The 67,500-nt window shown below is 37.8% G+C and overlaps 2 protein-coding genes across 2 annotated transcripts; both read left to right on the top strand.

Moving 5' to 3' along the window:
• The first annotated feature begins 7,873 nt into the window (after nucleotides 1-7,873).
• LOC135208372 (paramyosin, long form-like) lies at nucleotides 7,874-9,082 on the top strand. Its single transcript, XM_064240473.1, has one exon. The coding sequence runs from the start codon at nucleotides 7,874-7,876 to the stop codon at nucleotides 9,080-9,082; it is 1,209 nt and encodes a 402-aa protein (XP_064096543.1).
• Nucleotides 9,083-30,980: 21,898 nt separating this feature from the next.
• On the top strand, nucleotides 30,981-55,558 carry LOC135208371 (coagulation factor V-like). Its single transcript, XM_064240472.1, has 2 exons — nucleotides 30,981-31,142; nucleotides 54,680-55,558. The coding sequence occupies exons 1-2, from the start codon at nucleotides 30,981-30,983 to the stop codon at nucleotides 55,556-55,558; spliced, it is 1,041 nt and encodes a 346-aa protein (XP_064096542.1).
• The last annotated feature ends 11,942 nt before the right edge of the window (nucleotides 55,559-67,500 follow it).

Genomic DNA, 67,500 nt, shown 5'->3' with positions numbered 1-67,500 from the left:
TTATTTAAACATTGATAACAATATTGAGCACAGCGAGAAAATATTATTACTATCAGGCGTAAAATAAAAATTCAATCATATCAGTTCCTATTGGTCAAAATTACAATGATTTTTAGCTACTTTGAACAACAACGTAACAACAAAGTCATTAGCGTTATAGGTGGTGGTGAGGGAGGGGGAGGGAGGAGGAGGGGGAGGAGGAGGGGGAGGGGGAGATGGAGGAGGAGGGGGTAGGGGGAGAAGGCCGTTTTCTATTCTATTTGATAGTGTTCACATTCAGCCGCGGGCCACAAAAACAAGCGCAGACTCATTCATATCTTTTTTCGGGTTTTCATCTAGAAAGTATACCAATCCTTCTGAAGGTTAATATTGTTCTTTTGTGTAACACTTTAGCAGACTAATATAAATAAGAGAAACTGTTAAATCCCGCCTCGAAAAGTAAGGTAAGAATTTAAACAAGTAAAAAATGCGTCGAAAGCAATCGAGTTTTCTGCCTGAGCCACAGCCCGATGGTGGCCTGTCCTATAGTGCTACCAGACGCGCGGTGTTGGCTAACTTTAACCCTAAATAAAATCAAAACTACTGTGGCTAGAGGGCTGCAAATTGATGTGTTTGATGATTGAGGGGTGGATGATGATCAAACCAATTTGCAGCCCTCTAGCCTCAGTAGTTTTTAAGATCTGAGGGCGAACAGAAAAATGCGGACGGACAGAGCAATAGTTTTCTTTTAAGAAAAGTAAAAACTATCGCCTGATTTTGAGGTATCATAATATCAATGGAACTGAAATACTTGGTATAGCATTTCTCGTGGCAGTCAAAACTACCTAATACTATTAGTTCCTCTACTTTTATACTCTGAGACGCGAGTATACCGCTTGGATGCCAGGTATAACAAAATCGCTCAAAGTTTGGGTAGGTCATACGCAGAATATGTTAACTGTGTAATAGTGCACTCAAAAAAGGTAAGTATTTCTTAGTCTTACCAGACCACTGAGCTGATTAACAGCTCTCCTAGGGCTGGCCCGAAGGATTAGATATTTTTACGTGACTATACTCTTTTTTTTCATCTGTCCATCCGCCTGTGGTGTTTTTGTATGGTAACACTGCATCCCGGGCTTTAGATAGTTACATTCAGCTTACATTCAACGATTATAATATCCTATTTCGAATATTGACGGTGTAATTCGCATACAGTAAATTATTAAAACACTTTTCAATTACAAATGTACACCCAGATATCCTTTTATTTACCTAAAACTTACAATTAGCGTAACTATCTAAAGCCCGGGGACGCAGTGTTACCATACAAAAACACAGGCGGATGGACAGATTCATGAAAAAAAAAACAGAGTATAAGGAGGACCAATTGATTACCTAGCAACGGGACCTATACATCTTATTGTGGGAGATTCGAACCATATTATTATCGAGAAATGAATTTTTATCACCAGAAATAAATTCCACTGATTCCGCGTTGGCCGAGCCGAGAATCGAACTCGGACCACCGGATTAGTAGCCGAGCGCCAAATCCACTCGGCCAACGTGGAACTTCAATCGTGCACTCAAAATTGATAAAATAAGAGAGAAGTATATTTAAATTTACTGCCTCAAACTAATCCTCCATGAGACTGCAGCAGTATAAATCCCATCCTTAATCAACCACCAAGTACTCATAATTTCAATAATAAAAAATGTTGCAAGTTCGTGTATAATTTAAAAACCCTTCACAAAGGGAAGGGTTCGAAAGTTTCGTAAAGGGTTTTTAAATTATACACGAACTCGCAAAATTTTTTTAATAATGTGGACTTCTTAGAACATTATATATACCCTCGCGATAGAGAGTTTTTTCCCAACTAATAATTTCAGTGGCTTGCTGGATCCAGTCAACAGAAAACAAAAACTTTCAAAGGCGATTCCTTTAATGCAATATTTACTACCAATATTTAGTGACAGCAACACTGATCTGTTTCCTCGTTGAACCAGACACCTGAAAGTATAAACCAAACTGATGTTCCAAAATCTCTCCGACGACTTCGTATTGGGCACATCGCCCTTCAAAATGCTTTCCACTGCAGCTTCTTAGCGATTTCTCTCTTCTATTCTCTAAACTCTAAAGAGACTACCAAGTCAACGTTTATAGAGGTTCCTCGATGGACGAGTGTTTTACGTGCTTTCCTACCGATTCGGTAGTCCCGAGTTCGATTGACTGCTCCGCCAACGTGGAATCAGAGGAATTTGTTTCTGGTGATTAGAAATTAATTTCTCGATATAGTGAGGTTTGGATCCCACAATAAGCTGTAGTCCCGTTGCTAAGTAACCAGTTGGTTCCTAGCCGCGTGAAAAATATCAAATCTTTCGGGCCAGCCCTGGGAGAGTTGTTAATGAGCTCAGTGGTCTGGTTAAACGAAGATAAACTTAATGTTTATAGACTCTTAAAATGAAGAAAGCGGCTACGGGGAACAAATGAAAAGTCAAAGGAATTAAGGATGGTATGCATCTGGGGTCACAAGGCACTGCGTGAAAACCTCACAGGAATCTTCCATTGTGCGTCTTGCAGACTCCGTCCAGGTAAAATTTAATCTAACGAAAAGACAGTAATCAGCTGCCTCTGCCAACATTGACTCCATTAATCTACACCCTTCAATCTACAAAGAAATAAGCTTGAGGAATTCACATGGTGCTCGATAATCCTTTCCAGTACAGGGGCTAAAATAATAAGAGTAAAATATTTCAACTTAATAACAAATGGCGTGAGCACACACTTTCATAGCAGTCGACGCAACGCATAATACATTTCATGGCAAATGATGCAAAGCCGAATCCGTGTTTGTTCAAATAAAGTATCAACAAAGAACGTAAAAAAAAAAAGGGGGGGGAGGGGGCCTTTTAGCAGTGCCGTGACAAGTGTGAATCCCCAGTGCTGAGGATCTGGCAGTGGTCCTCATTATAGGCCAGGATGTTGTGGTGTGGTTGTGGTCCTCAGTCCAACGGTCTTCCCCTATCTCCATAAACCTCACGAGGAGCAACTAAACAAGTGTCTCATCTGGAGGACCTGCTGTCCCAAATCAACGCTTGAGATATGATGCTCTGAATGCTTCGTGAGAGTGGGATCGTCAGATAAAAGGGAATGGAGCCTTGAGGGACATTTTCTGGTACTGATCCGAGATTTACCTTAGCAATACGTTGAGGGACAAAGGCTAATAGAAAGATACTTATTATAATTTTTAAGATCTGGTTAATACTGACCGGTTGGAAGACCCGGATTGGCATCGGCAACAAACTATGGGTGAACTTTTCCTTCTAATGTTATGCAAATGAATATAAGAAATATTAAAAATTCACCTCCGCTTACCAAACTGGCATCGAAATTTCTCCCCCTTTTTTAAATCTCCAGGTGCTCGTCTGTGTTAAGCTACATCATAAAAGGCTCACATAATTTACGATTTCATAACTAGGCACGGAACAAGTTTTCTATAAATATATTTATACCCATCATGAAATACTCAAGATATTTTGTAAAATACCTTTCGTTTCCCTTGTAGCAAAATTAATTTGTAATTATTATTATTACATTATTTTAGGTAACCACACACATATATATACATATAGATATACATACATATATATATGCAGAGAGAGAGAGAGAGAGAGAGAGAGAGAGAGAGAGAGGAGAGAGAGCGAATGTTTTTAAGTGTAAAACACTGAGTATGAATAAGCCATTTTTTTTTACAAACACCCACACACACAAAAATAGCACTATATATATATATATATATATATAATATATATATATATATACACACACACATATATATAAGAGAGAGAGAGAGAGAGAGAGAGAGAGAGAGAGAGAGAGAGAAACATGTGATGCGTGCGAGTGTATGTGCGTTTAAGTGTAAATCACCGAGTATGGTAAGGCCACTCTTTTTTTTCTTCTTCTTTTTTCTACCACACAATTCCACAAGATCCTTTCCTCCTTTTGACTCCTCATGTTCTCTCACTACGCCTCCCTTTATTCCTCCCTCCCACCCCACCCTATATACCTTACCCAGCCTTACCCACCCAGAGAGTATAAGGATATTTTCCAGCGAGTTTACTGCCTAACAAAAACAAAACCTCAGTCCGGCACGTGTCTTCCAGACCACAGTTTCTGAGGCTATACCCAGGGAAGATTCAGACATCAGGGCGGGTCTTCCATGTTTATAATGAACTCAAACACGAAAATCTAACATCACTCAAATCTGTATTGCAAAACTTTCTGAAAATCTTATAAGCAAAATGCAGCAGGCAGATAAGTGGTTATGGATGTTCTTCAATTGTTTTTTTTTGGTGTGCGCGCAAAAACACAAGGGTGTTCCTTTTTTTTTAAGGGAATGTCGAGAATCCGTGTAATAAAACAATAAAGCATCTGGTGCGGGCCGCTGTGTCAACTCTCGTCCTGTTTTTTCCTCCTCTTCTTTTGGGAGTTTATAGCATCATGGCCGCTTTAAAACAACTCTGGTCAGAACATTTTCATTTCGGTAACTTCCGCCCGCCAAGTATTCCTCTTTGTATCTCTTTCCTTTCGGGAATAAATGGGTTTTTTGGGCTTATTTCACGTGAGTGTTTGCTTATTTTGATTAATAATAATAATAATAGCAATAAAATAATAATAAAGAGTGTAATCCTAGAAACGGCGCACATAGTAAGAAAAATGATGGACTCGTAAGGAGGCAGGATGCAACCCGGAACCCCACACTATAAATACCACCCAGTCGAATTGGAGGACTGTGATAGAGCCAAAAAAAAAAAAAAAAAAAAAATAAATAATAATATAATAATAATAATAATAATAATAATAATAATGGGATGGATATGTATAAAACATTGTGGATCAAGGGGAAGTTGTTTCAAATTTTTCTGTTCGCCAGTCCTTCAGTAGGTTTGGGGGGTGAATAGCCCTCCCCTTTGGAGAAGGTGGTGAAGCAAGAAGCATATCTCTAGATTGTCATATTTGATTAATTTATATATATACATATATATGTGTGTGTGTGTGTATGTGTGTGTGTATGTATCTAAATCTATACCCTCGTGTAGGGTAGTGCTGTCCGTTTCATGCTAATTTGTCTGGGTAAACAACTAGTTCCGCTAACGCTAAAGGATATAGGAAGATTTACAGGCATTGTCTAGACATGCCAAGGTACCCTGTAAAAAAAATATAAATATGAATATAAATATATATATAATATATATATATATATATATATATATATATATAAAATTATATGTATAATCGTAACAGCCACAAAGCCCTCTTAACTGCTCCAATTCTTAACACTTTTTGGGTACGATTTCACTGCCAAGAATTAGATCCAAATGGCAAGAAATATAAAGTAGTTCTGATATCCGATAGCGGGAATCGAACCTGCATGCCGAGAAATCACAATGACGTCGCAGTGTCTTTTTCTCGATAAGCGGGATCGATTCCCGCTACCGGACATCAGAATTATTTCGTATTTCCTGCATGTGGATCTAAGGCATGTAGTGACAAACGCATCCAAAAAGTGTGTGGAATTGGAGAAGTTAAGAGGGCATTGTGACTATTACAATTATATATATATATATATATATATATATATATATATATATATATATATATATATATTATATATAAGTCATATCACATTACCATGATCCATAAAACTCATAGCCTACTATACCAACGAGTTGTTCCAGTCAAACCTCATTCCCAGCCTATTCCAAAGGATTTCTCAATGTACTGCATTCACCAATTTCAATCAAGTTGACCTGAGCAAGAGATCAATCACTTTTGAAGTCCTTTCCATATAGAAAATGATTATTCGTGACGTCACGTGGAAATCAGTGCGACAGTGGTGATGTTGTTATCTGTACTTCGAAGGAGGCGGCGATGGCCTTGGCATTAGGCCTACGTCCATTTACTGAAGGTTTATTCTCCGACCAAACTAACAACCAGGTTATGACAACAAATAGCTTTCTACTTTCTGCCAGACATAAGGCTTATTTTCTGAATAATAATAATAATAAATGGTAAATGTGGCGCCTTGGTAGAGTGGGTTAGGCCGTCAATTGACTGGTTATGTCCAGTGAGTGAGGATCGGGTTGCCGCGAAGTCCGCACATCACCGAGAAACTAGCTCCGCACTGGGAGGTGTAGTGTTAATCAAGCTTGGTGTTAATTGCCAAGCATTTTTATTTTGCTACACTAACTAGACGAAGTAGTCACCCTGGTTATACTATATTAACCGTATCTTTACCAGTATATAAGTTTGGTTTACTAATTAAACCTTTTTGGCGTTGGATTTTCCCCTTTCGGAAATTCAGTTGCTTCATATCTTTTGAAACATTACGTAACTTTAATGATAGTAAAATTTAGAATCGAACGAGATACGCGGACAGTGTTCAGTCTTGAAGCTGATTTATTACATTCGATATATATATATATATATATATATATATATAATTAGTTTTATAGTTATGATTGTTATATACGATTTGATTTGATGCGTAAATTAGTGAACACGGGCAAGTAAATTTATTCATAAAGTTTTTAGCAAAAAGTGGGAAGTTACAAAAAACTGCACTGAAATGTATTTCTTTACTAAAAACGGTTGCTTTTCACTCAGTCCTTTGCGTTCCCCATAAGTAAGATGACAAGCTACGTAAATCCTTCGATATTCATAAGTAGTTTATTCTTTCTTTTCTTTATTAAGCCACATTTGTCACATTAGGTAATATGGTGTATGTTAAATCAAAACGTTTGGTGAAATAATAATGATAATAAACAATCTAATATGTAACATAGGTCTAGGGTTAAAATCAATGTCATAAGCATTGTAAACTGACAAAAACGATATGAAACATGTAGGTCTATATGCCACCTTTTATGATACGGATATTTTGAAATGAGATATTTCCCCAAGAGAATGGACAGCATATTATGCATGATTTATGGTATACATATGGCAATCCTAAGCCAAACGAATGCCCTATTCAAGGCTATGAGTTTCAAAAAATTGGAAAAGAGCACATTATAATTGGTCTTTTTTATCAATAAGCTACATTAATATGAAGAAAATCCACGATTATAATACACCACTTCCTAGCATACTGAATCGAAGCTTATTCGTTTATAATCAGTTGAATCACTTCAACTAATGCAATTACCTAAGACATATATGCATTTGTTTTCTCAAAAAAAGAAAAAAAAAGAAACTCATTAAACATGACTAAGTTTACAATAATGTAAGTCAGCCTTCACCCTAAGATTAATGCACAAATTAACCAAATTTTACTAACCTATATATATATAATTACAAAGGCAAATTGAAGATTGCTGGACCTAAAGAATAAGACATCACGTTTGGGTTACGTCATCTGCTGTTGTCAAAATCGGTTCTTAACTGATATTGGAGCGTGAACACTCGAGACTAGTGAAAATGGTTCATTTTTCAAAAATATTAGTATTTTCAAAAATATTATATAATTTAAATCATTTTATTAATGAAAAAAGTCTTAAAAGCATAAATCTATATGCGGACCTACAGCGCCGCATACATGAGGAGTGCAGACCTCGGCTCTGCATTCAATGACTCCCCCTCGAATCTTCTCCGCACTTTTGGTCGTTTCTCCGCGCTTTGGCAACACTGGTGGGGATTCTGGAATTCTAATTGTTCTGAATATTCCCACTCACTGGACATAACCAGGAATCCTCAAGAATCCCCGACTCCAAGGAATCCTCAAGAATCCCCGAAAACAGGAGACAGAAGCAGCTTCGGCGGAGACCACAATGGCTCCGGAATCCTGACGCGTCACTCATGTGTCGGTTTTGAAATCGAGGGTTAAAGCAAACAGAGATGGTCTGCATCAAGCCAAAGATGTTTCTAACTTTGCTTTCGTTAGTGCTTAACCAGTGCTTTGCTTTCGCGGCCGGATTCCCCCGCGAGAAAGCTGTCTATATCAATCTTGTTGTGCTATCCATTGAAGTATTCATGCTTCTTGGATTCTGCATGGATATTGTCCGTTTCTTCAATGATTTTATGGCTCTGGACAACTGTCCGTCGCTGGCCATAACTGAAGAGGACAAGCATTTAAATGATGATATGGACGACAGTATGAATGAAGATGTGCACGACGATATGAACGACGATCAGCAAGACTGTGAAGAAGACGAAAAATCGGCTAGTGAAGACGTCTCTGTTTCAGCTTGTGAAGAGACATCGCATTTACCCAGCCAAACGACCCAGGGAGCAATCCAGATAAATGCAATCATCTCGACGCTTCAGGAAGAGCTCGAAGAGAGGGTTCGATTAGCAGACGAACTGAGAAAAAAGGTAGAGGGCCTGACTGAAGAAGGAACGAAGCTGGCACGCAGTATAACAGAACTGGAACGTCTCAATCATGAGAAGGATAGGCAACTCCTCTCAATGCCAGCCGAAATGGAAGAGCTCAGAAGAGCGATAGCGCTGAAGGCGCAGGAGACAGAGACGCTAAGAAGAGAGAACGAGGACAAAGACTCCTCCCTCATCATTTTGGAAAACACGGTCGCAGTTCTCGACATGGAAAAGGAAACGTTGCGTCGAGATCTGCAGCAGCAGGAAAACAGTCTAACCGAAATGAAAAATGAACTACTCAAGAAAAATGAAGACTTGAAGAAATTGCGAGAAGATAATAGAAGGAAGCAGAATAGCATCGAAAGTCTACAGAAGGAAAGCGAGGACCTGATCTTCCAGAGGAATGGTTTGGAAAATCAATTGCAAGTCCTTACCGTTGAGAAAAAGATGGCCCAAGAAAATTGGAAGCAGCTCGATCTATGCAGGGAAGAATTAGCTGACAAAAGGAGGGAGTTGGAGGACGGTAAAGCCCACAACCTCCGGAGGGATAGAGAGATCCTCCGCCTGGAGAATGAGCTCTCTCTGAAGCAAAATGAGGTCCTCGGTTTGACAAAAGGAACCGAAAGTATTGTAGCACAAATGGCCAATGGAAAGATCAATGAAATGACGAGGAAGGTAGTCCAACTTGAATTCGAGCTTGCTGAGATGAAGGAGGAGCTTGAGACAATGTAGTTTGAAAAGATGGAGGCCATCTTGGAACTTGAAAAACTCCAAGAAGAGGCCTTGGCCCAGGATACGAAAATCGGACTCCTGGACATGAAAAGGCTTGACATGATTAGCAAGGCAGAGGACACTTTCTATAAAGAGAAGAATATGACCCAAATGGCGCCGAAAAGACAGTCTGGATCAGAGAGGAAAGTTGGAAAGGAAAGTTCTCAGGCTAAACCTCGATGTCTGAGGAAGCCCCAGGTCAACTGCAAAGCCCTCTACCGACAAATGGACGACATCGAGGAAGGGATTCTCCAGATCAGAGCGTCGCAACGACGTTCAGCTGCCAACAGGACACACTCAAAAGCCTCGGCTAAACTTCCTTCAGTGACGAAGCCTATAAGTAGAGAACAAATACATCAGAAGCTGAGGGCAGAATCTGCAGCTAACCTCCGAAGACTGGAGCAAGATGCTGCAATGGTAAGAAATCTCTACAAGGGCAACTACGTCACTTGAGAACCAGGCACTTTTAGGAAGATGTAGTTTGCCAGCAGAAGGAAGAAGAAAGGACGACCTCTTCGAAGCTGGGACGAAGAGGCTGCTCAGGTTTGTGATGGAATTCACTCCTGGATAAAGTTGTGGAAGTATCTCTGTGCGATGGAGAGACTACAGCGGCTGCTGGGCCCGTCGAGCGCCCCTCCTCCTGCCACACGATACCCTCTGAAATGGGTATCAATGCCCGTAAGTTTCATGCCGACTACTTCATATGTGAATTGGTTTGTGCATTCCAAATTGAATCCCATTTTTTGCATATACTACTGTGGCAACCTCTGGCGCGGCGTAAAAACCCGTAAGTTCAATGCCTTTTATATATGCAAAATATGGGTTATGCAATGCATAATGGATCAAATACTTGCATATACTACAGTGGCAACCTCTGGCGCGGCGTAAAAACCCGTAAGTTCAATGCCTTTTATATATGCAAAATATGGGTTATGCAATGCATAATGGATCGAATTCTTGCATATACTACAGTGGCAACCTCTGGCGCGGCGTAAAAACCCGTAAGTTCAATGCCTTTTATATATGCAAAATATGGGTTATGCAATGCATAATGGATCAAATACTTGCATATACTACAGTGGCAACCTCTGGCGCGGCGTAAAAACCCGTAAGTTCAATGCCTTTTATATATGCAAAATATGGGTTATGCAATGCATAATGGATCAAATACTTGCATATACCACAGTGGCAACCTCTGGCGCGGCGTAAAAACCCGTAAGTTCAATGCCTTTTACATATGCAAAATATTTGATACCAGTGTGGCAGAGGGACTTAGAGCTCGAAGGACACTGTAGATTGGAAGCTTCTAGTCTGTAGCCAAGGAGTGAATTTCATCAACAGTGAGCAGAGAATTGCCTGGATTTTGGACTGTCGAGAAATCTCCTGTTTTCCATCGATGGCAGCGAATTGATCTGGAAGTTCTTCACAGGCTGGCAGGCGTCACATGATCTAGGGTCATATGGCTGAGGATTCTATCTACTTGGCTAGCTGACGGAGCTGAGGAAGGGGAAGGGCCCATCCATGGTAAAACTAAAACCCCTGTCCTATGAAGCTCCGTTGGCAAGGATGCCCCATGGGTGAGATCAACTTTGATCGGCAAAGGCCAATATATATATATATATATATATATATATATATATATATATATATATATATTATATATATATATACTTGTATACATATACATGTGTGTGTGTATATATATATATATATTACTATATTATATTAGATAATATAATATAGGCGCATTCATCCATTCATACATACATACACAAGCAACATTTTACTTTTCTCATTGTCATTAACAAAACACTATTATTTTTTTTTTTTGGGGGGGGGATTGGGGGGGGGAGTGGGGGGATGTGGGGGTTGATCAAGGTTCTCCAGTCAACTGGTGGTATTTATAGAGTGGGGTTCCGGGTTGCATCCTGCCTCCTTAGGAGTCCATCACTTCTTACTATGTGTGCCGTTTCTAGGATCACACTCTTCTGCATGAGTCCTGGAGCTATTTCAGCCTCTAGTTTTTTCCAGATTCCTTTTCAGGGATCTTGGGATCGTGCCTAGTGTTCCTATGATTATGGGTACAATTTCCACTGGCATATATATACTTCTTATTTCATATATATACTTCTTATTTCTTTCTCTTCAACTCTGGTGTCCCATGGTATTGCGACATCAATTAGTGATACTTTCTTCTTGATTTTGTCAATCAACGTCACGTCTGGTCTATTTGCACGTATCACCCTAACTGTTCTTATACCATAGTCCCAGAGGATCTTTGCCTGATCGTTTTCTATCACTCCCTCAGGTTGGTGCTCGAACCACTTGTTACTGCGAGGTATCTGGTGTTTCTTGCACAGGCTCCAGTGGAGGGCTTTTGCTACTGAATCATGCCTCTTTTTGTACTGGTTCTGTGCAAGTGCTGGACATTCGCTTGCTATGTGGTTTATGGTCTCATTTTTCGTATTGCACTTCCTACATATGGGAGAGATGTTATTTCCATCTATCGTTCTTTGAACATATCTGGTTCTTAGGGCCTGATCTTGTGCCGCTGTTATCATTCCTCTAGTTTCCTTCTTGAGCTCTCCCCTCTGTAACCATTGCCATGTGTCACCGCTGGCTAGTTCTTTAGTCTGTCTCATGTATTGTCCGTGCATTGGTTTGTTGTGCCCTTCCTCTGTCCTATTTGTCATTCTCCTGTCTCTGTATATTTCTGGGTCTTCGTCTACTTTTATCAGTCCTTCTTCCCATGCACTCTTGAGCCACTCGTCTTCACTGGTTTTCAGATATTGCCCCAGTGCTCTGTTCTCGATGTTGACACAGTCCACTATGCTTAGTAGTCCTCTCCCTCCTTCCTTTCGTGTTAAGTATAGTCTGTCTGTATTTGCTCTTGGGTGTAGTGCTTTGTGTATTGTCACATGTTTCCTAGTTTTCTGGTCTATGTTGCGGAGTTCTCCATTCGTCCATTCCACTATTCCTGTGCTGTATCTGATTACTGGTACTGCCCATGTGTTTATGGCTTTGATCATATTTCCGGCGTTGAATTCTGACTTGAGTATCGCCTTGAGTCTCTGCATATATTCTTTCCTGATCGTGACCTTCATCTCTTGGTGTTTTATATCCCCTCGTTCCATTATTCCCAGGTATTTGTATCCCGTCTCATCTATGTGTTTGATGTTGCTCCCCTCTGGTAGCTTTATCCCTTCAGTTCTTGTTACTTTGCCCTTTTGTATGTTGACTAAGGCACATTTTTCTATTCCAAACTCCATCCTGATGTCATCAGATACAATCCTTACAGTCTGGATTAGGGTATCTATTTCCTTGATGCTCTTACCATACAGCTTGATGTCGTCCATGAACATCAGATGGTTAATTCCGTTGCCTCTTTTCTTGGGTTGGTACCCAGCATCCATCTTCTGCAGTACTTTTGTCAAGGGAATCATGGCAACTACGAAGACTAGTGGGGACAGTGAGTCGCCCTGGAAGATCCCTCTCCTGGTATTCACCTCTGCTAGTCTTATGCCATGCTTAGGTTAGTTTTCCTTTTCTTACTGTTCTTCATTACCATTTTGTCTATCAGGAGCTGGTCTTTTGTGCCCCTACACTTCCTTCTGCAGCCTTTCTGTTGGTGGGGATGGTGTTTGTATCCTCTAGGTAGTTGTATAGCCTTTCGCTGATGATACCTGTTAGTAACTTCCACATTATTGGTAGGCAGGTGATAGGCCTGTAGTTACTGGCTATATTTCCCTTACTCTTGTCTTTCTGGACTAAGGATGTTCTTCCTGTGGTCATCCGTTTGGGTGCATGGTGATTTGTTAGGTGGGCTAAGGCTTCACTGTCGTCCTGGATTTGAAGGTGTTGATGGTTCGTGCCCGTCAGCTGGCAAATCTATTATCACTTAAGAAAAAATCCCCCCTTTGGCTAAAACAAATATATGAAAATATAATTAAATCGAGGTAGAGCGAAATTAGATTATTAAGGATATTTGTAGCTTGACATATGTATATGAATCACGGTAATCTGATATGACTTATATAATAGCTACGTGCGGACTAAAGCACTACAACACTACCGAGGACAAGGGAGTTTGATGCAGTCTCCAAAACTACGAATACCTGAGTGCAACAGGTATTTGAGGTGGGAGGCGGCATAAACTTATATCCTCTTGCGGTGGCGGGGTGGGCTAAGGCTTCACTGTCGTCCTGGATTTGAAGGTGTCGATGGTTCGTGCCCGTCAGCCGGCAAACCTATTATCGACAAAAAAAAATTCCCCTTTGGTTTAAACATATATGAAAATGAAAATATTAATTCTGAGGTAGAGCGAATTAGATATTAAAAGGATATTTGTAGCTCGATATATACTATATATATATATATATATATATATATATATATATATATATATATATTATATATATATATATATATATATATATACTATTCCTGGTTTTTTTAATGAGTTCCTTGGACATCTCTTTAACATTGAGAATATCTAGCCAACTCTTCCCAGTATATCTTCCTGTATCCTTTAGCGTTAGCAGCGGAACTAGCTGTTTACCCAGAACAAGTTTAGGGGGGGAAAAAAAACACAGGATGGACTCCGCACTACCCTACCATGAGGGTATTAGGGAAGGAGGAGGAGGGAGGGGAGGAAGGAGGAAGGGAGGGAGGGAGGGGGGGGGAGGGATGGGGAGCGGAGGTTGGATGTTGTGTATATCATAAATGAACTCCTCCCACACTCCCGCACCTCTCTTTCAAATCACTTCCTATTTTGGCATTCTTTCACGGCATTCTGAGCGACAAGTGAACCGTGGCTATGAACGGAATGTCGATGAGAGAGAGAGAGAGAGAGAGAGAGAGAGAGAGAGAGAGAGAGAGAGAGAGAGATCCTTCTTTTCGATTTTAACCAAACGACAAATGATGCCGATACTATTGTAAATAGTAATTTTTTCGTCCTGAAATGGAGTTGAGGGGGAAAGAGGGAGTTGAGGGGGAAAGGGGGCGGAAGAATGAGGGGAAGGAGGGGGAAGGAGGAGGGGAAAGGAAGGGGGAGGGGGAAGGCAGAGGGAGTAGAGTCACGTGGTGAGAGTTCGTGCAGTGGATGGGCCGACCGGAAAATGCAACTGCCAAAAGGCAACCTCTTTCAATAGCTGGTCGAAAGGCAAACGTGATCGATGGCTGATCTAGCCAATTACTTCGATTAGAGACAGAGGCGCTGAGAGAGAGAGAGAGAGAGAGAGAATGAACAATGAGGGTAGGCATATTCTTTCATTCTTAACGTTAACTCTATTCTACACAAACAAACACATTTCACCTGTGATTCATACATAAGTATTAGTCTACAAATGTCCTTTAACACCCAATGCGCTCTACCTCTGAATAAATTTATTTTCATATATGTTAACCGAAGGGGAATTTTTTAGTTGATAATAATTTCGTCCTCTCGTGGGTTCGAACGAGCGCCCAGCGGACTGAGGAGAAATCAGGACTTCAGTGACTCTATCGACTTGGCCAACTAGAGCATCAACAATCAAAACAAATCTTGACATGGTGTAAACAAAAACAAAAACAACAAACAATAAAAACTTCTTTCAAAATACTCATAGCTAAGAATATTGATATCACAAATATACTTGGCAGGGAATGAATGATTTCCTATTTTATACATGGTGAAAACTTGCAGCCTTTATATGCTGCCTAAAGTATATGCGCGTTATAATTCTATAACTGAAAAGAGGACGAGAAAAATACCATGCATTCATCATCTTGGATTCCGAAGCTTCCCCCGTTGTCTTACCAAGTTTCACGTCAACCTTCCATTTCTCTCATATTCATTCCGTCTTTCCAGAATTCCCATAATCTCTTCTGCACTTTATCAAAAAAATTACAATCAATGACAAGAAAAGCACAAACTTATCAGATCAAGCTCTAAAATCATCTTTGCCGGGATGACTGCGCATATTGGCTCCACTGTTGCACATCCCTGCTCTAAATGCGAAAACATATAGCCATAAAAAGAGATATAAAAAAGGCAAGAAAAAAAAAAGGCAAGAAAAAATGGAGACGGCATTGCAATGCATCAGACGGGCGAGCACTGTAGCCTCTATGTCATATATGTAAAATGGAAATGAAATGAGAGCTATAAAGAGAAACGTTTTCAATCAAACAGGAAGTGACAGTTCAGCAGGGGCAGAATTGACGAGTAAACAATGCGCCGAAGTTACGTCGACGCAATAGAGTTTTCTGTGCAGCATATAATGCTGTATAAAACTCTCAGCCACGTTCTGGTGGTGGCATGTTGTGTTGGCAGACGGACGATCATGGCTAAATTTAACTTTGAATGAAATAAAAACTACTAAGGCTAGAAGGCTGCAATTTGGTATGCTTGATGATTGGAGGGCGGATGATCAACATAACAATTTTCAGCCCTCTAGCCACAGCAGTTCTTAAGATCTGAGGGCAGATAGATAAAGTGTGGCCGGACAGACAAAGAGACATCTCAAAAGTTTTCTCTTAAAGAAAATAGAAATGTTAATTGAAATATTCAAAAGTTTTCTCTTCAAGAAAATAGAAATGTTAATTGAAATATTCAAAAGTTTTCTCTTCAAGAAAATAGAAATGTTAATTGAAACATAAAAAAATAGAAATGTTAATTGAAACATTCAAAAGTTTTCTCTTAAAGAAAATAGAAATGTTGATTGAAACATTCAAAAGTTTTCTCTTAAAGAAAATAGAAATGTTAATTCAAATATTCAAAAGTTTTCTCTTAAAGAAAATAGAAATGTTAATTGAAATATTCAAAAGTTTTCTCTTAAAGAAAATAGAAATGTTGATTGAAATATTCAAAAGTTTTCTCTTAAAGAAAATAGAAATGTTAATTGAAATATTCAAAAGTTTTCTCTTAAAGAAAATAGAAATGTTGATTGAAATATTCAAAAGTTTTCTCTTCAAGAAAATAGAAATGTTAATTGAAATATTCAAAAGTTTTCTCTTAAAGAAAATAGAAATGTTAATTGAAATATTTAAATTTCTTATGAAAACTACATATTTATGTGACATCGGAAAGCTGATGCATAAGAGACTTCTACGCGGCGTTTCTGGAGCCTATTCAAGTCAACAAAAAGATAATTTCGTTCCTAGATTATATCATCACAAACTACAACGCCTTTCAATGGTGGATGATATTTTCATTTTGTTTATTAAATTTCTATTGGTGTCAGTTTGTGAAAAATACAGCTCCGACACCTTTCTTTGTCAGTGTACGAATAGATGACTACTATCTTGGGCTACGCGATGACAAACATTTCCATTTTGACTTTTGCGGACAATTTTGGCTGTCGATGGAATGACTTTGGTAAAACAGAAAGCAAAAAAGGGACCAAAAGATGTGACCTTGTGATAGCGCCTTACCTAACCTGGAATCTTTTCACGCTCTGTAGTGGCTATAGAGTTCAATCCATGTATCACAGGGATTACGAAGCGCCTTACACGAGAAAGTGTAGGTAGTACTAAATGGTTCGTTTAATCTCAACTTATTTAGCCGCCCAGATTCATTAACTTTATCTTGTTCCAATTTCCGGTGACACTGCTAGTCTAGTAATGAGACCCAGTAGCCTCGTTAAACTAATTTACAATAATAATCATCGTAACCCGTTTGATTCTGAATTGAAAGGAAAGTTTCTTCATTTCTTCTTGTTTTCCGATTAACGATTTTCCTGCCGGGAAAGTCATGAAAAATATCGATCAATCGAAAAGTTTGGTTCCAATGATTAAACATTATATCAGTTGTATTTATATATTTCTGGTAAACGTGATCTGACACTCACAGCTATGTAACTGATTATATATATATATATATATATATATATATATATATATATATATATATATGATATATATAATATATATATAATATATATAATAATTATATACATATATATATAATATATATATATATATAAATATTATATATATATATATATAATAGTATATAGTTTGTCGTTGAACGAGTGGTTTTCGCGCTCGGCTACCAATCCGGTGGTCCGAAGTTCGATTCCCGGCTCGGCCAACGCGGAATCAGAGGAATCAATTTATTTCTGGCGATAGAAAATTCATTTCTCGATATAATGTGGTTCGGATCCCACAATAAGCTGTAGGTCCCGTTGCTAGGCGACCAATTGGTTTCTAGCCACGTAAAGTATATTTTATACATATGTATAACGATATAATTAACTTTTAATATTTATATATATAATAGTATATATTATATAATATATAGATATAATAATAATATTATAATTATATATATATAATATATATATATATTATATATATATATTTATATCATCCTTTTTTTCACAACAACCTCGCAAAAAAAGAGTGAGCGTAAATCAAGATCATGAATGAACCATGACTTCTTTGTACGAGCAAGTATGGGGACCTAGAAAACAAAATCAGTCCTTCAAATCAGAGCCAGAACACGGGCGGAATGAATGAATCCATTGAGGAATATTTGTGAATGTAAATAATTGTAAAATTGCATTGTGGGAAAATACATGACTTGTGGTTAAATACCTGTGTGTGTGCGTGTACATAGGTGCGGGTGGGTGGAGTGGACGCATGATTGAGTATAATGGGCGTTGATGGTGAATGGGTGGAAGTATGAATGGATGGGTGGGTGGCTTTGAAGCATGAGGGTGGAGCGTGGGAATTCAGCAAACCGATGCTCCGGCAGAGATTTTTTTAGAGATTTGTGTTACCAGTGCTTATGGAGGACAGGTTGATCGCCGGCGAGGCAGGAAGTGCTAATTGACCAATTCCAAGAGAAAATGTTCAACAACAACAACATTTTTTGTTCAATAATATTAGAACAGTTTCCCAGCTACCCAGTTCCAAGGGAAATAATTTGCAAATTGAAGAAAAGTAGAGCTAATAGAACATTATGCAATGATTGTAAATCAAGTCTGGAATTTTAAGAGAGAGAGAGAGAGAGAGAGAGAGAGAGAGAGAGAGAGAGAGAGAGAGAGAGATAAAAACCAATCTTACCACTATGACAGAATCTATCTTCATATGTGAGAAGCAAAGCCACACTCCGGAAGGTTGGCTATCAGTCTTGACACAAGTTGTGAAATAACTTGTGAAATAACAAGTAATTCACAAATGAAAACTTAGACACTAGTAAGGCCAGAGAGGTCTCCACTGGATCTAGTAGATAAGTGTTTATTTGAGGTTTCTGGTAACATGGAAGCCAACTAAAAATGCAAATATTTCAACAATTATAAAATTTGGCATTGGTTTGAAATACTAACACAGTGCAAGTCTCCGTGAAGAATGATACGGTAATTACTGGAATTAATAATCATGAAAAAATCAAGATAACAAAAAGTAAGAAAAACAGAGAACCCACTTCATATGCAATAGGCTTTATAAGCAAAGCTAAGTGCAAAGGTCAACACAAGGAATCTTAGCTCTCAAACACTTTACCACTCTTGCGCAAGAGTCATTGCTGGTAATCTCTCTCCCAACTAATCTCCACCTGCAAGCCCTTATTAAATCTTACTGGGAAGCACTCCAAGAAAGATTCCTAGCGGGTCTTCAGTACCGCAAGAACTCTGTATGGCAATAGGACAAAGCTATGGATTCATAAAGATGAAAGAAAGGAAGAAATTAGGATTTACAGATCATGGTCACTACAAACGACAGACAAGAAACTTTTTTCAGAAGAAGATCGGAATGTTGGCTTTACTCATTGACGCAGAATAACGTTCTTTCGCAGCAGAGAAGTGAAGCAGTTTTTAACAGACTTAGGAGGCATAAATAACAGACAAACGAGCGACTACGAATGGCAAGATGTGCCCACTTCATCGACAAGACGGACAACGGGCAGAAGTAATGAAACGAAAGGTCAGAAGGATGGAAAGTCTTACATAGGAAGGGAAACATACTTCTGTAACAAAGATTAAGAGTGCACCAACGTTACGGTTACAGGTACCAGAACAAAAGCTGACATATACTTAAAAAATAGAGATTCACGACACAATTTAAAATAAGAGGATATTTATAAGGATATGCTGAAGGGTTAGACCAGAATGAAATAATACCAAGATCAGATGAATCATGGCCCTGAATATCACGAACATGTTTGAATTACAAAATCAATAGTAGAAAGAGAGAGGGCCCAAGTAACTCCATTAGTATGAATGGCATGGAATCACAGCTGCACTGAACATTTGACTTTCTCAAGTACACAGCTTGTGTGAAAAAAATATTGGAAAATTTCGTGAGAATCATTCAAGTGAATCATAATGAAATTAGAGAAAAACAGGGGAGGTTAGAATTAGAATTTCTAGTCATATGGGAATCAGTGAAAGGATATTCCAGATCCTCACATGTCGTTACAGATCCTATAGATGTTAATAATGCAGTAAGGAAGATTTTCGCCTTTGAAACTAAAATGTATCAAATTAGCTTTTAATACCGTATGAACTAGTCTCTTCCGTTTTATTTTTTTTTTAGTTCTGATTCTACCTTTTCCCAGATGATCCGTAGTTATGTAAGACTCTAAGACCTAGTGAAAAATTTAGATATCAAGGAAGCAGATGGATGAGCCAAATAAATTCTATAATTATGCATATTGCCATACCTCTATATCGCTATTAACGGAAGATTAATGTAGTACCAGAAATAACGTTTTTGAGAGCTGCACCCATAGTAAAAATGTCATTCGAATGAAAAATGTTGCTGGAGATAATAATAATAATAATAATAATAATAATAATAATAATAATAATAATAAAATAACAGTCGAATTGGAGGACTGTGATAGACCAAATAATAATAATAATAATAATAATAATAATAATAATAATAATAATAATAACTAAGTTGTTAATAGGAGGACTGGTGATAGACCAAATAATAATAATAATAATAATATAATAATATGTTTTATTAAAAGTAATTGCTGCCTCAGCTGCATTAATTTTATACAGGTTCTTCTCTATTTTTCTAATTATCGCTAATAATAATAATAATAATAAATAATAATAATAATAATAATAATAATAATAATAATAATAATAATAATAATAATAATAATAATGTTGAACTCAACGAACACCAAAAGAAAAGTAAGAGAGCACTGCAATAAAAACAACAGAGTAAACGACTGGTAAACATTTGTAAATATTACAAGGTCATAAACAACAGCAGATAACAACACCCTTCAGCAGCAGCTGACCTCCAAAGTGACTTAACGAAGAAAGCGGGCGTTACATCTGTGCTGCAGATAGCAATCCTAGCAACAGTGATAACACCAACATACAAAGAAGCAATGAGAAACATCAAAGCAATGGAAACCACGGAAAGTGAACGACTCCCCCGCCCTGACAAAAATCCCCAATTATGATCAATACATCGTTTTGTCATCTTTCCAAGAACGTATTCACCAAGCTCTCCATTGCTTATTGGCGTTTTGGACAGAAGGGCAGCTGCCATTTCCAAGTCTGGCGATCAGACAGGACGCAGGTCGCCTCCTGACGATAAATTTGTATTTTGTTATTTTCGTCTGCTAATTTTGTAAGATCATTATGGCAACAGTAATACATCCATGGTCTCACTGCGTGTGAGTGTGATTCATTCCATAGTTGAAAAATGACTTTACTCATACAATATAGTTAAGATGTGGCTCTTTAAATCTCATTATGTAGAGCACAGAACATCACACTTTATAAGTATAAATCATACCAATCAAAAGGAATCTTTCTTTATGCCTCAAAAAAAATAATAAACTTTATTCTACAGTACAAGAAATATTCCATATAAAAAAAAAAGAATAATAACAATAAAAACAAATGTTTAAACAACGACTCGACTTTAAAAGTATCCGTTAGAAAGTGTAGACAATAAAAACACACACAGACACACACACACACTAAGCGAGGGAGGGGAATGGGTGCGTAGGAAAAGGCCGGTAAGGTGGTGGCACGCAGACACTTGTTGGTTTTACCCGTTACACTTGTTCAGGAGGAGGACACATTCCACGTCGTTGTTTCTTCTTCTTCTTCTGCTGAGGTTCTCCCTCGGGTTAACTCGTCGCTGCACTTGACGAAGATGTTTCTCCACTGATGCCGATTGTTAGAATGAGGAGTTCAACGGAAAAATATGGCTAAATGTTTATTTTCGGAGTGGTTCCATTTTGATCTCTTCCTTCAAGCACATACACGATACATTTGCATGAGCATGCACATATACAAAAATCCGCACAAACAAAAGCATTATTTGCTTATCATATGTATAGATAGACAGACATACAGACAGATGATAGATAGGTAGATAGCCAGATGTGAATGTGTGTGCGTGTATATGTATGTATACATCTACACAGATGGAACTGTAACTCTCATTTAATTACCATTCACATACATCATGTGATATATATATATATATATATATATATATATATATATATATAGAGAGAGAGAGAGAGAGAGAGAGAGAGAGAGAGAGAGAGAGAGAGAGAGAGCTGCATCCATGAAAATACAACAGCCAACAGCAGCAGGCCTCACAGACAGCATGCTCCCAAGAACCATACGATTCGGAATTTCGGCGTTACGTTACGGGCGGCACAAGACCGTAGGAGCCTAGAAGAAGCGTGTCCCGAGCAACGTTCCTCAAGAGGCCTCTGAAGGAAGGGAGGCCGGTGGCAGGCACGAGCACCTTCAACCACGTGGCTAGATGACGGTTAAGTCTCTCTCTCTCTCTCTCTCTCTCTCTCTCTCTCTCTCTCTCTGCCTGATGATCCCCAGTTCTATCCGTCCCGACGTTCGCTTCAGTCTTCGTGAGAGGCGAAAGTCTTTTTCCTTCCGCTCTTGACCGTACTGGATAATACCCCCGGGTATCTTAATACCCACTACCACTCCCTTACCCCCAAAACACATCCAACCCCCCACCCCAACACCCGAAAGCTCCACTCCTCTGAATGAGATGCCGGTCTCTGCTTAAGAAAAAGTGTAAATAACATCTGTCGTAGCGGAGTGTCGTAATTTCCTGCTTTTCGTGGTTGTTTTCCGAATGGTAATTGCGGATAGAGAGAGAGAGAGAGAGAGGCGGTGGATGGGAGGGAGGCTGCTGCCACTATTTGCTAGGATGTGAAAGGGCGGTGCTGTTTGACCCTCTCTATAACGCTCTCACATGATGGCCCCGTAAATATCGTTTTTACTTTTGTGTCCCGCTGCCGCGCGACGCCGCGATAAATCGTGCCGAGACTCGAAACGCAGTCACTCCCATCAGCGCTTCCTAGGCGAGATGCCACTGCAGTATACTCATTCATCTATCACCCAGCAATACTGATAAGATCTACGGCGGTATTAACTGAACTATACGGATTTGGCTATCTTCAAATGACGAAAGGATGTCTTCTGTCATCGACGCGTTTCAAATTCTTATCTCATTTCAGTTTCATTCAACACTTTTAATACTTCGAAGTTTACCTTATATAGGATTTCAGTCAGATTAAGAAGGGGAATCGATCAAGCTCTCGAAAGCTCTCGTTTTGTTTCTATTTTTACTATTTATTGACGCTTACAACAGTGTGGATTTTTTCAGCAACAACAACAATAATAATAATAATAATAACAACAACAACAAAGCGAATGTCACACCATTCAAGACCGAGGTATAAAATCGATAACCGCCACACTTGTAATTACGGAGCCGAATCTGTTCATTTACATTCAAGCTTTGGTTGCCTTCTAACTTCGATTCATATCCAACCTCAACTACTTCACAGTTGATGATGTTGTCCTTTACCAGAATTTCTCTTTTCAATATTTGGTTGTCTTCGTTTCTTGACTTAATGATTTGGGTGACAGTTGAATTGGCATCACTCAAACATAACAAACGTCTATATCATTCAGTAAAATAAAAATAAAAATAATCCACTTCGCACTAAATCCCATTTGAACATCAGGAAACATTAATAACTGAAGTTGGTTATTAGTAAGCCTCATTTTTTTCCCCCAAAAGCACTTGGCTGTCAGATAAAACGGACCGACCTTGCTCCGAAATAGCAGCAATTATCTCGTATACAACTCGAATGTCATCAACAAGGTTTTCTAACTGATAATTAAAGACTCACAAGAGAACATAACGAACTTCAAACTTCTCAGAAGGTTACATCAACGAATTCGAGGGGGACATACTGCATTTTACATCAACACACGAGCCTACAGGGAAGTTTCAAATTTGGAAAGAAAGTTGAGGTCAGATTATGAATACTTCATGAACAAGCCTGCAACTACGAAGATATCAAAGGGATATAAAAAGAGAAAGGGACTGAGCACGAAAACCAAGTAGAAAAAGGTCATTTGTCCATTCAAACTATTTAGTGTTGCTGCTAAGATCATGCAGTAATACAAAGGGTCTATGAATAAATGAAAAGCTATGTAAATATAACTGAAAATTATGTAAGGAAGAATATCTTCCGTTATATTAAAAGAAATAAGAAAGGAGTATCCGCCGCAAAACAAAAGTGTCGGGGGGGTGCGTTGGGCCACAACTACCACTGCTATCTCGCCGCCATCAAAACCACAACAAACAAGCCTCAAAACAACAAGGAACCTGTTGCCATCAGCGGAGGTAACAACAAGTGCAATGTGACGACAAAGAAAAAAAAAAAGAAAAAAAAAAAAGGAAAGGACAGGAAGTGGATGACGACACCAGGGATTGGGGAGAGGGAGGGGATTTGGAGGGAGGGAGAAAGGACTCTCTCCTCAAAGAGGCCAGCCACCATACACTCCCATTCAACACCCTGAAATTCGACTCTTCGTAACTGAAAAAGAATGTCACCGAGTTTTTCAACGAGCGGATTAGATACCGAGAGAAGAAATAAACGCGATAAAAAATACGACCGGGTAAGATTTCCGTTAACTTGGAAGGGATACCCAGTGGTAGTAATAGTAGTACGCTGCTGCTGCCATTTCCGCGCCCTTTTCGCTTCCTTGTCGAGGGGAAAATGCAAGAGGGATTTAAATTGCCCAGATAAGGCTCAGGGGGCTGGGAGCGATTAGTTTGCCTATCAGTGTCGACGTTGAGTTTACTGTTGGTTATCGGAAATTCTGTCGACTTTGAGTTTACTGTTGGTTATCGGAAATTCTGTCGACTTTGAGTTTACTGTTGGTTATCGGAAATTCTGTCGACTTTGAGTTTACTGTTGGTTATCGGAAACTCTGTCGACTTTGAGTTCTATTCTTTCGACTTTGAGTTTACGGTTGGTTATCGAAAATTCTGTTGACTTTGAGTTTGATTCTCTCGACTTTGAGTTTACCGTTGGTTATCAGGAAATTCTGTCGACTTTAAGTTCACTGTTGGTTGTCAGAAATTCTGTCGACTTTGAGTTTACTTAGGTTATCGAAAATTCTGTCGTCTTTGAGTTTGCTGTTGGTCATCGAAAATTCTGTTGACTTTAGAGTTAGATTCTCTCAACTTTGAGTTTACTGTTGGTTATCGGACATTCTGTCGACTTTGAGTTTGCTATTGGCTATCGAAAATTCTTTTTAAATCTCTGTATTTGAAGCAACATATTCTGAAACGTATAGAGTCCCCGTTCATTTACACTGCCTGGTAAATACACTTTGTGATGAAACTGGCAGTCTTCGTAAGATTCTGACTGAATCCTGTCTGCTCTCTTTTAACAGCCGCCATTAATCCCACGTTTAGTCTTAGAGAACTCAAGAACTCAACGCGTCTTGAATTTCCTTCCAGAAGGAAAGCCAAAGGAAGAGCTTCAAATGATCTCGGAGACTAACAAGCAACCAATTAAACCCTAGATTTCGAGATACCGTCGTCCTATAGTGAAGTACAGTGCCACAGGACCACCCGATGAGCCCCTACTGACCCCTGCTGTGTCTTGGGTCAACTCCTCTCACACCACCGGAAGCGCCTTCGCCTACAACATAACGGACAAACCATAGTCCTTAACCCTCTTATTTCTCTCTCTCTCTCTCTCTCTCTCTCTCTCTCTCTCTCTCTCTCTCTCTCTCTCTCTCTCTCTCCAGTCAGTCAATTCGGTAATCCGTTTATCCTCAGAGTTAGAACATGATATATTTTTTGTTTGTTTGTTTTTTTCTACGACGCAACTTTGGCATGATGTCCTCTGCTACAGGTGCTCATCAATACTGAGATAAGCTTAAAGCTTTTGCTTCTATGCTGATAAAAATATTAGACTACGGAATTATTCCCGTCAAATGTAGTGGTGTTAACTGTCAGGCCGTTTATTAAGCCATAAGAAATTTAAATGATTACAAATCCAAGACCGACCTACCGTAAGTTTACTTCAAAAATACTATACTCTCTCTCTCTCTCTCTCTCTCTCTCTCTCTCTCTCTCTCTCTCTGCGCGCGTACACAAAGCAAATTTTGTGCATTCATGTATTAAAACCAAACAATTGCTGCAAACGCCGATGTAGATGGCTTTTCCAATTGTATTGAAAGAACTTTTTATTAGTAAACAAACCCGCCACTCGAGTTTAGATTGCTCATTGGCTATGTCATTTGCAAAGGAAAATTACATTGAGCCGCAAATTCGTCATTCGCTGAATACGAAATTCACACTCATTTGCGTAAACTTCCGCTCGTATTTATGTCGCCCGTGAGCCCATGCAGGTTCTAATATGGCAACACCCTCAAACGCCCCCCCCCCCCCCCCCCCAACAACCCCGTCGAAATCATTCCACCTGTCACCCAACCGTTGAGAGGGACCACTCCCTGACCCGTGACCTCCCATATGACCCTTGTATTTCAGTGGTGACCTATACGACTCTTCCAAGGTCACCTAGTTTAACAGTATCTGACGGTTGCTCTTAGGAAAGAATTGGTCGTTCTTTTTGCAAGCATATCCGAAAGACATAAATGCTTGCGGTAAACTGGACGGATCAAGCATAAAGATCGTGATGACCGCATAATCAGTCATTGTTTTGCCATAGAAGAAACTCAACAAAGACATCCTCTGAGGTTTCCTTTGTGAAAGGACATTGCCAGCCAACTACTATGAGATTCAGGCCCTCTGTAACAAGGTTTTTTGGACTTTGCTCCTTATCAAAGCATCGGATGTAGCTGAAAGTTGACATATGTATATTTTACAACCAAACACAAATTTTAGCAGCATTATCAATGACCTAAACCTGATAGTTTTAATTTTTATAGAGTAAAAATTATCCAGCCGATGCCATGGCCAATGATTACGAGCCAAGAGTCGAAAAACATTCATTACGTAAGCAAGGTAAACAACATTTGACGAAATGTTGCCCCGGCCATCCACCACAGAAACTCATTCACCTTATTCCATCAGCTCGGAATCCCATAGCAGTCAATAATGGCTAGCAGGATTTGGAATTTTCCCCGTTGTTGCAAAACTGCATTTGTCTTACGACTTGCAACTTTTTACAGTCAAGAGAAAGCCCGTGGCCATGACAAAGGCTTTATGAATGGCGGAACGATACATAGATGTGGGTGGGGTATCTGTACTAGCGTAGTAATACTACTGTAGTAATAGCAGTAATATACATAAATTAAACGTTTAGGCCAACTGCTGGGATCCTTGAGGATCATTTAGCACTTCTTGCAACTACTCGAGAAATGAGTTTTTATAGCCAGAAGTTAAAATTTTTCTTTTTGATCCAAACAATGCCCATGATAGCCTTTTTTCAGTGTTATCCTGAATTATAACGAGGCGAAAGTGGGTGGAGCCTCATGAAGTTATCATTCTGACGATAATTATTGGTGAAGGTTTAAAGCCAAAATGCGGTAACGGCTATTTTTTTTTTCTTTAGTAAATAGGTAGATAGCCAATAAATAAAAATTGCTTGACATTGGATATAGCAGTTATCAAATCAAGCTTGTCTACTATGTTTTTGAAAATTACCAACCATTCCCTACATCTTGTCAATCTGATTGTGACCTAATCGAAGTGTTTTTGTATTTATTAACATATTTTGTTGGTTTGTTCATTATGACAATTATCAGTGGAGAGGTTTCAGAGTTCATAAAGGTGTACTGCTTTGCTTGTATTTACATTTTTATGTTATTGTTGCCAGAGGTCTAGCCTTCGTTACGTATAGCCAATCATCCATCGAGAAAGAGGGAAGAAATGCTGTCATAAGTTACGTAACGAGTGCGTTCGAAATCTTTTCTCTGAGTAAGTTGGCCCGTCTTCAAAAAAAGTCACTTTTACATTATAAGTACCAAATTTATTCAACCTACGTAATGCAGAATACAGTCAAAATTTATGTGTAGATATAATGTGTATTCTGAATAAGCGTTATATTTATGAAATGCATAGATAAAAAGTTACTGCGAAAAAACCGTGTTACAGAGGCCCTGAATCTCATAGTAATTACTACTATGTATACTATTCTCTTATATTTTCACCGATCGCTATATCTGTTATATATTGCACTTTAAATGTACTTACTGTTTTATACAGCCATTGACAGAATACAGTGTTTATGCAAAGTCGCCTTGAATTCTCTGTTATGGTATTTAGTTAATTTCGAGTGGCGTAAAATTGTTCTTTCTCTGTAAATTTCCGGGTGCAGACAGAGAGCTATGGCCTCCACCGCAACATAACTTAATTCATTTACTTGGGACAGTAGCTCTGAATTTTAACACTCGTAAATAACTACTTCTGAATGTTCTTCTTTGTCACAAAAGACTAAAGTACGCTAAACAAAAAACTCTTCAGGATAGCAAAAACGCTAAACTTCACTTCAGGACATGCCCATGTACAAATACTTTACGATGTTGCAGCCCAACCAGCACACAACACGATGAGTAAAATAATAGAATAGCCAGTTAGTAACATAAGTCCGCAAATGGTAATGTTATCAAAAGAGTAATAATAATCGAAATGGTATATGTATAACGGTAGCGATTGGATTAGCTAACGTTATTAACTATTATTCACAGTGAGTCAGGCAGCAAAGAAGTTATACTCAAGATAACAAAAGCGCACGCCAGGATAATGGAACTTATAAATACTGCTGATGAGAAAAGTAATCAATAATAAAAACAGGAACAACTGTAACAGTTGTAACAGTTGTACTGATATAAAAAGCTCAATGGAAATTATAATAAAAAGCTCAATGGAAATTAACATCACAGGATCAGGCCAAAAGAATAAAAATAGGTAAAACAGTAATATACATAACTGGATCATACGCATCTGGACTATACTCTGTTTTTTTCCATCTGTCCATCCGCCTGTGGTGTTTTCGAATGGTAACACTGGGTCCCGGGCTTTAAATAGTTACGCTATGTGTATGTTTTAAGTAAATAGAAGGATATCTGGGTGTACATTTGCAACCGAAAAGTATTTTAATAAATTACTGTATGCTAATTACACCGTTAATATTCGAAATAGGATATTATTATTATTGTTGAATGTAAGCTGTATGTAACTATCTAAAGCCCGGGACGCAGTGTTACCATACGCAAACACCACAGGCGGATGGACAGATGGAAAAAAATAGAGCATAGATATGTCCAGTAGCCCCTACCTACCGATGGGGTTAATGAATAAAATGAAAAACAGCAATGGCAATCAAGGCTACAACGATAACAGGGTTCCGGACAAACAACGTTAAAAATCAAGAACGACATGACTCGTACTGACAAAATAAACAGCTGCGAGGCTCACCATTCACATACGTTCATTGTTTTCCTATCTTCCTCGTTATTTCGACTTTCACCGTTCAATCTGTTTTGGATCAGCGGTTTGTTGCCACTTCTTCGTCTATTGAATCTTACTTGGATATTCGTCAATAAGCAACATGTCCCTAGATTTTAAAAGAGCTCATTCTTCACTACAACTTATATAATCATTAGGCTCTCACGGCCACACGGCAGTTGGTGTGTGCCTCTATATATATTTTATATTTATATATGTATACTTACACGCGCATATATATATATATATATATATATATATATATATATATATATATATATATATATATATTATATATATATATACATATATATATACATATATATATAATATATATATATATATATATATATATATATATATATATTTATAAACACAAACAGAAAAAGCTGTCATATGAATGATGTGTAGGAGATATATCTATTGAAAATAACTTAAAGTTTTTATTATTATCATTATTATTATTATTCACTTAAGGTGAGAGTCCCTTGTTCAAAATATCTCCACGTGTTTTCCATTCGGTGATTACACGACGCAAGCATGAAAGCTCTACCACTGCATAAAAAAAAAAAAAAAAAAAAGGATACGCATGTTGCAGCTGGGAATGAAAAGGGGGCGTAGCCAAACCCCCATCAGAAGCCCCAATTAGGTGCAAAAGGCACCCCACGAAGTCAAACCGACGGCAGGAGTGAGCCTCCAACCCACTAATCGAAGTGATTGTGATTCTGGTACGCAGGACCGAAGATTAGCCGTTTTCAACCCTCCCTTAAAAGAAGTATCCCCTGCGAAGACAAGCTGAATTATAATGAGACAGTTTGGGAGAGAGAGAAAGAGAGAGAGAGACACCAGACGGGCGGAAATTGGGAACAGTATCAAACACTCTTGCTATTTTATTATCTTCCCGCTGCAGGTAATACCATGACTAATTTCGCAACCAAAAGAAAAGGCATTTCTGTGCCACATATTCATTACTAGATATTGTGAAGTCGATCCGACGGACAGGGTAAAACAATAATGAACAAAGACATAGGAGAAACAGAATAGAATTAGGAAATGAACACCTCACGTTTTTCGCTTCCATCTTGGACGTACTCTTCCTCTCAGGCCATTCTAAATCATTTATGCTCCCATTTCATCTTATGCTTACTATGAAAACAAATGTAATTTACAGGTATATATATTAAGAATATTAATTCGGAATGCCACATATGCCTCATACATGTAGTCTAATCGAATAACTTTTATAATATCTATTGTGTTATTGAAGCTAGAAACTACCGCCCCGAAGGTTTTGTAACTGATGTCCTACTCAAATCGCGAATGTTGCATATTATTATAACGAAATAATTTAGATAGGTGTTTGTGGACTTTCATTTACGAGATGTAACTTTACTGAATTTCAATTTGATGTTATCTCAGCTTAACTCATGTTTGGAATTATGAGAGATGTACGTGAAGGCAGCATTGATAATCTCAATTTGGGCTTGAATTCCTTGTTTTGAAAATCGCTAAAGTCTCAAGCACTCAAGCATTTCAAATCCGCTCTTTAATCAAGTAATTGCTTCCTTGTCCAGGCAGGAAGCTCAACATTCCTTCACTGACACGTGTAATGCCCTGTCAATACCTTTCACGCATAGGGTATTGCGTGAAGATGGCTTGCCAGGTCATCCCTTCAGTCACACTTCGCTGTTCAAACCCATGAAACTAACAACTTTATGTTCGAGGAGTCTTCAGGCAGTCAGGATTTAAGAACAAAATATTAATTTGTGCGACCTCTGTCATCAAGGACATCCAACTTAATCATTTAATCAATGAAAGATAGCAATGTATGAGTTCTCTAGAAGCTGCATATATATTATATATTATATTATATATATATATATATATATATATATATATATATTGTGTGTGTGCATGTATGTATGTATATATTATATACACATATATATATATATATATATATATATATATATATTATATATATATATATATATACTGTATGGGGGTCATGCAACTCCATGCTAACCTGCGACTAATGTAAAATATCACTCGTAAAAACAATTTGAATCAGAAGAGGGAGAATGAGCGAGCGAAAAATGCCCTGAGCAAAAAAAAAAAAAAAAAAAAAAACAACAACATGGAGACAGAGAGTAGTAAAGTTACATCTTTCGGCCTCAGAGTGTCAGTGTCCACCTCTCGATCTCTCGATCTCCACAATACAGGTGACGTGATTTCTGAGGAGGCCAGGGTCCGTGGGAGACTGCCCGTCATATCACCTTTCATATCAGTGAAGCAACAGGTAAAATCCACGTCATTTTCCATCACAACATCGGCGGGAGACGCCACGCCTGAGTGACCAGGTGGGAAAATGGACTTCGGTGAGCATTCCCAGTCCTGTCGTAATTATAAACGATAAGGCCAGCGTACTACAAGGGTGCGGGCCATTGAGTGGCCTCTATTGGAATTCCCACTGTGAATAAATGTTCTCAAGAACAAAATTTCTGCATGTACACACGAATTTTATATAATAATATATATACATAAATATCAAATAAATATATATATATATCTATATATATATTTGAAGTAAGATGTGTATTAAAAAATTCTTAAAAGACGGGAGCTTTCGTCTACTTGATCAGTAGACCTCATCAGCCGTACTGATTTTTCCTTTTAAAAATATATATATACACGAAGTCACGAAGGACAGGAAAGGCGCTGGAACCGTCTACAAGGGAGATAACAACAAATATTCCAATCCCGTTGTGTGATAGTATATAATATATATATATATATATATATATATATATATATATATATATATATATATATATATATATATATATTATATATATATATATATAACGTATGTAGAAATTTAGTTACAACACTCTTGAATACTTGTAAAAGCAAAAGGGTATATTCGCAGTACAGGCCCATGCATATTAACATAGGTTCGTATATCAAGATATATACACACTTCGAAAAAATTAACGCACATTATAAACACATACAAACCAATCTAATAAAAACTAATGTCATTTAACGTAATTTACTTTAATAATAATAACATCGAACCTCTGGAAATTCTTTGCTGAGAGAGCGAGACAGCAATCATTATCAGCTTAACCCAACAGTTTCAATATGACTATTTCATTGTGACTTTACAGAATTAATAATTTCCCAACATGTCAGCTGTTCTAATTCTTGTATGGAATGGACGGACCGAAAAAGAATACTACTTCATTCATATAACCTATACTCTGTTTTTTTTCATCTGTCCATCCGCCTGTGGTGTTTTTGTATGGTAACACTGCGTCCCGGGCTTTAAATAGTTACGCTAATTGTAAGTTTTAGGTAAATAAAAGGATATCTGAGTGTACATTTGTAACTGAAAAGTGTTTTAATAATTTACTGTATGCGAATTACACCGTTAATATTCGAAATAGGATATTATTATAATCGTTGAAAGTAAGCTGAATGTAACTATCTAAAGCCTGGGACGCAGTGTTACCATACAAAAACACCACAGGCGGATGGACAGATGAAAAAAAAACAGAGTATAATCACTAACATCTGATAAGTAATTTTTGATGATCGCCAATTTCTTAATCAGTGAAATTCCTCCTGAAAACGTTTTTCTATTTCCCTAAGTCTTACAGCGTAAGAATAATCTTTATAACTTTCCAATTAAATCCCCCATTTGTAGTATCAGACTTGCACCTTGTAAGCACGCTAATCATTTAATGCGCAGAAATAAATGAAATATTTCCAAGTCTTATTCCAAATAAAAAAAAAAAGGGTTTTCGCCTTTGAGAGTAATCTAAGCTTTCAATGTCTGATGTAGCTACTCATAAAACCACTGAAGTTTTATGATGTCTACATGCTTATGGCTGCAACATTCTTGACCCTCTCTCATAAAGGTAAAAACGCTAAAGAGTTTACCTCATGATGTCACCACATCACATAGGATGACACTGAAAATGAGTTCCTACTTTTTTTTTCAGGGAGTCAAAACTTCCTTTGAGCGCTGTTTGCTTTATCGTAATTAAGTAAACCCACCAGTCTTAAAAGTCCTGGAAAAGGTATGAAAATATACATTTACGTCTGATGCACGTATGAAAAATGGACCAAATATCAGCCTTACATTGTAAGCACAGGTATAAAATGATCAAACAATGCTCTATAATTACTGGACGTACCACTCTGTAACACAACTGGTGCTGTTTGTTCTTTGACAAATTCGTCGAAATCTGTCGAGAGTAAACACAACCAGTCCAATTCTAAGAATTTTTCATTAATAGTTCAAAGCCTAGTAACTTAGGATTTATTGTATTTATTGCATTCCATATTGTGACATAAGAAAGGAAATATGAAAACAATAAACCAAGTCTATGCTAAAGGTAAAACAAAGTAAATAATGAAGATTTCATCATTATTATCATCGTCAAATCCGTAACTGTTTTCAATAATAGTGTAATGTCATTGCCCTCATTTACTATTATTATGAACATCGTTACAATCTACAAATATAATTATATAGAGAGAAGAGTGGCGGGTTTCCATTCATTTACATAATAACTATGACCTGTATACGCTTCTTGAAGAAAGGCGCTACTTAATTAAAGCAATATATTCATGGATAATTCAACAACTTGCCACGTCATTTTTGTGAGAAGCAGCGAAAAGGTAAATCGTAAAAGTCGAGCCTTAAATGATACATTACGAAAGTATAAGCTATGTTGTCGCTTGGCATTATGTCACAACCGATGACTATTTAAAAGTATAAAATTTGGTATTTTTTAACAAGCGATTCGATTCAGTCTCCAGACTTGTACGTTCGATAGCTTATTCACAGGCAAAGTGACTTTTGATGTCTGTGAGCAAAACTAATCAATAAACTACATTTTCTCGTTGTGCGCTTTAAAAAAAAAACAAATAATCTCAGTCAATAAGCTAATTCTGAAGCAAATGTAACGAATTAAGAATCCAGACACAGAAAGACTTTGCTGCTATTTGTATAAAAAAATTAATTTAAGATTTAAAATATGTGATATACATTATCATACAAATCCATATAAAGAGAAAGAAGAAAACATCTATCAAAATTCAACCTTTTCCAGTAATCCCAGGCACCAGACGAAGGGCATGAATGCCGCCGACCCTGGAAAGGGGGGAATTATTTTCCCCCTAATATGGAATGAAAAGAAATCTATCAGGTCCATTATGTGCCATTAGAAAATCAAATGTTTTGGATTTATTTCCTATCCCATCAAAGATGAGGGAAGGAACATAACCTGTCCCCTTGGGCTAAGGTAACAACGATCAATGAGATGCCCTAAAAAAAAAAAGTTTATCAGTTCATTATTTTGAAACCACATCCTGCTCTTTAAAAAAACTGGGGGGGGGGGAGGAGGGGGGGGGTATGGGGATGATGCATGACGTAAAGACTAAAATGTCATACATAAACCATGCCATCAGCAACCCTATACGTCCAAGGAGCGGGACCCGATCCCCCGTTGAACTTCGGGTACCGTGTGATCGTCGGCCTGTAATCGTTTCATATGTGGTTTGGAAATTTGACAATATGTGGGAACTGGCTACTGAGCCTACTGTGTACCTGCTCGAAATGAGAAAGAGGCCCAAGGGTCACCTGCGGAGGTGAGGGGGTTGAAGGATGGCTTTCAGCCTCTACGCCAGAACCACCAGAAAACAGGGGACGAGAGAATCGGACGTGAAAAGGAAATGATTGAAGGCACTGATACCAAGAGTATGGCCGGCGGGTGGGAGGGTATGGGTGGGATGGGGTATGGTAAGAGAGGTAGAGCAGGTCCGGAGTAATCGAGCGGAAATTATATATATATATATATAATATATATATATATATATATATATACATATATATATTATATTATATACATATAATGTAATATATACACATATTTATGTGTTTATGTGTATATCAGCATAACGAATTAAATAATAACACAATTAAAAATGCAAATCAAAAGACTCGAGCCAAGAGCCCTGAAACAAAATATAATCTCTTGAAAACGCTCGGAAATAAGAACGCTAAGAGGGTTTACGAGTTGATTAAATTAAATTATGACGAGGCTATTCGGCAGAGAGAGAGAGAGAGAGAGAGAGAGAGAGAGAGAGAGAGAGAGAGAGAGAGAGAAGGCTGTAAAGAGGTCAAAAGGAAGAGCGAGTTTCCAGAAATGTTGCTGACGGTGATGATAATGACGAGGCTGAACGAGAGGGTATGGAGGTTTTAAGGGGGGGGTGGGGGGGGGGGCCAGGAGGGAGAAGGAGATGCTGCCTAAGGGATGGTTTTTTCCTTTCAGATGTCCAAGGTGACGGGGAGTCACCAGACTCCCATACGCGTAAACCTATTTGAGGAAGCAGTGATCACCCTAATACGCGATTCTTTTAAAAGACTACTCGACAGGTGATGGGAAAAAGTTATGAATAGATTTCGTCGTTAGTGCTTCGATTTCCACCCTGGTGATATTACAGATGGTTACTTTAGTATACTATCTTCAATGAGCAGTGATAAAAGGGAGAGGTGAGCGTCCAGCAAGTTTGCCTAAAAGCCACATCTAGAAAAGAGAGGAAATAGATTTGTTCCTTATTTTCACGAGCATTTTAACGGTATTACGAAGCAAAATCAGAAGCTGTAGGGTAATACCAATCAACTACAACAGACCCTTTTTGCTGCTTTTTAAACCTAATGACGAAACAAGCGAGATGAAAAAAACATTATCTCACTATATAACGGAAGTTCATTAACTCACTTTATTATGGAAGTCGACGAGCCATCTCTCTGATAAGCGTAAAGTAAAATTAGCTTAGGGTAGAAATTATATAGAATTGTTGTTGCGTACACCTTAATATGCGGGTGTACTGTACGCTATATTACAGGGCTTTATTCTCTTATCTGAATCTGCTGTATATCACTAGGCCACAACCGTACACTGACACAAGGGAGACAGTAGTTATTTAACAATATACGATGAATAATGTTTTTCGTGCTACAGGCTAGTTAAAACCTGTGAATTATTTAGACAATATAAACTATGTGACTGTTATATACCCAAAGGTTAAGCGCATAACAAAATAATGATCCACTTGTACCCCTAACGACTATTTACAATGTAAGGCCTCTTTTAGCCACGTCAAATATAGTGTACAAAACAGTAAACACACATTCCTCCCAGTGGTTGAAGGAATAGTCCACATCCAGCAAATATCCGTACTTATCCAACTAATAAAATACAATATAGAACTTATTTAGGCTCCAGTGGAGGATTTCCGCACTCAAATCTAATTCGCTCAGTGGCTATGCAACTGACATTATGGCTTCCAATTTTGGGGAAATTTCAACACGTTCTTCAGTAACTCAGACAGGCTCCTACCGAATATAGAATTGGCACAGGATGACAATTTTTCTCCTGGACGCTTCAACAATAATGGACTCAGCAAACTTACGAGTCCACTCTATTTAGAAACTTTCCTTCTCAACACTGTAAATTCGTCAGGTTAGTTATGATAAAAACTGTATCATAAAACAACATATTTCTTATGTCCTAAGAAATGCTTCCAGAAATTCTGTAAAGAAAATGATAACAATTCGTGGACAAAAGTTTTCAGCTAAATGCCCAGATCAAGCGATTAAAAAGTATTTTTACTAATTGAATTATATTTTTATAACAATGAGAAGAGAGAAGAATCATATGACAACGAAATACAACTCATAACGGATGGCATTGGGAAACGGCGCGTAAAATGAGCGATAGACAATCCGTTGCCATTAGCTGTATAATAGGATCAGTTCATCTGCCATTAACTATAGCCGGAACAATTAAAACCCCGAAGGATATCTGACTGTATGTTATATCTAGCAAGGAGAGTGATACCTCCCGCGTAATTCTAACAGGTAAACGTCTGCTCACACACAGAAGAATTGACATAAAAAATGATTTAAACTTTTCAGTAGTCCCATCCATACTTTAAACTGTGAGCATTAAATGGAAATCTTGGAAGCAGGCGTCGATCCAAGCCAGATGCCTTGACCGGCTTTAGTTAATAAGAGAGTTGACACGAGTCTGCTTGCTTCCAAGGTCATGGAAATCAGACCCGTAAGCTTATTTTGAGGAACAATAACATTCCCTGTCTTTCAGATTTACTCTCGACATCCTGGACCCCAGACACCCTAATTGCAGTTTTTGTAAATTCATTTACGTATCTGATGCTTCGAGGTATTTTCAGAATTATTCTTATTTCAAGAAGGATAGAAATACTATATCTTTCCTTTTGGGTTTTGCCTTGGCTTCCTGGCATTCTTTTTATGAAAAATAAATCTTTTGAGTTTTCAGTAACGCGCGCGCACACACAAAGACACACGCACGCACACACACACATACTACGTATACATCATAGATTAGTAAAAGGCAAATGTCACGAAGGAAAAAATACAAAAACAACGGAGTGGTGATATAAAAATTACATTATATATCTATATATATATATATATAATATTATATATATATATATATATATATATATATATATATATACTATATATACACGTATATGTATGGTTATCTACTACCACGATAGCAACAGGCATTACATTGGCATTACCGTCACTGGATCAAGTATCACCGAAGGCGCTAATATACCATACCCCAAAGGAAAGACGCACCCAGGACTGTCAAACCATTCAGAAAGAAAATGTCTCCTTAAGTATCGAGATCGGACAGAGACGTGAAAAGGGAAAGAAAAAAGGAGGGACGGGCTTGTAAGGGTGTTTTGCTTCGAGGAGGGGAGATGATAAGTTGTAAACATACGAAATCTTGGGCGGAAGGAGGCAGAGACCTTGAAAATACTGAGTTAGCGTGAGCGCAAGAATTGGAAAGAAACAAGCGAGTGTATGCGAGATGACATGTCACGAAAACTAACGGGCTGCTGATAAGGCGTCTTCACAGGTGTATCAAAAGGCTATACGGTACGTGAGGCTATACGGTACGTAAGAGCTTTTCAAAACGGTTCACGTCCTTGATTTTACAGTGAAAGATTAGTAGATATCACAGACATTACTATTTTGGCGTTCTTTTGAATTCCTGTTTGTTTGTTTGGTGCTTTTACGTCGCATGGAACCAGTGGTTATTCAGCAACGGGACCAACGGTTTTACGTGACTTCCGAACCACCTCGAGAGTGAACTTCTATCACCAGAAATACAAATCTCTAACCCCTCAGTGGAATGCCCGAGAATCGAACTCGCGGCCACCGAGGTGGCAGGCCAAGACCATACCGATCACGCCACTGAGGCGCTTCTTTGAATTCCTCCCTTGGTGAAGAGACGCAGCTTATTGTTGGAAATAGACTCCTTAATTCAATCTAACGCAGACATGTTAAGTGAGAGACGAATAATGTAACATTTAAATATGCAATATGCATACAATCACAAAAATATTCATACATTCATACCCATCGAAGTATATGTACATGTATACCTATATATATAAGATCTCATCTCTCTCTCTCTCTCTCTCTCTCTCTCTCTCTCTCTCTCTCTCTCTCTCTCTCTCTCTCTCTCTCTCTCTAAGGAATTCTGATCTTGGTCTTTCTTTCCTACTTTAGTTTTGTTGCTTTGGCTGCCTTCATTATCCTCACTATTCTCACTCTCGCCGGTGAAGAAATTAACAAAATGTTCATGGAGACTATCTTCGTGAACTCATATATATATATATATATATATATATATATATATATATATATATATACTATATATATATATATATATGATTTGTATATAGCTCTATATAAATTTATATAGAAGAAGATAAATGTAAATTTATCTTCTCTATAAATTAAATTTTATAGAGCATATACAAATCATATATATATATATATATATATATATATATATATATATATATATATGATTTGTATATGCTCTATATAAATTTATATAGAAGAAGATAAATGTAACGTACGTCAAGAAGAAGAAGAAGACTCTCCATCGATATCGGTGCTCTCTAAGCCAAGGAACTTGCAAAAACATAACCTTTGCCAACAGGATCTCCATTGCATTAAGGTAATTGGTTAAAGAGTGGATTCTCAAGGCACGCTGGAAAAGAAGTTCGCTTTGATCAGACCCCCTAAAGCGCTTTTCGTTGACCACTTTCCTTGCAGCAGGTATATTAAGTTGTCAAGCTCCCACGTTTCACAATAGCGTTCCTTTCATGGATCAGTAACATACACAAGGAATACTTTGCTACATCTAGCAATCCTAATTACTACGAAAGAGGGAAAAGGAGAAAGGAAAAAATTTCTCTCTTCACAAATGGCTCGTAAAATTTACCAGCTGTCATCCGCAATGAATGAGGGGAGACAAGCAACACGGAAAGGACTTTGCCTAAACAATTGCTTTCGACAGGCACCGAAAATCGAGCTGGCGTGGGATTGCTTGCGGCGCCCCAGAAGGAATTGGAGCATTGCATCTCAGGGTCGAGAGGTTGATGGGTACCTACCCTGATGCCCTTGTCAATGGGAAAAAGATTCCGTTGCCAATGCCCTAATTATGGAGGGGTTTTAGGTGGGTGGGTGGGGGATCCCCGTCCTCCCTCCACTGTGACTTGGGTTCCAAGGCAACTGCCAAAAGCAGAGGACGTATCCTACTCCCAAGTGGTAACGTGGAAGTGTACTCAAAGACATTTCTGCTCTTGCTCTTTCTTTCCTACTTTAGTTTTGTTGCCTTGGCTGCTGCCATCATTATCCTCACTGTTCTCACTCTCGACGGTGAAGAAATAAAAAAAGTTTCATAGAAACTGTCTTCGTGAACTTTTATGACCATGCCTTTATGTTACTCAGAGATCACGTTTCTTAGCTTAAATATTACTCTCTTCACACTTTCAGTTAGTTATCAGTAATTTCTAAAATACCAAAATAAGAAGTTTTCGGATTTCTCACAGTCACGGCAGCAATCATTTTATTAGGGAAAAACTCTCTATCACGAGAGTATATATCATGTTCTAAAGGGTACACAATAATACAAAGTGTTAAAGGTCCGTGTATAATTTTGAAGACTTTACAGATAATTTTGAAGACTCTGTAAAGTCTTCAAAATTATACACGGACTTTTTACACTTTGTATTATTGTGGACCCTTTAGAACAGTAAATTATTTTATCACCACTCTGCCTTCCCCCTATTTGGGGTAACTTCGTAGAAAATCAAAGCCACATTCTCAGGACCAGTTACCTTTTAATTATTCAATCAAGGATGAACCCAGTTAATAGAATTTCTTAATTCTCTTAGCCTCTCCATATACCCACGATTCGTCTTCGGTACCCTGTCCCACTTTATTATATATTCTGAACTATTTTTGAGCACTATCTTTCACCTTCTGGATACTAACTCTTTCACATCGGGTAGCACAGATGCTGAACCTCCATATGGCTCTGAATTTGGGCGGAAACAGCGCGCACAGACTGGGGCATTAAGAGTCACTGAATAGTTCAATTACTTTCTTATAGTACTTCTCAAATTCTGATAATTTTATTTCATGGGACTCTACTAAATAATTAACACGTAGAAAAAAAACTAGTTATATCTCTACCTGTGCAGAAATTAAACGAACACTTTTTAGGTATAAGAGCTTCAAAGTTATGTATTTAGGTCTACGTACGGCATGCAGTTATATGAGCTTATTTCTTGAATGCTAATGATCAGGCAGAGATGATTTCCAGAAAAATCACGAACAAACTGTAAAGCTTTCATCCGAAAAAATATACTAAATTAACTGAATACATAAAAACCTGAGAATCTTGATCTATAAGTAAATGTCCTTTAACATACTTTCATAAGAGTCAAGGCACTTACATCTTAATACATTGCACCATTAATTCAGCGCCTGATTAAGCGTCTCCAACTTCCTTCTAGAGCACCAAACTCTTATGTAATTTTCACTATTTGCCAAACATCGTTATGAAAGAGCACGTCGGCTTAAATCATGATGAATCATCTTTTCCCCCAAGCTTAGATTTTCATCACCACTCTTTGTATTTTTTATCAATCTTCCTTCTTGGTTAAATCTATGACAGGATTTTCCTTGGTGTACGCATGACCTGTCATATTTTCTATAACTACCTCTTTCTCTGTCGCTCAGTTGTATGTATATGGTACTTTTACGTTGCATGGAACCAGTGGTTATTCAGCAACGGGACCAACGGCTTTACGTGAATTCCGAACCACGTCGAGAGTGAACTTCTATCACCAGAAATACACATCTCTCACTCCTCAATGGAATGGCCGAGAATCGAACCGCGACCACCTAGGTGGGACGCCAACACCATACCAACCATGCCATTGAGGCGTTAATGTCAATCAGTCGTCCTTCCCTTCTCAAGCTTTACGTCGTCACAGTTTTAGGGACCAGTAACTACTGCAATTATTACCTTGCACACAGCAAGACATAATTCCCTCGCCATGTCTAGCCACTAATTTCCCCTTGCCACATTCATTGACATTCGCAATGATTATGCCCTTATCATATAAATTTTATCATACATATATGCATATTATACGCTCACTCAAACTCGACTTAGTTATTACAATCACTACTTAAGGAAAGGAACAATTATTACGAAAAAATAAAAAATTAAGAAAAAATAAATAACTGGTTCTTCTTCCGAGGTGTTGATATTTAACGCTGGCTAATTTTGTCGTGATATGTCGGCCATTGAAATATGACCAAGGCATTTTCACTGAACCCTTGTTCCTTCCATCTCAAAAAATATTCGTTAATCGTGTAAAAGAAAAATGAATTTAGTTCCAGTTCTTTTGCTAAGAGTGAAAGAGGAAGGGAGTACATAGCATCTTTCAGGGCTATAGGACGGACGGAAAAAATACCAGATGAATACACCATCGCTAAGTTAAGAATGATAGCAATACCATTTAAGGCCTTATAGTTTCATCGTCTGGCACGAACATTTTCCCATAAAGGGGTAAAGCTTGTCCCATTAATATATCAATTGCTGTTGAGGTGATTATTAACGTACAACATTTAAGCAGTTGTTTGTTGAAGTGGTCTTTTTTGTAAAGGGGAATAATAATGTTACATATCAATACGTTACATGAAAGAATTATAGGTCACATAGCTGATAGATGAGGGTTGGCTGCTTTTAGAAGACTTTGTGAAAAAAATTTATAACCCCATTATCACGTGATTATTACATTTATGAGAGAAGCTAAATTCCTGGAGACTACGTTACGTTACTTGGAAAAAAAAAACAAGTTTTGTGCTGTCCACTAAGCTAAAAAATTTATGACTTCATTACCTTAGGAAAACAACTTGAATTTATTATGTCAAAAACAGAGGAAAAAAGGTTAAGTTAACCTAGGTTCTAAACTGTAGCGTGAGAGAACAACGTAAAAGAGGGAATAAATCAAACTAGATTCCAGTTTTTACTTCTATATCATGTGAGTCTAATGCCACAACGATGCATCACACAGACATGAAGTTACATAAGAAGGCCAATTCTATAAGCCTCGATATATAAAGTACCGCAACATGTTCTGTGCCCACTTACTGAAAACCATACTTTTGCTGCACCTATTACGTATGGTTAGGAAGGCTTATAACCCCATTACCACATGATAGTCTCATCATAAAGTGATGTCATAAAACGTGAGAACATCAATGTAGATACAGATTGGAAATATAATGGTTTTTCGGGGTGTACCAGGCTGGACGAGAAAAGTTTACGATATGTCATCATCACGCGATCATGTAATGGGAATTGAACATCTTCGAGATAGGAATACTCGTTGATGATATACTAAGCTGTCTTTTTTATAGCTCATGATGTAAGTACAACATTCGTAACGGAAGGCGTCTGAATACTAAGTGGGAAATAGTTTTCCTGTTTATAGCAATATGGGTCAGATACTCACACGATGGCTTCGTCAAGTGATTATAACCTCAAAGATTCTCGTTTTCATACTTCCAAAACTTACCTGTCTTGGATGTGGAAGAATGACCACACTTAATATCTGAGAAGGTTCTGTATTTAGATTGGTAAATGCAACTATTCATTTTGCTCAGATTCTCAAAGAGATTTAAATTGAAAATTACACTAAAAAAAACTGGTTTAATTCATGAGAGAGGCACCTGCCTTTCTTTCTCAAAGGGAAATCGAAGAAAACAAACATAAGGAAGTGGAACAGGTAAACTAACGATGAATTTACTGTCAGTAATACTATGAAAAAAAAAATAAGACAAAAACGTATTCAATTCCAAGCGACACTCCTAATTTCAACATTTATAATACAAATTATGTTACAATTTTGCAATACTTAATATGTGATACAAACTATGTGAGCACCTACAGTAACTTGGCATATCATGATAAATGCCACCAATCATTTCTACACCAAACAAACAACTACGCCATAATAAGCACAATCTAAAGCATGAATATATAACGTTGTATGTAGGAATTTTTTCTTTTTTTGCGCCCCTTGACGAGCTACTCGTATTTAGAATTTGCGTTTTTACTTTCTGATGTAACGCCGGTCAGTAAGAAAGGAGATAATCAACAACTTGAATGTCTTCCCTTGCTCCTTGGCTTCATTGAATTTATTTTAGTGGCAATGGCAATGAAACCAAATAATATTCGCTACCACATTCTTCCTTTAATCATTCAAATACATCAATGCACATTGCGCAGGTGGCTCACAAGCGGCATTCTGACATCCCCATAGACCCGAAACCGCAACTCACCTCTTTAACTCATATGCTCTTTGTATATCAAGAATCTTTTATTCCACTTCCTCTTCCATGCAATGAAGCCTTTTGTTTCATTTTCTGTCTTCATCTCCTCATTACCTCTATATTGTATACCGTTTTACGAATGTACGTTCCACCATTCACCCGTAAGTGCCGCGTTCCTTCCCTATCCTGCAACAAACCATCTTCTAATCCTACCATCACCCCCTCACCTAGTTTCATATCTACATCTTCCTGGTATCAATTTACTCTTGCAGCCTTTTACTCTTGCACTCATTCGCTCTGAAAATCTCCTCACTAACATCCCGTGACACTGTCACCTGAAGACACCTGCCTGTCCACATCCCATTAGCAGTCTCATTTCTTACTTCGTCTGTCCTCTCCTCGCCTAAATAACCTCGTCGTCGTCGCGTCGCCACTAAGAACCAACCAATTAATCAATCAATCTGTCCTTTCCAATCCGCTCTCATCGCATCATCTAGTAAAAAATCAAACAGCCCTGAGGATAATCACACTTTGTCTGAATATCGTTCTACAACAGATAAGTCATTATATCAACGAGTCCCAACACAAGTTTCTCTCTCGTCACAAAAGCGTTTAACTCTTTTTTTTTAATAAAGTATTGTATTCACCTTTCTTCCTCTCCTTCTTTATTCCAAAACTTCGAATACGACTGTTTCGTAATAAATACATGACTCATACAGTCTCTTCTCCGCACACGTGTGCGGACTGACAATTAGAACAACAATATAAACTATACAAGCCTCTTGCCAATCAGTGCGGTCAAGAAAGTTAATTTATGAAATGACTTTGGTCTTGTTTATACGGTCTTCCAAAGGAAGCCGTCTATTTCCTATTAGTGCGTTGTGATATGAGAGAGTTTGAAACAAGGTTTAATTAGCAACTGCTTCACCCACACACCTGATAGAACAACCCTCAAAAAAGAAATGTCAGCATTTTCCCCTTAGTTTTCCTTTTCCTCTTAACTACACCATTTATCTAATTATTCCACCATTAATTATGGCTTTAATTCTTACTATCTACATATACCCGATACGTTTTCGCGTTTCCTTTGTGTGTGAAGCATCTAATATATAAGACTAAGTTGCTATATGATATCCAATTCCAAGGTAAGACTTCACTGCAAAAGAAAAGGTGCATTTGAGTAATAACGTCAGTTACATAGATGAGTTGCAAAACGGGGGAAAATAGCAATGTTTTGAATTCACTAAATTCATAAACCCATGGGAACAAATGTTTGGATACAGCATATCTCAAGTTTCGGAGATGGGCGGCATTTCATAAATCATGAACAAAACAAAATTCAAGTTGCCTCACTCTAAATATGTGATTATGCAGCAAAAGAGTGAAAGTTATATTTCGCAATGAGTGAAAGAGTAGCGGATAATTAATTGCTTTGGTTCATTTAAACGGGTATCAGCAGTACAGCGGTTAATTCAAAAGCAAACAGGATGGTTGTAAGAATCGATAGGAATAAACGAATAAGTATTGAATATTAATTCTCCTTAGATGAGAGAGAGAGAGAGAGAGAGAGAGAGAGAGAGAGAGAGAGAGAGAGAGAGAATAAATGATCTCAACGTTCCTTGGGACACTTTTAGCGGTAGTATTACTTACGTATGTTTCATAAAATTCAAGTTCAACTAACAGCCCAAAATTTCCGGCGCGCACCAAACTCTATTCGTCAAGACTTAAAAGATACATCTAGTCTAAACCGCATTAGTCTAGAAAATAATGTATTAGTTATGGTTCTCGGTTTTAGCACAGTTTCATTGCCATTTTACGAGCAAAATGTTCCTATTTCAAGCGGTAAAAAAAATAAAAAAAAAGTCTAAGGCGGCATAATAATTCGAAAGACATTGCTAGCATACCCAACCAAGAATTGATATATAAAAAGCATAGAGAAACATCCATTGCGAGACGTATATGTCGTGCCAACCGGAGCGAGAACATTTTCATCATTCCCGTCTCCCCTTATTAAAACCTCAGGAAGCTCATAATTTTCCAATCTGATGATTTTCACAGCGATTAGATGTAAATGAACCATATCACCGAATTTATAAGGGCGAGATATATAACGCGAAGGTTATTCTGCAATCCTATTGTGCTCATAGGATTTGTATGTGCCTCATTCATCATATATATTATATATATATATATATATTATATATATATATATATATGTGTGTGTGTGTGTGTGTGTGTGTGTGTGTGTGTGTGTGTGTGTGTGTGTGTACCTAATTACGCAATATATGACGCCATTCTTTTCTAATTGTATATCGGATTCTTGTCGTGAAAAAAATTTCAAATTCTTACCTCAGGTAAATTTAATACTTTAATATAGTAATATATATATATATATATATATATATATATATATTATATTATATATATATATTGTAACGATGAGTCGTTATTTGTTTTAAACAACCATTACGATGGTTGCATTGTTTCCCTTACCCGCCAGCGTTTATCGTCATGGTGACGAAGTTACTTCTGTCCTGGTGTGAGTGACACCTACAGACATGTTTTGGATGGCGACCTGAGAGGTTCTGGGAAACCTCGGCTGAGGAAGCAGCAGCAGCATGGCAGTGTTGGAACAGTTGGAAGTCATTTGACTTCAACGGGAGGATTCACTTCGACGGGAGGATGAGAACCTCTACGTCTGTTTGTATAATGGCTGCTTCTGTTAGCAGTATGAACAGGTGTCTTGTACCTGGTCACTTCCTCGGGAGGATGAGGACCTCGCCTTCTGTGTATATGATGGATTCTCCAGTAGCATCCGGATTTGTCTGTTTTTGTATGCTACTTTGGTGGTGTATCTGTAACTTATTGTGCAGATCATAGGTTATACTGCTTATTTAAGATATCATTATTATTATTATTATTTGTGCTGTCTGTATGTAATGTCTGTGTTTTAACTTAATTTTGGTGTTCATTGTTATTACGTAACTTTGGTGTCGAGCAAGTGTATGGCTCTGATAATGATGTTGATTTGCATCATTATATGTATTGTGGTGTGGTGTCTAGCAAGTGTATGGCTCTATTTTAGTGTAATGTTCACTTATTTCTGGCTTATTAATAGTTCTGATTATTTATGATAATTGATCACTGTATTTTCGCCACCCAAAACCTGTTCTCGCTGTAAATAATGTAACAACCTGTAAATAAATTATTATTAAGGTTATTCTTGCATTTTGTTCAGTCCTCCTCCTTGATTTTCCTTGCCTTTCGTCAGTCATTCCAGTCCAATTTCTTGTTTTTATTTTGAATCTGCTGGTCTCCAATAACGAGATCATTACAATATATATATATACTTATGAGTGTGTGTATGTAAATATATACATATATTATATATATTATATATATATATATTATATAATATATATATATATATATATATATATATATATATATGTATATATCGAAATAAATTTAAACTTAACATAACTTCGAAGATTAAAACTAGAAAAAAAAAATTTTATATCTTAAAACAGACTTATGATATTACGATCCTTCTTCCCCTGATACCTTTTAAAAGAACCATTTCTGGCTAAATCAACCTTTCATTCTCGACAACAAGCACTTTTACAGAGACCTTGCATGGCTGAGGTGAAGATTCTGATGGGTTATCCCATTATTTTCTCCAGCTAAATCTGTTTAATCTATCCTACGCTCTGTCTATCTATTTTTTTTTTCGATTTTCGAAGACCTATTAATCCATATTGGCAGAAATGTGGAAGATTCAAAGGGTTTTGGAAAGATTGATTTGAATACTGACAGACCTAAACCCCAGTTTTCTCAGTCTATTACTGAAACTTGAATTTCATCATGTATAAGTATACTTATTTGCCTCCTCCATCAAATATCGAAGTGGTTCTCGTGTTATGAAAAGCTGAATAAACTTCTAATAAGGACTAATATTCCTCAGTGCACAAAACACATTTCAGTTTTTTTCCTAGTTCAAATAAAATCGTATTAGCCATAGAACACCTGTACCTCTCTCCTAGCCATGTAGTGCTAGATAAGAAGACATAATTAATCCACTCACCCTATACTTCATCTGTTACAGGAAGCTCTTCTCTACCTCTCCTTCTGTTCTGTCTTCGTCTTTCAATCAAATCATTTCCACTTATCTTCCTACACTATTAATCAACACTGAAGTCAAGTAATACATACATTCCAAAACTCGTACAATACTCACTCCCCAGAATGTCCAGTGCATTGTCTTCAGACGATCCTTTTACAACTTTTATACAATAATCCATTTCCCCACTGACTTTTTCCCTCTGCATGCGCTTTCCTCCAATATTACCTCGTTTTCTCCAGGTAGTGCTTGCTTTGTTTCTCATCTAAATTCTCTTTCAAATAACACCTTCTTCATTCAAGCGTTTTTCTCATCTATTTTGTTCATCTTCTGAGTGGTAATATTTCTGTCCTGCGAATGTACTTCAAAATTATTTCCATTGTCTCCCTATATCTTTCCTTTCCCTCTCTCACCAACCATGCTTTCAATTTCTTCTTTTTAAGTGGCTATACCTAATACAAGTACTCGCTGTTGACGCAGTATCCCCCATTTTTTGCATATACGTATATCGTCAACTCCTCTCTCTCTGGTATCTTTCATCCTAGCAGTTTTTGTGTATATCATCTCATATGATGTTCTTATGAAGGCCGCTTGTCTTCATTGCATGAGACGACTAATGAACTGGCCAGCAATGAAACATAGCCATCGCTACAAAGGGAGGGGAGAACTCAAGAAGGAAACAGAAGGAATGCTAACAGCGCCACAAGATCAGGCCCTAAGAACTAGAAACGTCCAAAGAACAATAGATGGAAATAACATCTCACCCATAAGCCGGAAGTGAAATATGAAAGACGAGGCCATAAACCACATAGCAAGCAAATGTCCGGCGCTTGCACAGAACCAGTACCAACAGAGGCATGATTCAGTAGCAAAAGCCCTCCACTGGAGCCTGTCCAAGAAACACCAGCTAGCTTGCAATAATAATGGGTAGGAGCACCAACTTGTGGGAGTGATAGAAAACGATCAGGCAAAGATCATCTGGGACTATGGTATCAGAACAGATAGGTTGATACGGGCCAATAGACCAGAGTTTACGCTAATTGACAAAATCATTATTATCATCATCATCATTATTATTCAGAACACGAACCCCGTTCATATGGAACACGCACACAATGGCCATTAACTTGAAACTCAAGCTTCCAACGTTTACGGTGCTCATTTGAAAGAAGCAACAGAACGTAATAGGAAATACGGGGCCAGTCATTAGAAAACGAAAAATTTAATAAACAGATTAGTATGTAAATAAATAAAATGTAAGTAAAAGCTTAAAAGTCAAGGAGAATTGTTATAGGGTGATAATGCGTTGATTCTCTGCTTGAACCTTTGAAGTTCCAATCACACAAAGTCCTTCGGTAACAAGTCCTTCGGTAGGAGGAGTAACAGAGGTACATTTACTGTATACTGGTGCTGCTGTTCAGCTCATCTGGTTGCTCTCGGCAGGATAATATAGTGTCAAAGGGCATTCGAAGAACTGCACCAGCGGGTATGTTCAGGCAAGCATGTGAATAACTAGTTCACTTAGATGAGTTGGTGCTAAAAAATCTTATGATTATATTCCTCCAGATTTGACTAGTATCCCAAAACCCTTTCAACTTAATATCGAGTGATGTAATACTCTCGCAGAAAGGCATCATCTGTTCTTCAGGAACAGACGATGCTCTCGCTCTTTATTGCGGTAAAATTATATTGACAGTTTATTTTTCGCCAAAACAATTACCTTCTGCCCCTCAACACTTGCTCTGCTTCCTGATTTCACAACACTGCGTTGGCGCTTCTCTCTGTTAACAATACTTACGTGTCATATGAACTCCGAAATACATTTGACAAAAACCATCAAGGTTTTCGGAGTTTTTTTTTATCGACCAACCAAAATCCTCGTAAAGCCGAATTTGCAAATGACCTAATTGTCTTCAGGCTGCTGTTTTCTTCAATAAGCTAATGGGTATCATGGGCATTGGTTCGCCTTTGGTCCTCAGACATCATTCCACGAATCCAGAGGTAATATTCATTGAGATAACGAAATGTCAACAACTAACCACATATATATAGGCAGGAAATCTTCGTCATTTACGGATACGGCGAGAAGCTTTGTCAATGCGGATCATCACAAGAAATTTCCAAGTGGTAGTTTATTACTACTTTTTCTTCAGTTTCACCATAGGGTGATCCAGCACTAGTGCTGCGTGATAAATTTGACATCATTATCTGTCCTATACAATGGAATACTCTGAATTTACCTACACAACACTGGATACTTTTTCATGCTTGTTTATTTAACTGATAAAATGAACATTCCCTTACACAACTTTTGACAAAAATAAAATCGCAGTTTCACTTTAGCGTCACCACAACCCATCTTACGGCACGGAATGTCAAAAAGACTGACACACGCACACACACACTTTAGGTCCGCATAGGCTTATTTCCTTAACAACAAAAAATGATTAAAAAATATCAAACTGATGAAAATAAGATATCACTGATCTAACAAGTCGTCGTATCGCCTCCGTCTCGAGTACCCTACATCACTCAACTAATCTCAAAGTGCACTGCAAAATGCAATGTTACCGATGGCAGAAGTGCCTCCCATGCACATCAATGCACGGAGTATTCATGCATTCCTAACGCAAACAAAAAAAAAAAAAAAAAAAAGGAACCATAGCGCAGAAAGCTATGATTGAAGGCCCACTTGCGTGTGATTGCTCTTCAGGTATACCCTCTCCTCGCCTTTGCCACCTTCGGAGGACGGCGGACGATCTCGTCGTCCTACAAGGGAGGGAGGGAGGGAGAGCCCCACACACCCCCGGAGGTGGGCGCATGAATGCCCAACGCAGTTCTCTCTCCCATTAGGTCGCACAAAAAGATCCATCTTGTCAGGAGTCTGAAAGGAAAAAGTTTGCAATTGAGATGCAACCATTCATCTCTCCTCTGGGGACGGGACCATCACCTCCCCTTTTTTGACGATTTTTTTCTCTTCTTCGTTTTTTTTTTTCTCTCTCTCTCTCTTTCCTATCCTTTCTCCCTTTCGCAGCGGCCATCAATCGCCTTTTACATAATCTGACTCCGGGTGAGGACCCTTTCGCGATCACCTCCTTAAATACCTCAAATCCACTATAGGCCCTTCTGTCTCCTCCCCTTTCTTCCAAAGCTTCTTTTATCTATCGTCTTTTATACCGTTTTTTTTTTCTTTGCGCCTCGTTAGCGATTTTCTTTAATCGGAAGACTCGCACATCCCTCCGACCGTCGACACGCACTTTTTCCTTAATAGTTTTTTAATTCTAACATTAAAATCTGCAGTAACCGAGAGAGAGTTCTTTGTCATTTTCTTCTGTTTTCCCTTCATTAATTCTAAAATAGGCGTAAATGGCTCCCATTCTATTTCTGCTGCGGGAAAAAGCTGTCTCTTGCATTGCCCTATACGATTGTTATATTTCATCAGCCTTGAATTTATTAATCATACTGTGAAGTACTTAGAGATGTTCTTTAACCTAAAGTATACACATACACACACACACACACACAAATACACAATGGCCCTGTCAAAGCTAAATGTCAAATTTTTATTCATCTGATTACTGACATACCATAAAGTAAGTCGAAATAGGTATATATGTATATATGTATAAATGTGTGTGTGTGTGTGTATATATATATATATATATATATATATATATATATATATATGTATATATATACATATACTATATATATATATATATATATATATTATATATATATATTATATATATTATATTATATTCGTGACTCTCAAGTATGCAAGAGCAAAACTGATATATTCTGTTAATTCAATATTAAGCATGCCGTCACAAACTTAAAAGGTACCTTCTGTCCTTTCTGAAACCGTTAAGTATAAAAGGTAGAAAGAACAAAACATCACTCACAGGTTTCGAGTGAGTTATCCGAGACCTGAAACACATTGGTTTATAAAAAAAAATTAGATTAAAAAATTGCTCTTGTTTGTAACAATCCAATTCAATGGATTGTTACAAACAAAGGCTAATTTTTTAGCCCCAAACCTCTGGTATGTCAAGTCGGATGTTTCTGTTTCAAAGATCTTATATATGTTTCCTATTTGTGTCTTACTGCTATCACTGTATTCATTATAACATTACTGCTGTTATCTATGGTTCATCACTATACCGTGACCGGAAATAATGAGTAAAAAGCCACGGTAATGTGTATGAGACTGTTTTTCAAAATGCAAAAAAGGTTAAAAAAAGACACGGAGCTTTCGACCCTTTTGTACAACGGCCCTCTTCGGCCAACTCTGAAGAGGACCGTTGTGGAAAAGGTCGAAAGATCTCTGGTTTTTTAAGCTTTTTTTGCAATATGAAAAATACAGTCTCATACACATTACTGTGGCTTTTTACTCATTAATATTGCTGTCACTATGATGACCCACCGATTGAATCCGATCGTTTATACTCCTCGTATGGTGAATCAGATGAATAAAACAAAGCTTGAAAAATAAATACATAGTTGTCTAGCAAATCTCAAGATCTTCATTATCAGTCAGTGCAAAAGGGCCTCAGTATACCACTGGATTATAAAACCTAGGCAAAAGCCCAAGCGTTAAGACAATAGTACTGATGACGCGATTTACATTTAAGATTAAGCATGCACACGACGATCATACACAGTGTTGGCATTACAGAAAGGGAGGTCCAGTTGTTGCAGCACAATTCAAGCCCTTTAGTCAAAGACATCATCTATGTAATTCCTTGATTAAACAGCACTTGGCGATAAATAATTACGGGGATAGGATTTTATAAATGTAGGATATATATAGGATATATATATATAAATATATAATATATATATATATATATATCTATATATATATATATATTTATAATATCTATATATGCATAATGCCGACGTAGAAAAGACGCAAGATGTTGGCCGGCAGAAAAGGATAATAAATTTGACGAAAATACTGAGGATAAATACCAATTCAGTTATGCTGAGCACAGGATCTCCTAGCCACACTGACGGTAATGTATAAGACATGGTTATTCAGGTTCAAGATTAAAAAGAGGAGAGGTGTATGTATATATATATGTGTGTTTATGATTGTGTATATATATATATATATATATATATATATATATATATATACACACACATCTGTATATGCATATATAAATATATGTATATATACATATATATAATATATATATATAATATATATATATATATATATATATATATATTATATGTGGTGATGTGTGTGTGTGTGTGTGTGTGTGTGTATACACACGCAGGTTCGCCACAAGGCGGAGAGAATGAACAGCTAAATACCAAGGGCTTCCAAAGGACCTTAAAAATGCTTATTAGTTAAACGAAAGCGTTATTTATACTCTGACGAGAAAGGTTTGGCAAGCTGTAAAAATCTCTAATAATGACTTTTTGCGCATCACTGTTATACTGCCTCTCCCGCATTTACCGATATTCTACATTTAGAAATAGAAAGTTACTAAGCATTGCATAAGCAACAGGCAAGCATAAGAGGACAGTTTACGCAAATTAGCATAGCGATAGTAACTGGTTGCAATTTGAAAAAATTAAGAAATACGCTTCGCTGTAAAATCATTTACAAAAACAAAATATGTAGTGATGTAATAAAGACTGGCTGTCTAGAAATAGTAGTATGTAACAATATTGTGCTATAACAGAACAATGATACCAAAGAAAAATTAGTTGTAACAGGTACAAATAAATAATAACAGAGATATTACGGTTGACTATACTCTACTAGAACTAGCTCTCCCGTATAATCTTAGCATAGGAGACATGTCACATAAAAAAAAATTCTGAAGCTACCAGTTACAGAAACAACTCACAAATCAGGCATTCAGTTGAAAAAAAAAAAAAAAAAAAAAAAAAAAAAGGCACCAGTAAGGTTTTCAAACAAAATCTTTCAGAGGTAGTCACACACTTTCTGTTGCAATAATTTAGGTACATTGATGAATATATTACACTGAAAATAACTGAAGCCCATTTTGCTGCGTGAGACAGCAAAAGAAAGTGTTATTTTTGTTTATATTTACTGATTATACGATTACGCTCAAGCACACATCATTCAATCAGCAAAAAAAGTGGCAGGTCATCAGTGATGGATCTGGTGTGTATGTGTGAGAGAGAGAAGAGAGAGAGAGAGAGAGAGAGAGAGAGAGAGAGAGAGCTCACCAACACTGGCAAGAAAACTGTGACAGACAGAAAATCCGACATGACGAGAATGTCATCAACGCCACTGACGTTACCATCATCATCATCAGCAGCATCATCGTAATCAGCCAGGTTCCAGGGCGCGTCAACAAGCCATCCATCACGGCAGCAGCCTCCAGCCCTGAGGCCACAAAGGCGACGGCAAAAATTTCCCTAAATGGATGCCACTGCAGAAGCCATAAATAATTCGGACAAAGGAGGAGGTTGTAGCCCGTTGTCGTCTCGCGACTCTAAATGATCGCAAAAAACGGGGCTGGATAAAAGTGCAATATCTGGCAATGCCCTTATTATGATGTTACGGCGGGCACACTGGAAGCTGCGCCTTGATCTATTGCCTCTCTTCTTCTTTCTCTCTCTCTCTCTCTCCGTGTTCTTCTTCTGTGGGCCCGTGGGTGAAGTCAGACCAGATGGAGGAGCAGGAGAAGAAAACCCTCGGTCGATGCGAGCATTCCCATTCACGATTTCCAATTGTCCTGAAACGGTCAAACACTCTTCCTTGGTTGGGCATTTCATAACATGGAGACCCTGAAAATACGAAGGTTTCCCGCGGAATGAAAATCATTGGACTGGGAAGATACCTATCACAATTCCCCCCTTTCGAAGAAAACAGTTCTTGGCAAAATTGACCTTCAACCGTAGAAAAAATGTCAAAATAGCAACAGCTTGATGGATAATAAATGCTAAGTTTTCCCTTATTCTTACTGACAAAGACGATGAGAGAGCTCCTGACTACACTGGCAAAGACGAGGAGATAACTCCTGACTGCAAAGACGAGGAGATAACTCCTGAGTGCAAAGACGAGGAGATAACTCCTGACTACAATGGCAAAGACGAGGAGATAACTCCTGACTACAATGGCAAAGACGAGGAGATAACTCCAGACTGCAAAGACGAGGAGATAACTCCTGACTACACTGGCAAAGACGAGGAGATAACTCCTGAGTGCAAAGACGAGGAGATAACTTCTGACTACACTGGCAAAGACGAGGAGATAACTCCTGGCTACTATGGCAAAAACGAGGAGATAACTCCTGACTACAATGGCAAAGACGAGGAGATAACTCCTGACTACACTGGCAAAGACGAGGAGATAACTCCTGACTTCAATGGCAAAGACGAGGAGATAACTCCTGACTACACTGGCAAAGACGAGGAGATAACTCCTGACTACAATGGCAAAGACGAGGAGATAACTCCTGACTACAATGGCAAAGACGAGGAGATAACTCCAGACTGCAAAGACGAGGAGATAACTCCTGACTACAATGGCAAAGACGAGGAGATAACTCCTGACTACAATGGCAAAGACGAGGAGATAACTCCAGACTGCAAAGACGAGGAGATAACTCCTGACTACAATGGCAAAGACGAGGAGATAACTCCTGACTACACTGGCAAAGACGAGGAGATAACTCCTGACTACACTGGCAAAGACGAGGAGATAACTCCTGACTACACTGGCAAAGACGAGGAGATAACTCCTGAGTGCAAAGACGAGGAGATAACTCCTGATTACAATGGCAAAGACGAGGAGATAACTCCTGGCTACACTGGCAAAGACTAGGAGATAACTTCTGAGTGCAAAGACGAGGAGATAACTCCTGACTGCAAAATTGGCGTTATACCGAACAGTTTGAAGGAACACTTTCGGAAAATAGAACAGAAAACTGTAGGCGTAAAGAAATCTTTGGCATTTATATAACTCAAAATCTTCTTTTTGTTTATGGAAACTTTCATATTTCCTTTAGAGGTTATCACTTATAAGAAAAAATCGTTTTTGAAATAATTTGACTTTGATTATTTCACGTTCATTATCTTTCAATCTACACGAGTAACGTGTCCTGGAATGAAGCGTGAAGTGTACCACAATAAGCAAGAGTTCATATTCAGGAAATGAACAGCTTAAGGTTCTCTCTCCTAAAGGTTCTCCTAAAGGTTCTCTCTCCTAAAGGTTCTCTCTCCGTTCAACGAAAATCTAAACAGAACTGGCAACTGTTCACCCAACCTCTGTAGATATATCTGAAAAATAAGACCCACTACTCCCTCATTCTTTCTTTATATTATTCATCAAGGATGAACCTTCCAGCGACGAACACCCTGAACATCTGAAGTGTTTATACACCTGTAAAGAATAGGTATAACATTTGCCGTTATTAGCCGTTATTTTTCAAAACTGTGCTGACCAGACCCGATTTTGCTTAACTTCGAACGAACAACGAAGTAAGCAGGTTGAGCCTGGTCATAACTAGAAAGAGTGACCACCAAGGAGAACCAGACGGCGTCTGTGTATAAGCCCCCTGAGACCATCCACGAGGAAAGGTTTGAGTCTAGCAAACTCACCCCATATAGACACTCGCTTGAAATCAAAATGTCAAAATACATACATAAATACATATGCATATAATTAAACATATTTACATATATATATATATATATATATATATATATATATATATATATATAGTATATAAATATATATATATATATATATATATATGTGTGTGTGTGTGTGTGTGTGTGTGTGTGTGTTTAACTTAACACATAAAAGTTCTCCCATCTTCCATCCTGACAGATGTCTTTAAGAGAAGACACGTGGAAGGCAGTGATTTATTTAACTCAGCCATGTAGGCAGACAATTGTCGAAATTAGTTTCTGTACTCAGAATCGAAATCAATCCATCACCACCACGACAGCTCAAGTGTTGTGTAACATGTGGCTATAAATATACAACAGTTTGTTTGTTTGTTTGTATGGTGTTTTTACGTTGCATGGAACCAGCGGTTATTCAGCAAAGGGACCAACGGCTTTACGTGACTTCCGAACCACGTCGAGAGTGAACTTCTATCACCAGAAATACACATCTCTCACTCCTCAATGGAATGGCCGAGAATCGAACTCACGACCACCGAGGTGGGACGCCAACACCATACCAACCACGCCACTGAGGCGCTACAACAATTTGTACACGAGTTTTTACATTTCCAAGTCTTAAACCATTTTAGCCTATTAGTAAAGAATTTACTATAACTTGGAAACTACCAACTGCCAAAGGATATTTCTTATGTCAAGTGCACTACCCTCAAGACAGGGTGCATTTTAACGCAGTTACAGGTTGAGAATAATACTGGCAAAGATAGAAAAGATACAGAAAAAGGTAGGATCATAATGTATTAGCATTTTACGATATATGTTTAAAATTCTGTTAGTCTCTCCCGTCTAAGAAGCCTGGAGCCTTTATAATTACAATCACACACACATTATATATATTATGTATATAACTATACACACAATGACAATCACACACACACACATACACATATATATATAATATATATATATATATATATATATATATATATATATATATAATATATATATATATATATGTATATATATATATTACTACCGCATTCATTATTACACTGTTAAATCAAGGGTGTGGCCTGTATACAGCAAACTCCCAGAGCTACAACCGTTTCCTATGCCCACATAGAAAGCACAACAGTGTATGGACCCTATACAACATACACCGCTAAATGCCTCTACCTCAAACCTCTTCGATAATTAGGTTCTATTCAAAGTACTTCTGACTCAATCACCATTTCAAATATACTAAAATCCTCCATTTTCTCTATGTCATCAGTCCATTATCTTACCTAAGTTATCTTTTACAGCCTCATTTCTCTTCCTTTCAACCCTTTGCATATAATATCCAAGATGATTCGATCTTTTTCTGTCATTACATTTACCATCCACATACGTACACACACACATGTATGTTTGCATGTGTGTATATGTATGTATGTGTGTTGCTTTTGTATTATATTTTTGTAGCTAATTACACAGAGGCCTTTACAATACAGATATTCAGCCGTAAATCCTTTACTTACGGGTTTGATACAGAGGTGTCAGCGATCTCTTGATAACCGGACGGGAGAATCCATATCTTATAACAACCAAGAAGCAAAGATTTGAATCCTAACCGGGGAAGTCACACTTAGCAAACAGTTCACTGCAGTCATAAGTTATTTCTAAAGTCAAGGGAAATCGATATCAAAGGTATCTTTGGCTTAATATCTGGTATGTATGTATGTATGTATGTATGTATGTATGTATGTATGTTTATGTAAATTGTATTTATATATATTAATAATATATATATATATATATATAGTATATATGTGTGTGTGTGAGTGTATATATATAAATATATACTACATACTATATATATATATATATATATATATATATATATATATATATATATATATATATACATATATCTACATGTGTGTGCGCGCGCGCGCGCGTTTCTTACACTGGTAAATAACTCTGATAAAAGACTTCGATAACTCTGAAACACTTGCCTCATAATTAGAAATGTGTTCCGTTTACGAGATATCGATACTAAAAAAAACATCAGTTGATCCATTTCAACCTACAGTTTTCCTTTTAACCTGGAATGTACATACAACTACACGTGAACATTTGTGCTGTGACTAAAAACAAGCCTTTTTCAGCACTGTATGCTTTACAAAGTACGTATACATTGCATTTTTCTTTATGAACTCGCACGTGTGCTCTTTGGAACACCTTTTACAATCATGGGATTATCTGTCTTTGTCAGGAAGAAACATGGTCATAAATTTCAAAATGTTCTTGTCTCAAAAATCATTATATGTTGGGATGAAACGAATCGCAAGAACTGATGATATATAATTATCTGGAAAAACCCGAGAAAGTTGCTGAGAAAGGCTATGTATTTGTGGTGATTGTAGTATTAATGATCCAAGGGGGAAAAGAAAGAGGAATTTACCTGTAACATACAGTGGGATATATAAGAAATATGAAAACGATCATTTGTTTTTGTATACCAAAAGCTGAAGACCTCAGTACACTATAATGCCTGTATTTACGGTTCCTGAAGCGGGATCAGTAATACAAAAAGACATTTAGATCCTCAGCTTCTTGTAGTATATGATACTCATCATGTTTTTCATACTTATTATTCATGATCTCCCAGTGATCTCCTGATGTTATCGCCGACCCATTTCTCCTTTTGACGCGCATTTTCCTCTTCTTCGTTTCTCCCTTGGATATCTCACTATTGCTTTTACCCTGACATCAGTACTGCTCCCTCCACACACAATTTCGTCAACAACTTCCATCCTTTGTTCCAGATATGTTCTCATCCCTGAAAGCAATTACGTTTAACTTCACAAACTATTTCTTTCAGAGGGAAAATCATGAAGTTAATGACCAGGTCTCTTCTTGATAAAGATAGATAATCCATAATTGTCAAATGAGTTCACAGAGACCATTTCTCCCTCTCGTGCTATATAAAGATAAACCCGCCAACCCACACGATCTATTAGTGTGGCTTTCTGGTGACATCTGGCAACCCTCCGTGGCTTTTCCGACCACAGGCCACGGCACTGAAGAAAAAAATTCTTCACTCTGCCTTTTTATGTTTTATTATAAAAATAAAGCTATAAAACATATCCTCCTTATATATACAAATGAATTTTATTGAAATCCTTTATTTTTCTTCGTCAAAAATACTTTATGTTAAGCTAGCGACGTGTAGTTTTCTAACATCACGGAAAATAATTCTACATCGGAAAATACGCATTCTAACCATTAAATCAGATGAACTGCATATGGTAACACTGTTAAAAGCCAATGTTGTGAATAAAAAACGGCATCACTGCCCCCCCCAAAAAAGAAAAAATTTTATTCATGGCCTCACGCAAATGCAAAAATTTGGAAAATCATTGTAAGAAACCTCAAAGCAAATCTGTTTCATATCCTCCCAGTTCAAGGTATTCAATGAAATAATAATAATAATAATAATAATAATAATAATAATAATAATAATAATAATAATAATAATAATAATAATAATAATAATATTGTATGAAGTCGTTGCAACGTAAATATTCTTTCACTTTTGATAGCACTGCACATCATGTCAAACATTATTTTTATCATGTAATTTCCACCATCAATATTATCATATTTATCTCGTGCATACATACATGTATACATACATACATATATGTATGTATTTGTATATACATATATATGTGTATATATATATATATATATATATATATATACATACATGTGTATGTTTATATACATAAAGATGGTGAACATTTATTTTGTCAGAAGAGACAAATATTGAAAAGGGATTTTTTTATTATTGATTTTGGTAGCAATGAAAATTACAATTTCTCCTGAACAAGCGTCATACCCCTCAGTCGCATTTGCATATTCCCTCACATCCCCCCCCCCCACCTCCCCTTTCGTGTCCTCCGTTTCTTTCACTGGGACGTTATTGATTTTACGCTCCAAACGAGATTATTTTTTTAAAAAATCGACAAAAAAAAGGAAATAAAGTGTTGTGAGAATTGGTTTTACTGAACCTCGAACATGAATCATCTGCAATAATAGACATGGATCATGGCGTAGGTAGTTTCTGAACGTCAGTTATTAATTTTTATAATTATCATTACGGGCCCTACGTTCTATTTTTCTATATAACAAGAACGCGTTTGAAGGGTTACACCTCTGCTCACCTTCAGCTTACAATAATTTACAAAGCTGTGATTGAACCAAACAAAAACTCCTTCCAGTTTTCGACTGAAGATTGAAAAAGAAGCCCACGAAATTACTGTGTATAACATGTTTACTTATAAGTATTTACATTTTATTTTACTCAACACTCGAGTACTTTCAGGCCCTATCTGTGGCCCTTTTCCAAGAGTTGTGTAGGTTTTCAGCCTGGGTCAAGCTCGAGTGTTGAATAGAAAAAAAGTAAATACTTATAAGTAAACACGTTATACACAGTAATTTTGTGGGTTTATTTGTCAAAGTTATGATTGTTGTTTACGATTAAACTGGCGTTGTGCCAGCACGGGCTCTTCCTCATATAGCAGACCGTAAGTTACTATGATGGGAAAGTCTATGATATGGATATGAATATGAGAAACGTCATTATTGATGGAAGGATGGATTGGATAGCAATGTGGGCGAACTTCATCAGCGACCGGAGCTTCTGACCCGTAAACCGTAAACCATTTCTTGGCGGGTGACTTCTTGCGATGGTTTCGGCGCAGGCCTATTCACCTCCTCATCTCACGAAATAAACCACTTAAGTAAATAGGATTCGGGAATAGATGACCGACTTTTTGCTCATATGAGGCAACGGTGGAAGCATTTCAAGGGTCCCTTTCCTTTCGGAAGAGTGATTTCAAACGCCCACAAAGAATTTCTAAGCCGCTTCCGAAGACGTTATGCCAGGGTTCAACTCGTCTCCAGCGACATATGATATTTGAGCTTTATACTTATAAGTTAAAAAATACAACAACTTATATTATATATATATATATATATATATATATATATATATATATATATATATATATTAAAACTTGAGTTATGTTCCCATTTCTCCTTATGTAACTTAAAACTAATCCAGAGGCCTGAAGACTTATCTGTCAAATAAAACCTCTCCATTCGTATAAAATTCCGCGTCTGATCTGTCTGGATGGGAGGTTAAGTGCCGCCTCCGTTCGCCGTCAAGATTGGAAGAGAGAGAGAGAGAGAGAGAGAGAGAGAGAGAGAGTTACATTTTAGTTCTCAGGTTATGACATGGGGAGGGGACGACTTCTGTAGGTAACATTAGAAAAGTAAAGGATTTCATCCTCCGTGCTCATTGTCTGCTGTAATTTCTCTTTATAAGAGTCTCTAAGAATTGTAGTTTACAGCGATCGGGAGCTGCAATATTGGTGATTTTTTTAATGAAGTGTTTAAATGCAGTTCTATCCTGTAGATGGCGAGAAAGACGTTTGCGGAGAAGTGGTCGTCATACCTTCATATGTATGACAGCATCCTCAATTTCTGTATACGGCATTCAGTCTCTTCAAATCATCTTGAGCCCCGTAGGAGAATACTGCTGTCTGTGTACCTCAAGCGGTGCACTATAGGCATTGCTTAAGGTTCATTGCAGTGTTCCTTCAGCCACCAGATGCTACCATCCTTTCCAAACAACTGCTTCATAGTAAAACTATGAGGATTTCCTACGGTTACACCTTTAGAACCTTCTTTGCTTTCAATTCCCCTTTCAGCGTTGAATGACCTTATAGATCCCAGTGCTTGGCCTTTGGCCTAATTTTATAATCCGCTCCAAATCTTCGGGAGGAATGGCTGGGTTATTTGTAAGGAGATTCGATGTTTGAAGTTTTTTTTTTTCTTTTGATAGGCGATGAGGCTATCTTGACTCCGTCAGAGGAGGTTGTGGTTACGTTGAACTTAATAACCTTTTTTAAGGGCTGCTTTATTCTGAAAGTAACTTTGGTACATGTAGCCCTTATCCATTATTACTTTGCCGCTATTCCGTGCACTCTTAGGTTCCTGTGTCAATTATTTAAGAGTAGACTTCAATTGCCTTTTGAATATCTCTGTTCGCGAAACCTTTGTTGCTCAGTTGATTTTTGATATGCTTTCTTCCTACCTTAAGCGTCCTCGACATTCCTCTTGTAGATGTCGACACTCGCTCTGTCCATTTAAAAAGAAGCTTAGGTTGGTCGGTTTACCGTATAGACCATCATGGATTATCATTTTGTTTGAGAAAAATGAAAAGGAAGAACTACACTCCTGACACCTTGAGCTGCACTTGCTAGAAACTGTTTGTTGTGAAATGTATATCATTCCAAATTGAAAACAATTTCTCCTCTTCAGGAAGTAGCATAAGAGAAAAACCTATGGAATGGCAACTGTCACATTCATACTTTAACAGCTGAATCGAGGATGAGCTCCGATGCGCGAAACTTCCAACAACTTTTAGCTTCTCCATATACCAACTCAAAAGGTCACCAACAGCTTGTCGAGCCATCCCGCATGCAAGTTTTCCCTCACTACTGTATCACATTCTCACTTTCTGGATAACAAGACCACCTCAAGTCCGTATCTCATTTTCTCCATCTTTCTAGCGCTTTCTAGGTCTTCCTAACCTCCACTCATCACTTCATAATTATATTCTCTTTTTAGTAACCCATCATCTTCCATTCTCTCTACATGATCACGCCATCTCAAAACGCTCTAATTCGTCATCTCACCAACGCTGACTTATACGTAACTCCACACGTCTCGTCTTTTAAATTATCTTTACAATAAATCGACGCTTCATCGCAACAGCTTCAATATCTTCCACACATTTCCATCATATATATATATATATAATATATAAAATATATATATATATATATATATATATATATATGTGTGTGTTATATATGTGTGTAAATGCATATAAGAATTAAATATATATTCTACTGAGCTAATATAATGATGGAAAAAGGTTTAAAGTAATAATGTCAGTAATTTTCAAAATTTGTCATGAACGACACAATACATTAATATCCCTAATCATGGCCACAAGAGCTGTTTCCATGATCGAACATTAAAAGTCTCTTCCAGAATTTCGAGCAATTATTTTCATTGCGAAAAAACGATAACATCCGCCATCTCAAGATATAATATTATCATTCCCCAAATTGTAAAAACGAATTATTTTCATAAAGGCGCGATGTCGAGGAACGAAGAATGATGCGAAGTTAAACTCCGAAGCTTCTGTTGCCCTTTTCTGCCTCCAGATCAGATTACAAGCGCCTGGAGAAGGAGGACGTCGCACGGGGCTGCTGTTGTTCGCCCTGACGTACAAGGCATCTGCAATGGCTTCTAATGCCGGGCCCTCTGGCCGTCAATCTTCCACCGCAATGAACAATTAGGACACATGTATGGAGTCCCTCTGAATGGAGAAGTCATGCTCTGTGTGAAGGTGAGGCTGATTTATAGTCACCTGCATTGCTATACTCCTGATACCCTCACCCTCTCCACCCTCCAAGAGGGGCACCCTTGTTCTCGTCAATGCCCGACAGACACCCTTCCCTTTGCAGGCCCTCAGCTCAATCCTTACCGCCCCTTTCTGCTCTCTGGCCATGGAAATCCGAGGCGCTCTTTCGCTCAATTGCAAGGTCGGGTGCCGATTAACCAGTTTTTGCGAGACATTCGAACTTTACTTGGGTAAAGAAAATAAGCTCCTCTTATGCAGTCTATACTTAAGGACAAGAAAATATACAGGTCGCACTTGTCCTCATAAGCCTTATAGCCCTCGCCTTTCGATCGTATATCTCCGAAGAAGTTTAATAAGAGGAAGACCTGTGGACAACACCGCTGGTCACACTGCTCATGATTAAAAGTTTCATATCTTTAAATTGTTGTTAAGTTGCCGCTTTGCACCTTGCTCATAACTCAAAAAATGATCTAATGTATCCTCCGAAGCTCTGTGAGAGCTAGCAAAGATACGTAAACTACAAGTCCATTCGAAAACACCAATTGATAACGCAATCCACATTTTTCAATACAAGCAGCACACCGTTGCAACTCGCGAGATGCAACGATAGTCGTAGGCTCGACCTGTGGTAACGATCTTGGTCTTTAATAGTTCCCAACAACCATTAAGTAGCGTGAGTGATGGTTCTAAGCACCGCCCAGCGCTCTGTCGAGGACCCGCCAAAATGCATCCAATGAAATCTGAATAATGACGCAGCGTCGCCAAGGGCATCGTGTCCGTGCACGCTTTTTCTTCTTTGGTGCGTTTCGTCTCGGCAGCCACGAATTTTCCCTTAAAATACACCTTCATTTAGCGTCTATTTCCCCAGAGCCCCAGTTACACTTTCGCCATTAACACGGTCAACAGGCACGACCCCAAAGGAAGCCGGGCATTGGCAGCACTGACGGGATTAGCCACAGTTGCATTTGGGCATGAGGGGGCAATGGATGGGAAAATGCAATACAACACAGGGTGAAGGACAAGAGAGGGTGGAGTTGGAGTGTATGATGGAGAGCTACAAGTCATTCAAGTCAATGCAAGGAAGGTGCCACTCTTTAACCGAGCCTTTACCACCGCCATTAACATCCCAGATCTTTCCCAGATGACCTCCCTTCCCCCACATACCCACCCAGGGCATAAATCCCCCCCCCCCCTTCCCCCCCCCCTTCCCCTGAAACCCAATTCAACCATTAACAATATCATTCCATTTGTCACTGGGGAGGATGATTTTTCTCTGCTGTTGCATTTTCCCGTCAGGGGATTGAATTAAAGGAGCGCTCAACCAGAGGCCTTCCTGACTCGGAGATCATTAGGACACATCCCCTCAGCGATCCTTCAAACTTGAAGGTCAAAGAGTTGATCATCGAATCTAAATTCTTCACAAGTTTAAAGAAAACGGAATGTCGGAGAAAACGTAACCAAACAATAATAATATTCATTAAAAATATGTACTGATGTTTCGTAAGTACTAAGCTGGCATAAGCAGGAAACTATCTTGTTACAAATTGCCTTAAAATGCAAAATAATAATAATAATAATAATTTAATAATAATAATCTCGAAATTATGCGCTACCTTATAATGAAGTTCCCGATTTTGCATCACTAAAATGCGTCAACTATGAAAAGTATGAAACGAAATTTACACGAGTACACTGGTAGTCTATATTGATAAAACCGACGTTCATCTTAAGGGTATATGCAAATAGGTGTGCAAGGCAAACGAACTATTAGTTAGCTACTTAAGCATCAGGACACCTGCAAATCACTCGAACGATGCCTGGCAGGGTTTGTCAAAGGACCTGATAAGTGGATCTGCAATGCCCGAGTAATACCATGACGAGCAGGTTGAACCTGGAAGGGAAACCACAAAGGGAATCGAAAGCCTTCTGCATAATGTTACAATGATGTACTGCCACCACAGGGTGTCTCAAGAATGCATGGGAAATGGGATTAAGGGGATCTACTTCACACTCAATTTACAGGGCATTTCCTCACATCCCCTTCGCCCTAACCACAAAAGCCCTTTTGAGGCTGTCTTTTAAGGAAAATTTTAAGCAAGATGAATCTTTATCATTTTTGCTCCTATCATATCCTGTTAGTCAGCACACATACATACATATATACATACATACATACATATATATATATATATATATATATATATATATATATAATATATATATATATATATATGTGTGTGTGTGTGTGTGTGTGTGTGTGTGTGTGTATGTGTGTGTGTGTGTGTGTGTGTGTGTTGTTGTTGTTCCGCTTGGTAGGAAAGTATTTATTACGGACACAAAAACATACATATACATATGTATATATATTAATAAACATATATAGTACCATAAAAATATACGTATATATAATAAATATAATAACACATATATAGACAATAATATCGTATTATAATAATTATACATATATATATTTTTATATATATCATAGATATATATATATATATATATATTGTTAATATGATTGGTAATATACTTGCCTACTAACATTCGAATCCTAGGCAAGACAACTGAATTTCATTTTTAGGAGCATCTTTGGGAAGTTTTAACGTACAGGACGTTGGATAATTTTAGTCTTTTGAGAGGAGGATCTCTCTGGCTTAGCATGCGATGATGCCAAGGAATTGAATAATAACTTCAGAGAAAATCAACCAATATTGAAAAAAAAATATACGTAATATATGGGAATGAAAACAAGTTTTGCGAAGAGCAACACATCCAAGCTAAGAATGGTTTATACGAATCGGGTAACACAGCCAAGTTGCAGAAAAACATGATCTGGTGTAGACAAACATTCTTTATACAATAAATAAAAGGCACGTACCGTTTTGCCAGATTATACAGTAGCAAATGAATTATCACTGCATAAAGACCTTAAAAATTACCTGATATGAGAACGATAGAAGTTAGCTGTATTGATGATTATGTCAAAATGGTTAGTTACCATTAAGTATATCTGACTGTAAAAGTCCCCAATTATAGCTTGCGCAGGTGGCGTCATTTTCAAGTTGACTAAAGCTATTGTTTGTTTGTAAGTAAAATCTATAAACAACAAGACATTACTGCATACTTTCACTTTTAAATGTCAGATATGTACTTTTATTTCAGATACACAATCAAAGTACAGTAGGAGTAGTAATTTTTTTACAGCATACTTCCACTACAGGTGCAACAAAATATTTATAAATTTTATACTACATTTTCACGAAACAGAAAAAGATACATGAAAGCCGTGGAAAATGAAGTAATAAGCAAGTAAACATTTATAACTTACCACAGAATTGTAATGCTGAGCACTTTTATATCCTTATAATATTGCAAAGCTCCAGAACCTGTGATCATTCGACTGGTTAAAATTACCGATATGGAAAAACGAAGCATTACATATACGTCCAGTCCAGTCCTTCCACTCTCTCTCTCTCTCTCTCTCTCTCTCTCTCTCTCTCTCTCTCCTCTCTCTCTCTCTCTCTCTCTCTCTCTCTCTCTCTCTCTCTCTCTCTCTCTCTCTCTTTCTGGGTGCAGCTTCGATCCTATCAGAATTACCTCATGCTCTTGCATTTGGTCTAGGCTTTGTAACGAAAAGTGTGTCT

The sequence above is a fragment of the Macrobrachium nipponense genome, chromosome 35, assembly GCF_015104395.2.
Source record: "Macrobrachium nipponense isolate FS-2020 chromosome 35, ASM1510439v2, whole genome shotgun sequence".
Lineage (NCBI taxonomy): Eukaryota > Metazoa > Arthropoda > Malacostraca > Decapoda > Palaemonidae > Macrobrachium > Macrobrachium nipponense.
The sequence above is the reverse complement of the archived record's forward strand: the minus strand, read 5'-3'. Positions and strand labels throughout refer to the sequence as shown.

Coding starts and splice junctions, on each gene's coding strand:
- LOC135208371 (XM_064240472.1), top strand. CDS start 30,981: ATGGAGACAGAGAGTAGTAAAGTTACATCTTTCGGCCTCAGAGTGTCA. Junction 31,143..54,679: donor TCATATCAGTGAAGCAACAG/GTAAAATCCACG, acceptor ATAAATGCTAAG/TTTTCCCTTATTCTTACTGA.
- LOC135208372 (XM_064240473.1), top strand. CDS start 7,874: ATGGTCTGCATCAAGCCAAAGATGTTTCTAACTTTGCTTTCGTTAGTG.